At 40.1% G+C, this 72,089-nt stretch overlaps 1 protein-coding gene across 8 annotated transcripts; it reads right to left on the bottom strand.

Moving 5' to 3' along the window:
- Positions 1-13,365: 13,365 nt before the first annotated feature.
- FAR1 (fatty acyl-CoA reductase 1) lies at positions 13,366-68,795 on the bottom strand. 8 transcript variants are annotated; one of them, XM_020797185.3, is made up of 12 exons: positions 68,574-68,795; positions 50,893-51,087; positions 42,596-42,771; positions 39,895-40,074; positions 36,698-36,875; positions 29,308-29,352; positions 29,094-29,221; positions 27,284-27,351; positions 25,051-25,222; positions 20,844-20,973; positions 19,743-19,870; positions 13,366-18,121 (listed from the first exon to the last, which is right to left on the bottom strand). In XM_020797185.3, exons 2-12 carry the CDS (start codon positions 51,079-51,081, stop codon positions 17,959-17,961), a joined length of 1,557 nt encoding a protein of 518 aa, XP_020652844.1. In that variant the 5' UTR covers positions 51,082-51,087; positions 68,574-68,795; the 3' UTR covers positions 13,366-17,958. The 8 variants fall into 8 exon arrangements, with proteins under 8 accessions (XP_020652844.1, XP_078240099.1, XP_020652845.1 ...); XM_078383973.1 differs by having other exon boundaries at positions 29,103-29,221; XM_020797186.3 differs by lacking the exon at positions 68,574-68,795 and adding an exon at positions 68,385-68,511.
- Positions 68,796-72,089: the final 3,294 nt, after the last annotated feature.

Below are 72,089 nucleotides of genomic sequence, written 5' to 3'. Positions count from 1 at the left end.
AGCACTTTCCAGTCTAACCAAGCAAATATTCTGTGCAATGACTTCTGCTGTAAATGCTCCCATCAAAACTGATGCGCTACACCTGCTGTGTTGCCCCATCTTCCCTCTCAATGAAGATTCAGCTTGGAAGGGACAACAGAGCGTTTAAGCAGGGGGGAAAAATCCATCAGACAGAGGAGTAACAAAAGCTATTTTTCTACCTAGGAACTTCTCTTTAGGTTACAACTCCTAAAACAATATTTTTTTGTATGTGTCAACATTTTTGGGCAGGGCGAAATCAGACATTGTGTGACTAATCACTACCTGTGATTTAGCTTTTAAAAAGACATTCAAAATTTTTAAAACCACACGTTTTCATGAAACCAGTAAGAGAAGTTACAGACTTTGCTGAGTAATATAAAGCCTTGTGTGGCTTGGGTCCCAACTATCTGAAGGAGCACATCTCCCTCTATGAGCCTACTCAGCTATTAAGATCTTCCGGGGAGGCCACTTCACAGGCACGTTTAGCAAGGATGTGAGAGACAGCCTTCATTATGGTTGCTCCCAGTTTATGGGAGGGTAAGTTGGCCACTTACCTCTTGTCCTTCTGGTGACAAGTGAAGCTCATGCTTTTTATGCAGGGTTTTAACAGCTAAAAGTGGAGCAAAGGGTTTTAATTTTGAGTGCAGCATATTATTTTATGTATGCTCAAATTTGCTTTTAAGGTGTTTTTAAGTTTCAACTAGTTCTTTTAGTACTAATTTTTAATATGTATTTAAAATATGTTGTCCTGCCTTTTTCCTTAAAAAGGACCTAAAGTGGCTTATATCATTAAAAGACAATGTTTAAAGCTAATACAGTTAAGCTTATAGATATTAAAGAAATGCCACACACAAAAAAAGTAAACAAAAGTAACACCAAAAACACATTTAAAGCAGTAAGATGCAACAATCCATTAAAAAAAACCCCACACACTCAGGTAGCCAATCACTCAGGGAAAGCATGCCTGAAGAGAAGGAACAGCAAAGATGGGGCCAGCCTGGCCTTCTGTGGGAGGGAGTTCCAAAGTCTGGGAGCAGCAACAGAGAAGGCCCTGTCCTGTGTCCCCATCAGACGCACCTGTGAAAGTGGCAGGATGGAGAGAAATCTCTCTCCTGATGATCTTAACACCTAGGCAGGCTCATAAAGGGGCATGTGGTCCTTGAGATAGCTTGGGCCCAGCCATTTAGGGTTTTATAGGTTAGAACCATCACCTTGAATTCAGCCTGGAAATGGATTGGCAGCTAGTGGAACTGCTATAACAAGGGGCGCTATGTGATTCCAGTGGCCAGCCCCATTTAGCAACCCGGCTGCTGTGTTTTGGACCTGCTGAAGTTTCCAGACACTTTCCAGAGATAACTCCACGGACAACACATTACAGGAATCTAGCAAAGATGTAACTAAGGCATGTGTCACCATAATCAGTCAGATCAGATGTCTCCAGGAATGGATATGGTGCACTAGTTTTAATTGTGCAAATGTCACTGCTGAATCCTGGGCATCCGGTCTCAGACAAATCCAGGAGCACCTCCAAGCAGTGTACCTGTGATTTCTGAGTGAATGTAACCCCATCCCACACAGGCTGAATGGATCTGCCTTCCAACTGACCAGGAGCACCTCAAGTCTTGTCTGGATTAAGTTTCAGTTTATTCACACTCATCCAGTCCTTTACTAACACCAGACACTGATCAAGAACTGAAACAGCCTCCTCAGATTTACGTGGAAAGGAGAAACAGAGCTGGGTGTCATACTCATACTAATATATGTTTAATGGTTTTTAATGATTTCATTTATTGTATTTATAACTAGTTTGTCTTCTAATAATGTGTGAACCACCCTGGGTTTGTAACTGGGAGAAAGACTACATCATATTTTCTTTTTTAAAAGAGATTGGACACCTTATGTGGGTGATAGGAGTGAATTTGTTTTTGCACCTCTCCTCAAACTTGCGCTGAATGGATAATTGCTTCCAGGTACTGGATAGTTGTTTTTGCTGGCAGTGCTTTCAAAATGGGATGAGGAAGATTGATATACTATGCAGTGTTTCTGTCACAGCCACCTCCTAATGGTATAGGGACCATTATAGGCTGTAATATTTCGGTCAGATATCTGTCACTTGATACATGAGAGGGTTAGAAAGTCCCACCTCCTTCTATTATTATTATTATTATTATTATTATTATTATTATTATTATTATTATTATTATTATTATTATTATTATTATTATTAATATCCCGCCTATCTAGTCAATTAAGACCACTCTAGGCGGCTTCTACCTGTCATATGGGGAAAAGAAAACTGGGGCTATAATCTATTTGAGTGGGGGCCAGCTCAGCTTCTCAGGCCAACTTCACCACTCCATTGGCCACCAGGCATTTACAGGACTGACTCAGGGAAGTCACAGCAGTATTGGAAGCACTGAGCAATGTACGGAAAGTTTCAAATTGATGGGGCAGAAGGGGCTTCCAGTCCAGGTGGAAGATGCCCTTCATAGGTGCCTTAGGTGGGAATTTAGAAAGTCACTCTTTCCACAACCAGTTTCATCAGAGAGTTGAATGGACAGAACCAGTCTATTTCATGTGTGCATGTGCCTTCGTGCAGGGGTGAGTGGGAACAGAGGAAGCTTTTTGATACTCACTGCTCCTCTCTCATCTTCTCTCACTCACAGTGCTGGGAATGGGAGAAAAGGGAATTGAGCTGCTTGACAAGCTTTTCAATTTTAAATTTTTTTGGTTTCTGTTTTCCGCCTTCACGCCACTTTTATGAGATGGCAAGCCTTTATTTTGGGGGCGCATTTGCTGCCTTTGACAAAATTCCAACATTCAGTTCTGATGCCATGGGAGGTAGTAGGCTATAAATACCAGTCAGAACATTCAGCCACACAGCCAGTGGCCAAGCACGTGTAGTCCAGATAGGTGGGGTATAAATCAAATAAATAAATAAAAATAAATAAAGTGGATCAGATTAGAATAAAGGTAACACAAACAAAATAATCCCAGGTATGCTACATCCACATTTTCTATGGAAACAAAACAGCATTACTGAACTCCATCTTTTGGAGAAACTAAGAGCAAACACCCTGATCAACAGCTTTTCCACAACCATTGTCTTTTTATGCAAGGAGGAAGGGGCTTGTGGATATGGCATCCCGTGTTATGGGGGGGGGGGAGAACTGTAAACAATGTGATGGTGATGAGCTTTTCTTCCCCAACATCTAGTTTTCTTTGGACCTAAACTTGTTATTTTGAGATTTCTAGTGCACTACCTCTAAAATCCCTAGGATTTTTCTCTCTCTTTTTCTTCTTCACTTTCTTGCCCTGTTCCCTGACAGACCTATGCATGGAGTTATATCGACTGTGCAAAGGAGAGCTCAGTAACAGTTTCCAGAGAGGGCTGTTGGCAGCATTCTCAACAGAAAGAATGCCAAGTATGAAGTCAGGCCACAGGGAGGAGGAATAAATAGGAAAAAAGACACTCAGTTTTTATAGGCTCAGACATTTAAGAAGACAAAAATGGTCAGCTACTCTATTTTTAAATTTTGGAAACTTTTTGCCAAGAAAAGCCAAGCTGCACAGTTGCTCTACTGGGAAACTTGATTGATAACTAAGTGATACCGGGTGTCCCACCAAAGACTCCTTAAGTCTCATTGAAATGCAACTTTTAACTGTTACTTGACCTTGCCATGTGCTTAGTTATTTACAAAATAATCTGTTTTATGTGCTTCCAAAGGCACTGGGTTCTTTCAGAATAAACAACAAACAGTTCTGTTTCAAAAGAACAAACAACAAGAGCATAACTTTGTTTCCAGGCTTTCAGGCTACAAGGAAACATATCATAATTAATCTTCAAGGTAACATAGAATTGTAATATTACAGTACCAGCCTAAATATGTTGCCTTGCACAAGCTGATGATCAACTATTTGTTAGTTTGTTTGACTTTTATACTGCTCATCTAGCTACAAGGCCACTCTGGGCGGATTACAACACAATAAAACAATAACACTAAAAAAAACATAATTATACAAAAATCAAAATCAAAATTACAATATACCACCACTAATAACTAAAACAACAGCAACATCAATAACTGTTAATTTGACAGGCAAGATGGTGGAGCAAAACTAAGGTTACAAATTCTCCCTCATCTTTGGAGTAGTTTTAAGGGTTTTTTGGGCTTAATGGCTAGATAGCTCAATAGTTTAGAGGTTGAGAGTTCAATTCCCTGCTGTGCCTACATGACAGGAGCTGGACATGATGATTCATAGGGTTCCTTCCAACTCTGCAGCTCCTATATTATTATTAATTTTTATTAGTACCAGGAAACATGAATGAGGGGGAAAGGCACAAGCCCAGAAAGGCAGTGCCTTTCATGTGAAATGAAAGGACTGGTGCACAAAAGACAAGTTCTCTTTAGAATCATCAGCAACAGATTTGATGCACACAGCCTTGTGGCAAGGGAAAGCACTCCACAGCATGTCTCTCTGTCTCACTGGTACAAGCTGCAGGCAGAAGAATCTTAGTTGGAGAATATCATCATCATAGGCATCCTTCAGTCTCGAGAAACTATGTGCTCTGTATGGAGGAGTTGGAACAGCGTCTAGTGTTTTGACGCTGTACGCGAAGCTGGAGTGTCCTCTCCAGGGCATGAAGCCTGGGTAAAATAATATGGAGGATAGGCTGTTACCCAACCAGCAAATCTCCCCTCTTCACATCACTGAAATAGTTCAATGGAAAGGCAAGAGCCAATACAACTGGCTCCAGCGACATCGCAGGAGTTGACAGAATGACATGACCCGCCTCTGGGACTCCGGCTCCAGATTTTGCCTTGAGGTTAACTCCTGAAGCCTTTTCCATGAGTGGATATAGCCACAAGGCAGTGGAGGTTTGAAATCGGAATTTTCCTTCTCCTAGATGGGCTGCCTTCCAGGTTTTGGACCCAATAGTCCAAAGAATTTTAAAAATGATGGTTCCAAAGCAAAGACAAGTGCTTTCTGTATACCTATGTCCTTGTCCTTGTCCTTGTTTCCAATTTGCTACCAGTAAGGAAAACAAGACAGGCCTCCCACATTTGGCCTGCCAGGTAACAATACTTTGACCAAACTTTGTCATCCCATTTTGTGATGCAGTTCATCACCTTTATCTGGTCTAGCAGAGACTTTTTGCCCCTCTCTGAGGTACAGCCATGTTGTCCTTAAGAGACAAGAATCTGGAAAGCAGCAGAGGCTCGCTGTCAGCATAACCAAAAGAGAGAGAGGAAAAGACCCCAGAAGACGGTTCCTCGAGCAAGAGATCCAGGGCGGGGAAGTTCATTCTCACTTGCTGCTTATGTTGCATTTGTGCCTCTCCACCGAAATCACCAGCAGGGCTGGCAATTGATGACAACTCCAAAGAGGGAAAAGAGTCAGAGGCATAACACCATCACCAGGTAAAGTATTCTAACAGTTTGGGGACTGAAATAGGTGGCAGGGAAGGCCAAGGAGTCCTCTGGAGGCAGAGGCGGCTTTCCCCGGGGGGGGGGGTTAGACTGGGCCTACCAGAGAAGACCCAAGACCTTTCCTTGGATAAAACAACTATGGTCAGGGAACCAAGGGTTTTATACTTCATCTGTTGCAGCTGCATTTATACCCCACCAAAGGAATCACCAGGAAACAAGAACAACAGTGAATGATCCGGAGCTGCCTCACCTCTCCTTCCTCCTCCTGCGCCGCAGGAGTAAAGTTCCCTGACTGCCCGCAATATTTTTCTCTGAGCTTGAGGTGGGTCTGCGATTCCCATAGTCTTTTGAGGCAGCTCAAATGATACCAACATCAGGTAAAGTATTCTAACAGTTTGGGGACTGAAATAGGTGGCAGGAAAGGCCAGGGAGTCCTCCAGAGGGGGAGTCGGCTTTCCCAGGGGGTTAGACAGGGCCTACCAGGAGCACTGGTGGCAAGTATATTCAAAATTTTGCAGCCGGAGCTGTTCGTTTCTTGGATTGACTCATCATGGAAAACAGATTGGCAACAACTCCTAAAAACAAAAAAGAGGAAAAGACCCAAGGCCTTTCCTCCCACAAAACAAGTGGGGGGAGGAAGACAAATCTATTTTACTGCCTTTGTTGCAGTTGCCTTCATACTCCCCCCCCAAGGAAATCACCCATTGCCAGAAGTCACATATCAGTTGTTGTTTTTTCAAATTAACATACATATCTGAGCTGCTGAGGCCTACTACCTGGAAGTAAAAGGCTGTGGTTTCCAACCACAACAGATCTTTGTGACATCAACACCTATGGTTTTCCTCCATTTAATATTTCATTTGGAAAGAGAAGCCTGCACGGTCATTTTCATTCTTTGTGACTTACACTTAGACTTGCACATCAATTTTTAATAGGAGTGTGCTGCACTTAGCTTAATCAGCCTGTTTGTGGATACACTGCTTACACTCTTCTCTTTTTTCATGCTGCTTTTATAGTTCTGCATAGATGCACACTCTGAAGCCACCCTTCTTGAGTGTGCACATGGGGTAGGATGGAAGACTTGAATGCTATTTGAATACAGGGGAGAATTTTCAGCATCTTGAGTATTCTTATGTTGATCTTAGAATCAGAGTTGGAAAGGGAACCTTACGGATCGAGTCCAGCCCCTGCCAAGCAGGTCGTGGGGAATTGAACTCCCAACCTCTGGCTCCAAGATGTGTGCAAGCCGGCAAGGTTCTGCAGAAGCAAGCCTGCCTATGATCCACATCTGAGGTTTTCCATCTGCACTCTGAAAAAAAATTACTGAATTGTACAGATTTGTCTTTAATATTAACTATGTGGGAAAAGGTGAAAGTGCTAGTGATTTCAGCTGTCAGCCAGCAAACTGATCTGTTCTGCCTACAGAACAAATTTTATCATGGTAAAAATAAGCTTTGAAGTGGGGAAAATGAAGTCTTTTTTTTTCTGGAGCAGACAGGCATATGCATAGCTGACATCATATACTATTTTTCTCTTAAGCTCATGGCAGCTCTGTCAAACAACTCCCTAATTATATCTCTGCCTTTAACCTTTGCCAAAGTAGTATTGGGATTGCAGAGTGTACGTAGTTTTAACCCGGGACATTCTTGAACAAGAGGTTGCTGTAGGTTAGGCCTGAACAAAACAGAACACATTTGACCCAGGGGTGGGGGGAATGGAAGGCACAGGGAATGGGGAAAACATGGAAAAGCAGTTCTCTTTCTTCTACTGGCACGATCTTTCCCATAGCGGTGAGACTAATTAAGATTCCACATGTAGGACTGCACTCACTTTGTCATTCTTAGAACCACTGAAATATGGAATGAAATGGAAACTAAATGGCCAAACTCTTACTGCACATTTATTCTTGTGTAAAAGAAATTGCTAAAGTCTTGTCAACAAATTGCTACTCACTAACAAGGGGTGGCTTGCATTCTTAAGCACTCACCCAGGAACGCAACTTGTGCCTCTGCCACAAATGGCAAATTACAAGCAAGACTTTCCTTATGTAAGGATTTTCCTTACACCAGTGTAAACTAGCAATAAGATTCTGAGCAATGATTTCATAGATGCAGACCACTGTACTTGCTTTTTTTCTGTATATTGTCTTAAAATTCACTGTTAAATTGTAAAATAACCACCCTATGAACTATTATTCACATTCATTACTTTTTCAAGCGCAAGGCTGAATCTTCTTTTTTCACTATGAGAACTTGTCTTTGGAGAAATGAGGTACTTCTCAGGGTTTTTCTTTTCAGGCAAAATATAAGAAAAAGAGGAATCTGGAATTCATTCAAATGTTTTAAAGATGCAACTAAAGCATATTTTAACATCTTAAAAAAATTGGCAGCCCACTACTTGAGTGTTCATCTTCAAAATTTAGTACAGAATAACTCATATAATCTGTCTCAAATCACAGGGTTTTACTCCTCTGTTTTATTTCTACAGAGGTCCCATTTTCTTTTGAGCATGCAAGAGTTTGGGAATTGAAAAATGTTATGTTCATTGTACAACAGAGAATTAAGTTGCAATTCAAGGTGTTTCAATAGTGACATATTATTTTTCTAAATTGGTTGCAACTTTTAAAAAGCAGTCATTTCATGGTTTCAATAAACTGAAGCACATTGTAAAACTTAATTGGTAACTCATTGCTTTTAGCAAATAGTGAAGGGTTCATAAATATTCTTGGATAGCTTTGATGTAGATAAAAATAATCTCATAGTTTAGACACTAAGTGATAACAGATTGTTATAGTCACTTCTTGATAAGAAAAATATATAAAAAGGGAACAGATTCTAGAATATCGAAGAGAAAATTAGAAGACAAGAGAGTGGACAAATGTATTCAAGAAATCCTATGCTGGCAAGACAAATTAATGGTAAAAAGAAAATTACGGTATGTGAGTTATAATATTTGACTACGGCAAAAAAATTATTTTCATAAATATAACTTATTTGTTTACATATTATTTTAACTTTTACAAGACTTTTGTTAATGCAATCAAAATTCTTTTATTGAATGTCTTTGGTAAAAAAAAATTTAACTTTTATATTTTTGTATTACTTTTATAGTATTTTTAATCTTGCTATCAGTTTGCCCTTGTGTAAGGGAAATCCTGCAAGTCTTGGTGACAGATTACTATTCCTTAAAGAGGCACAAATTGCATTCCTGGGTGTTTGCTTAGGAATGCAAACAGCACCTTTTAATCGTCTGCTTTAAAAAAGAGAAAATTAAGCAAATTGAATGGTGTAAGCTCACTTCTCTAACCCAAAAGGCAGAGATGTATATGATACACAGTATACCTTTTTAAAAAATGCTATGGTTTCCTTTGAGTCTCATACAAATAAACAATCCTTCTTCAGAGGAAGGAAAGATTGGCTTGCGTGAGATTTATTCACAAGCAATCCCTAGCCCTCTGAGATAGAGAGGTTACTTACCAGTAACTCTGGTTCAAGTGGCCCTCTGTGAATTCACACCAATGGCGCAGAGGCCTCGGATATCTGGAGCTAACAAGATCGCTAGGACCGCCCCTCCGACCCCACGTGGTCCACCCATCCTAGCGGTTACCTTAGTTCCCCAATGCTGCTGCAGCTCAAAAGGAGAGACAGACGTCAGACAGAGGGGAGGACGGGCGGGAAGTGTGAATTCACAGAAGACCACTCAACGAACCAGAGATAAAGGTAAGTAACTTCTCTTTCTTCTTCATGGTCTCTGTGAATGCACACTAATGGATGAATGACAAGCTTACCTTCCATAGGTGGAGGGACGTCACGGCAACACAGAAGATAGGACAGCCTGACCGAATCTGGCATCCAGCTTGGCCCGGATATCCAACTGGTGGTGAGATGCTAAGGTAGAGGGTGTGGACCATGTCGCAGCCTTGCACACATCTTGAAGAGAAACCCCACGGAGAAAGGCAGTTGAAGTGGCCACTGCCCTGGTAGAGTGGGTCTTGACAGATGGAGGAAACGGTTTCTTGGCAAGTTCATAAGCCAACCATATAGTCTGTACCAGCCATCTGGAGATGGTTTGTGAAGAAACATGACCCCAGTGAGGTACATGGGGAGATGTAAACAGGTGGTTAGATTTCCTAAATGGTGCAGTCCTTTTAACATAGAACGATAGTTTCTCCAGTAAATGGAGAAACTTCTCAGCGCCATTGAGGGTTTAGGGAAGAAGGTTGGGAGTTCAATAGGTTGACTGATGTGGAACTCAGAAGAGAGTTTGGGAAGAAAGGATACATCAGGATATAAAGTCACTTTGTCAGTGTGAAACTGTAGACAGGGAGAATCTACTCGGAGTGCTGCCAGTTCAGATGCACGTCTGGCAGAGGTGATGGCAACCAGAAACAAAACCTTATAAGATAGGAGACATTCAGATGTCATAGCCAAGGGTTCAAAGAGTGGTAGAGACAAACGATTCAGTACTGTATGAAGGGACCACTGAGGTGTAGGTGTTGTCTGGGGAGGAGCCAGGTGAACAATGCCCTTGAGAAAGCGTTTCACTTTAGGGTGGCGAAACAGTAAAGCTGCATCAGAGTCCTGAGGTTGGTGAGCGATGATGGCTGACAGGTACACCTTTAAGGTGGACAAGGATAAGTGATTATCATAAATGTACGAAAGGAAAACCAGAACAGCGTTCATAGACGTTGGAATAGATTGTGGGTGCCTGTAAATTTCTGAAACGATATCCATTTTCGAGCATATAAGGACTTAGTAGATGGTTTCCAGGAATGAGACAGGATAGTCTCTATTGGGGTAATACCCTCCAGGCGGTTAGGTATAGGAAGGTCAGATCTGGGAGGTAAGTTCTCCCGTCGTGCATCATGAGAAGATGCGGGATTTGAGGTAGTCTCACAATATCCAACGCCATGTTCCTGATCATTGTGAACCATGGCTGCCTCGGCCAGTAGGGAGCTATGACAATGGCATCCACATTGTCTTGTCTGAGTTTCACGATGACACAAAGTGGAATTGGTGGAAACATGTACAGCAGACCTGAGTTCCATGGGACCATGAGGGCATCTCCCAGTGATCCCGGTCCCTTGCCTGCCCTTGACCAGTAAGCACTGCATTTGGTGTTGTGTCTTGCAGAAAAAGCATCCACTTGAGGGGTCCCCCATCTGTCGCATATTTGGAGGAAGATTTCCTGGTCCCGGGAACACTCGTGGATCTGACTGGTAGTCCGACTGAGGCTGTCTGCCCAGGCATTGTCCCTGGTCGATATGTGGACTGCTGAAGGGAATATGTGGTGTTGAAGGCACCACTCCCAAAACTGTACTGTCAAGTATAAGAGAGAGAGTGTAATGCAACACAGTTGTGTTGTCAGTCGTGACTTGAACTGCGTTGCCTGCAAGGATGGGGAGAAAGGCTCGAAAGGCTTTGAAAATTGCAAGTTCCAGGTTGTTGATATGTAGCAAGGCTTCTCGTGGGGACCAGGACGCATTGTATTGGTAAGTGGTTTTTCCCAGGGAGAAACACAGAAACGTGCGGTGGTCCGGCCTTACGGAAATATGAAAATAGGTGTTGTTTAAGTCTATTAAAGCAAACCAGTCTCCTTTCTGAACAAGGGGAATAACCTGTTCCAGGGTAACCATACGGAAATGATGGTAGGCAACAAAGTGGTTGAAATCCCGGAGGTCTAATATTGGGTGAAAGGAATTGTCCTTTTTTTGGAACCAAAAAGTACCCGGAGAGGAAACCAGTGTCATTTGGATCGATGTGGATGGAAGAGATGGCTGATTTTTTAAGATGACGGATTTCTCTTTGCAAGGTAAGAGAGGGGTGTGTGTAGATGATTCTGGGTGGAGTTTCTATAAATTCTATTGTGTAGCCATTTGCATTAATAGAAAGGACCCAAGAGTCTGTTGTAACCCGGGCCCAGGTTTTTATGAAGGGAGCAAGACGAGTATGAGGAGAAACAGAGTGGATGGATAGGAGGGAGACCATGGCGTCAAAGGCTCTGCTTGGATTTTTTGTGTTTTCTTGTAGGTTTGGCAGGATCGTTGACATTTTGTCAGAACTGGTATGAGTAAGTTTGCTGAGGTAAGAGCTTTGGTTGAGTAGGATCTGTAAGGTTGGTATGGCTGGTAAGAATATTGGTGCCTCAAATTGTAACATTGGGCTTGTAGTACTACTGTGAATTATATGCTCTTGCCGGTTTCTTCATTTTGTGTGGAGTGTCCAGTTGATCATCCATTTTGGGATCAAAGAGACCAGAACCATCAAAAGGCAAGTCCTCTATCTTTTGTTTACAATCATCTGTGATGTTAGCTGAGCGAAGTCACACATGTCTCCTGATTGCCACACCTGTCATTAGATGTTTAGTTGCAGATTCTATGTGTCTGGCTGTCACCCGTTCTTTTTTCGCCAGGGCCATAGCTTCTTGATGTATAGATATAGCCTGTGTCCTAGAGTCTGAAGGGACTAGTTGTAGGAAAGGGCGGGCCTTGGACCACAAATGCTTTTGGTATGCGCTCATGGCTGCCATATACAGTAGTTGGCGGTTCTTAGAGTAAATGAGGTAAGCGAATACACTCGGCATCCGAGTATGTCCAGTTTGCGCCCCTCTTTATTGGTAAGATTGACTGTCACATCCACCACAATAGAATTGGGAGGGGGATGTTTAGCCAGGAAATAAACATCTGTTCCATGTATCTTGTATAAATTTTCTACCCTCCTGGACATTTGGGTGATTGAGAAAGGCTTGTCCCAAGACTCCTTCATGACTCGAAACAGAGATGGAATGAAGGACAGACGAAAAGGTGAGGACTCTTGGTCAATGTTCTCATAAACCTTATCAGTCTCACGCTGAGGAGACTGTTTTGCTGTTAAATCTAAAGCCTTGGCAATGCATTGGATCATGGTAGAATAGGTTGAAAAGTCAGCAGGAGACGGAGGATTGCCATAATCAATCTCAGAATCTGGGGTATTTGTGTTAGGAGCCGGTTCTAATGGTGCTAAGGACGGAGAGGAATGAATCTGCATCGGGGTCTTCAGACCAGGGTACCAGGTCGTCCTCTAGGTTTTCCTCAGTCAGAGGGATGAGAGGAGAGGGCTGGCACGCTGGAGACAATGGCTTGGGATTTTTGGATTTAGATTATTTTGCCTTTGGTTTAGAAAGTGCAGTCCCATGGGTGCTCTATTTTCTCTTTGACACCTTAGGTCTTGGAGACTATGAGGGCATCGGGAGAGGGGAGACCGTAGAGCGCTGAGTGGACACTGTAGTGTACATAGTGGGAGGTCTAAGAGACTTCTCCCAGAGAGCAGCCCTAAGTTTAAATTCTCTGAGTTTAAGTGCCTGTCTGGTGAAGTTTTTGCAGTGATTGCAAGTTTCAGGACGATGAGATTCCCCTAAACATATCAGGCAAAGTCTGTGTTCATCCAAAGTGGGGATCTTCTTATCACAGGAGGGGCAAGTTTTAAATGAGACTTTAGGGGCCATAAAAGGTGGGAAACGGGGAAAAGGGGGGCGTGGATGGTTTCTAATTAAACTGAACAATCTAGAGGGTTTTTTTAACAAGGAGAAAGGGGAAGAACCAGCGATCGACAATCCGTTTCGTTGTTTTCCACAGTGAAAAGAAGAGAGCTCCTTTGAAAGAGACCGTGCAGCAGTGGAGAGAAAAGGAACTAAGGTAACTGCTAGAACGGGCGGACCACGTGGGGTCGGCGGGGCGGTCCTAGCAATCTTGTTAGCTCCAGATATCTGTGGCCTCTGCGCATGCACAGACTTAACCCATTAGTGTGCATTCAAGAGGCCACGAAGAACTTGCAGTTACTCAGTAATTGGAAGGCAGCTCAGTTACATCAGCACTGTGACATTTTAAGATGTCAACATGAAAAGTGGCAACAATTCCAGTTAAATCTTTAATCAATTGTTGGTGCAATCTTTTATTCGTAACTCACACATAACCAGTATTTTGACATTGTTGACATTAATGTTAATACATCTTTTCTTGTTCAGGAGAGAATAAGAAACAAAGTGAGTTTGGGATAGCTACAATACTGAACCATGTTAACTACACGACAGGTATCAAGACAGTCTGTTTAGAAGCCTTTCCTGTTAATACCAAGGGTAAAGTAGTTTGACATGGGTTATCTGAGAACAAGCATGAGGCCTGAATACTAATATGTGATGGTACCTGGAGTCCTTAGTATAGTAATCTTCCTTCAGGTGCTAAGAATTTCAGTTATTTTCTTTTTGACTGAATTATAGTGTAGTTTTTATCTTAAAAGCCGCGACTTAGAAATTTCCTCCTATATGATAAATTTATTTCTGATACTATGTGCTCATGCAAGACTTTCACAAAATGTTTGCATATAATTAGAACTGAAATAGACTCCAGGTGTGATCTAATCCAACCCCTGCTAGTACAGAAAATCCAAAGATAAAGCATCCTTCCCATATAGCCATCTAATTACTGTTTTAAAGCCTTCAGCAAAGGAGAGTCCAGTATATTCTGAGCTGGCAGTTGCATTGCTGAACAGATGATACCATGAGGAAGTTGTCCCTAATGTTTAGTCAAAATCTCCTTTCTTACAATTTGATTCCAATTAAGTTCTCACACTCCAAAGAAAACAAGACTGCACCATCTTTTGCATGGTAGTAATATTAAACATTTGAAGTATATCACCTCTCAATCTTCACAGAGAGAAGCATACAACTTCATACATTCCTCACAGGCTCAGTTTCCATATCTTTCAACATTTGCCCTCCTATTCTGGACATGTTCTGACTTGTCAATACCCTTATGCTCTTGGTGCAGAGAACTGGATAAAGTATTCCAAGTGGAAACTGATAAAAGGATGGTAGAGAAGTACTATTACTTCTCTTAATCTGGACATAATTCTATTAATACACTTATTAATGATCTTTTTCTCAGTCACTGCTCTGTGACTATGAAACATAATTCTAAAAGAACTTTACTAGTATTTTCCTGTTCCATCCCAGAGGGAAAACTGCAAAACCTTTCTGTAGAAAAGTGTCTTCTACTTTAATAACATGATATACAATAGGCATATTACATATTTGTCTGCTTTTAATTCTATGTGATCAAGGGCTGGTGATAACTGAAGAATCCTGCCATCATATATCCCATTCCATGGCATGTAAACATGATCACTTGATGCAGATGACTTAACTGTTTCATTTCTGTCCATTATATTACTTTAAATTTGGACAATCAGATATAAAGCCTTCACATATCAGACCATATAAAGTAGTTCTATACCATCATAATTTAAAGCAAAAGATTAACTGTGAGTAGGATAACAAGATAATGCAGAACAGTAGAAAATGCTTGATTCATTCATGAATCAAAATCTAACCCTTGGTCAGTCTGGTTGCTTGCATTTTAACAACAAGGAAGAAGTGGCGGTTTCTGCTAATTTTAATACTACAAGTTAAGTTGAAGTATCTAAGAGAAAATGACTGCACCTCTTTTTTTGAGCCCTACAGGACCTGAATATGGCACACAGCAGTTACACATTTTTTGTGCAAAGCTATCATATATTAAGACTGACATTGCACCTTACTCTTACCGCAGAAGATTTAAAAAGATTAAATAAATTGAATTTGTTGCACGTAAAGGTCTAAAATTTTCTGAAACAAAGTAAGTGCTAAAGAAATATGTTGTTCTATAGGTTTTTACCAGATGTTGGTACCAATTAACTCACTGGGACTTACTTTGAATAAAAATGCACAGAATTATCCTTTATGCAGTAAGGTAACAATTACATTGTAATTGGTTAACTTTTTCCACTTGCTTAAGAAATATAATAGTTACACTGGCACTGATTTTATCATTTCAAGATGGAAATTAAAAAACACCTGTTGAGCTTAACAAGAAAAACTGGCCATGATATATAGGTTGCTTTTCTTGTGTAGAATACTAAAAACACTTAGAAAAGTCTTACTGCTATCTATTCAAAGTACAGAACATATTAATGTCTACTTCAAAGCATATGATGTTTTCAGTTAAAATTTCTGGGCAATTAAAATAAACTTGATGAATTCAACAAAGATCATATTCAGGCTTATTTTTATTTTTGGTTTACAAACAAAGGCACCCAATATTTCTAGTTTATAAAAAGCTTACGATTTAAAATTTTCTTGCCAGAATGTTCCTATAGAAGAAAACTCCATTGTAAAGTTCTTCCTATGGTCCCAAATTTTAAATTCCGGCACTCCTACTAAGTGATCTTCTGAATGTTCTTCCTTCATTTATGACTGACAGATTCTTAAAACCAATGAGACTTCTTAGACTAACACTCATATATATGGATAGTACAGTATTCAAAATTAAGAAGTCTGAAAAACATACTTGCAACATTATTATGACTAGCAACACTTGCTAGATTTAAGAAAATGCCTTCAGCAGCCAGATCTGTGTGGAACTCTAGAAATTTTTGTGATACAGCATGTTGTTGTTGCACAAGAACATTAGGCAACCATTCATACTGAACTAATATCTTAGGAATCCATTAGTTAATCATCAGATATATTTTGGTATTATGGACAGTAGCAGTGTTTTCTCAGCTGCATTTATTTAAGTGGATAGCAAGTATTTGTTTCATAAAAACAAGGTATAGAGCTAAAAACGACTGCCTAAAATGAAAATCTAAGCTTTTTTGTAATTGTTTCTCTCACCAAGTTCACACACATGTATACGCACACAAACACATATACACACATTCCATGGTAGCTTCTTGGGTTCCAGGCATCTTGTGCAAAATTAAGTCCACAACATGCCAAATGTCAAGTTTCAAGTCAGGGAGCAGCTGTAACAACATATAGTAGGAATATTGCAGTCAAGTGAAAAAAAAAACACAGAACCCACAATTTATTATATTTCTACCAGTGTCACACCAGTCTCACACACTTCTTAATGGTGTGGTCCTTGACCATGTAACATTTTGTATCTCTGGAAAGATTATACACTTTTTTTAAATTACACCATACAGTTAAGCACTTCAGAGAATCATCAACAATGAGGTTCTCTCTCTAAAGTCAAATGCAACCTTGCAGGACAGATTTCCAGAGTTGCAAAAGCAGCTTTGCCTGTGGAACTAGAATGACATATGCCTTGTGTAAAACATTTGTATGATTCATCAAGGATTTGTTCACAATTAACTTAGGCATATTAATTTTTTAAAAGGCGTGGTACAAGTTAGTTGGTTTACTCCTGTGTCAAACAGATGTATGTGGTCAATTCTATATAAAAATTCCACTAATGTTAACACAGAATTTTTTTATAGCTCAGCTTTAAATGGCTATTTTAAAGTATTATGGCCAAAATCTTATTTTGCATGCAAGGCCAATCATACCCCATTTCCCTTTCTCCAGCAGCCTATCCTTCAGGCAAACTACCCAGTTCCATTCCTGATGAGGTAATACAAAGGACAGTACACAAAAGAAAAAAAGACTTGCACGACTGCCTTTCCACTCTGCATTTTCCCAGCATGATTCTGGCCTATTTCTATCAAGCCTATCTTTTAGCAAGGAATTTTGTAAATGCATTTTTCCTGCCAAATCAAACCATGCAGGGAAGCATATTTCGCTTAGTGAAGGTGTAAAATTTCTTAAACAATTTGATGTTCTGAATCTCAGTTTTTAAAGTTCCTGATTTCTTTGCCATTTTTGAAAAATTCTCATTATCTGTAATGGCATATTTCCCTTGCCTGTATCTTTAACGGATCTGACCATTTCTTGATCATACAAGCAGATCCTTTACATCTTCAATTTGGGGGAGTATAAAAAGCATTTGTGAGGAGGGATGAGGGGGGATGTTCAGCTGCGTATTCTGATGCTGCATGGACATACACTGTGGTCAGGCTAATTAGTTCAATTTCCTATGAGCCAATCTGGGTCAGTAGGTGTATTTTCAAGAGTAGATCAAACAAATTATTATTATGGTTAACATCTTTTGGTAATCTTAATTACATCCTTCAAATCACTAAGAAGGAAGTGAGAAAAATATGATAAAGAGAATGAACAACTTACAATAATTTACAAAGACTTATCTCTCATAAGATTAATCAGACAAACTCATCGCAATTTAAAAGGTTCAAATAAATAGATCTACCATCTAAGCCAGTAATTTGTTCACCTTAACTAAATGCGCTTATTTGCAATAAAAATTAAGTTTACTATGTTAAGGCAGATTTTAATTCAATGCATTCCAGAATTGCACAGTTACACTGGTCAGTGGCCTAAAGGGTTTCCTCATACATAGATAGTGAATCTGTCTGGATATTTAACCTACATATTTGTCTAATGACAAAATGATCCAGTACCAGCCATATAATCTTCACAGAAATACACAATTAAGCATCACATGTACTGTATTTCACAATCCAGATCTAATAGTTTGTGTTTTTACAAAAGACAAGATGAGTAGGTACATTATACGGCTTTGTGCCATTAGACCACCATGTGCATAGATGTCCTAATGCTAGAACTGTCATCTTCAGTATCTCATAGTGCTGGATGCTCTGAAGTAAGAGAGGAACTTGTAACACAGGCTGACAACAAAATACCAGATGTTTCTTGCCATTTGTGACCTTGCAATGAAAATACGCCAGATGAGGATCACAAGCACAGTATTGAAGCCGTAACGTATGTTCCTTAGCCTAGAAAAGAATCAGATGCAAAGAAGGTGAAAAAATGATGTAGCAGATAAGAATATAGATAAGAATACAAACCTTTTAAGAAATTTGCTCTGTGTCCTTTTCATCTTGCCACATGGGAAATTTTATAGTACAGTACTGGCCATGAAAGATATAGTTACAAAGTGAGAGGCCTAACAAACCAGCTACGTCTGCATAGTCTGAATTATGCAACAAACAAATACACTGCATGTTCCAATATATTTCCTGATGAACAGGAATTTATGTTCATGTTTGTCACAGAAGTTATTCACCACCCATAGATGTTTTAGTGTAGCTTAACTGCCTGCGTTTGCAATGTTTCCATCATGATTACAGGTAGAGATTTATATCTAATAGGCAAGGAGCTTAATGTTTACTCAAAAAATATGACTTCTTCCATTCTTAGCAAGAAGGCCACAGACTAATAGTTTCTGACACCAACAGAAACAAATGCATTAACAGACTGAGTAACTACCATGCCACTTATCAATACACAGCCGATCCACCATGTTTAAAGAAGTAGAAATGCTCCAAGTGGCTTTCACTACCAACCTTCTGCTGAAATATGGTTTTGGGAAAGCACATCTGATACAGATGCCAGAAAGTGGATGATACTGAGATTAATATTTTAAACTGCTGCAAGCATTTTGAATATTTTCAGAAAGACATTTGCCATCACCTGTCCCTCTGGAGGAATATATGGCTGATAGAGGACTGAGCCTGGAAGATACCTAGCAGGATTAGAATCACAGAATAATTAAGTTGGAAGGGGCCTATAAGATCATCAAGTCCAATTCCTTGCTCAATGAAGGAATCCAAGTCAAAGCAAATCTGGCAGACGGTTGTCCAATTTTCTCTTGAAGGCTTCCAGCATTGGGGCACTCACCACTTTCCAAGGTAATTGGTTCCACTGCTATACTACTTTAACAGTTAAGACGTTTTTCCTGATATTCAGCCTAAATCTGGTTTCCTGTAGCTTGAACTCATTATTACATGCCCTGGACTCTGGGAAGATCAAGAATAAATCCTGCCTCTCCTCTGTACTACATTTCAAGTATTTGAAAAATGCTATCTTATCTCCCCTCAATCTTCTTTTCTCAAGTCTAAACATGCCCAGTTCTTTTAGCCTTTAGTCCCCTGATCATCCTAGTTGCCCTCCTCTGAATTTGCTCCAGTTTCTTGGCATCCTTAAAGTGTACCTTAAGAAGGACACAGTACTTGAGATGAGGCCTAACCAGTGCTGAATAGAGGGGAACTAGTACCTCATGGGATCTGGAGACTACACTTCGGTTAATGCATCCTAAAATAGTATTTGTCTTTTTTGCAGCCACATCACACTCTTGGCTCATTTTTCAGCCTTTGATCTACAACAATTCCAAGATCTTTCTCACTCATAGTATTACTCATCCAAGTATCCCACAACTTGCAACTATTTTCTGGCAATTACTTGTCAATTTATTTCCTAAGAGGAATACTAGTAGGCTCTAGAATGTGCCGTTCCATTGTTGACAGGCAAGAAAAATTCACACTAGTATGCTTTTTTTCACAATGGCCAAGCAAAGTGCATATAAGGTTAGAGAATAAAGATACAAAATATACATACTTGTTCAGGTGTTTCCGAGCTGCAGGAAGTCCTGACATTTCCTCATTTAGTACATATTTTTTAGTGCCCATGCAATAGTTTTCCATGTATTCTGCCCAGTGTAATTGTCGAACATCAAAATTAAATGCCTGCAATTAGTATTAAAATTTTAAAAAGCAACATAGTTTTTAAGTTCAAGAGCACAATAGATGACATTTATTTCTCAGTGACACATAAAAATCATATTCATTGCCACAACTAATCCATAGTACCTAATCTAAATAGCAGTATTAGGAAACCCATTTATTCAAGATAAGGAGAGAGAATGAATCTTAAACCTATCTGCATTAGTTAAACATACTGGAAAACCTACTCCAGACAAAGTTTCTAGAGTTAAGTCAGTTTTGGAAAAAGGAGAATACAGTCAAGGTATTAAAGGTAGGGATGAGCAAGGGAAAGCCTGGGGCCACATGCAGGTCCAAGTCCATTACACTCCTTTACTCGCTGCCGAATGTTTCCTGTCAGCAAACTGAACTAAAATACAATAAAATAAAGCTTTCAGGAGCATTGATTCACCTCCTAGTGTTTACATAACAAATACCAGTTGTTTATTGTCCCTCCACCATTTTTGGCAGTCCATCTAGCCTTCAAAGGATCTCAAGGACAGAAAAAGGAGCCTCAGTGGTGCAGTGGTTAAAACGCTGTACTGCAGCTAAAAAAACTGTGCTCACAACCTGGGGTTCAAATCCCAGGTAGCCGGCTCAAGGCTGACTCAGCCTTCCATCCTTCCAAGGTCGGTAAAATGAGTACCCAGCTTGCTGGGGGGGCAATGTGTAGCCTGTATAATTAAATTGTAAACCGCCCGGAGAGTGCTTGTAGCGCTATGGGGCGGTATATAAGTCCAATAAATAAATAAATAAATAAATAAATAAAAAACGAGGCCTTCAACCCTGCAAAGTTGCCCACCACTCCACTAGAGAGCGCATTATCGTACTGCTTTATCTTCTCACTGTTACTTATTTTAAGCCTGCTTTCATTCTATTCCTTTTTTGAAATGTTTTACATATTACTGTTATGCATATAGTATTTAAGCAAAGTAAAACCAACATAAACATTACTTGCCTTTTTGTCTTCAGGGCCCAACTGGTTCATAAGCATATTTACGTTGTCTGTGTTCCAGTCCCAAGAATTACTAGTGAAGTACTCTAATAGCATCATAACCTTGTGAAGACGTGTTATTGTTTTCATCATCCTATAGTCCAGGGAAATATGTTATTCAAGGAGATGACATGCAGAAGCTACACATAAGTAAACTGCCCACACAGAGTACAGTATTTAAATGCAGGACTATGCAATGTGCTTATAATTCAAATGCATTCAAATAGATTCAGTATAACTAGAATATTTCTGCATAACAGTTTCAACATTTTGAAACAAGTCAACAATGGCATGCTTATACTTACTGTAAAGCTAGATTTTACACATAGATTTAGAAGCATTTAGTATGGAGGGAGATGAGGAGCTGAAAAAGGAAGGATAGGAATCAAACTAAGTAGTCTTCACTGCAAGGTGAAAAAGTATATTAAAAAATATATCCATTAGCATTCTGGCTTGACTGAAGCATAACCTCAGTCTCTAAATAAATTATAAGGGTTAGGGACATATGCTCTCTCTTTCTCTCTGTTCTCCCTCCCAAATCCTGGGAAAATCTGAAGACAGTTTCATCAAAGGGCAAATTCCTATGAAATACTATAATCCACACATAATTCACATGGAAGAGACTCATGTGAGGATCATTTGTAGTCTTATGACACAGAAGAAAATTATGAACATGTCTTTCTTAGAAAACCATTTTTTTCCTTTTCCTGGATAATCACTGTTTTTCTCTTTTTCAGATAATCACCTGCTACACTAACACAGTGCACTGCACCAGTTTAAATGCTTACTACTTAAAATATGCAGAAATATTCTATCAGTATTCATTGCTTAGCCAGGGGAACAACAAGTACCTGGGATTAATAAAGTGAATTCCATTATCAGAATCAAGTTGGAAAGCAGCTTTAAAATAATATTACTATGAATGAATTTGAATCCAGCAAAAACATGTAGGAAAAATTACTTCTGCTGTACATCGCCTTATTGCAACAAGTCAATAGCAACTCATTCTATTGGTCCTGGCGGCCTACAGTCCAAATGAAACAACTATTCTACACAACTGTTTCCAACCTGATCCTTATAGAGAAAGACGTGGATTATAAAGAGCAGGGAAAATGAAAAGTATAGTAATGAAGAGAAAAGAAGATCAGCATCAATATGAACCAGTTTGGGGAAAGTTAAGGTTTTCAGTACATAAATCATAGTAACTCCTTTAGAGTAAACAGAATGGGCAAATTCTAAGCTAAATAATTACACTGAAGTTTAAAGAAATAAAGTACAATTGACAGACAGCTATTAAAAAGAAGAGATACATCCTAAATACAAACTAGCCATGAAAAAGATAATACAAAGTAAATGAAACTATACAATTTTTTTGCTAAAATAGTTTTTGATGCATTTCTTCTAAGTACCTGAACAATATTTGAGCTGCATCAATGGAAAATGTACGTCTCACCCATATTATGAAGAGCTCAGATACAGCTCTTTCTTCCAAACATTCATAAACATAAAATTCAGCAGAACAGAAAATACTGAATATAAACAAGCATTTTTACAATAAGAAGTTAATTGCATTCAAATATAGCTCAGTTTATAAAAAGTGTGCTTAGTAAGGGCTACTTTCTTATTCCTTATGTAAATGAACAATTCTCAGGCAACAGCTGTACATTTTATCTTATCTGACCCTCATTTCAATATGTGCAGTGAAGCAGACAATAGCAATAGGAAGATCTCTATTTTGCCTTCTTTCTTCTCTTCTCACAGTCTGCCTGGAAAGTTCTAGGTGATTTCTAGGGCTGAAAATTACAAAAACCCAACCCCTAATAACACTGATTAGGTCACTGTTAGAGGAAACAGCAATTATTTTACATGGACAAAGACAAACAGGAAAGTGTATTCATTTGCCAATAAGGATGACAAATGTCCCTTTAGGAACTGATGATGTAAGAAGTGAGAGAGGAAAGTGAAATTATCCTTTTCAAGTTTCTCTTCATGCAATCAATTCTCACAACCTCAGCTCCTTATGCTGGCTGGTCCACCTGCTAACCTTTACCATTCTTTTGATCCCAGCAAGCATAGTGGAAGCACCAGGAAACTATGATAAACAGGAAAAAATCTTAATATAACTTCTAGTGTAAGTCTGGTGTTTATTACTACGATTAAAATATGAGTACATATGTCTTTCTAGGCAGGCAGCATCTAAAGTATTCCAGTCCTGGTGCCACTGCTGTGTTTGCTGGAATATTTTTTTTTAAAATGAGACTGGCCAGGAAGATGCAAGAAGTAAAAAAAGATAAGGATTTCTTTCTCCTTAATCACTTTTTACATCGTCAGCTCCTCAAGGGACACAGTTGCTGGGTCATATGTCACCCTTAATAGGAACCAATGCTGCTGGCAAGATAGCCCAGGGAGTCAGATACCCGGCTGTAGAGTCAGAGGCTGGGAGTCTGACTCTGTACTCTGCCTCCCAGGAGAAGAGTCAGTCCATATAGCCCTAGGCAAGCTATGTTGTCCCAGAGCACCCCCAGAAGAAGGGAATAGTAAATCACATCTGAGTATTCTACACCTAGGAAATCTTGGAAAAGGTCACTATAGGTTGGGACGAACTTGACAGCATGTGATTATTATTAAAAACTTATGGTAATAGATTGTAAAAACTGGGAAATGATTTCAGACTGTGTTAAATAATGTTCAAATACTATCAGTTCCTGAGCGTAAATAAAATGTTGTTCAGGGGCACAGAATTAAAGAAACTGAAATTAAAGCAAATTCTTGAACACAAAAGTGGTTCTCCATAACTTTATATGCAGTATGGCTGGTTTAAGGAACATAAATATTACAAGTCTGATATGAGCAGCCAGGAAGATGGTATAGAGTCATTTAGCTCCATAAAAAAAGAAATTCTAAATACTTCCTTTTCCTTTCAACTGAAGCATGACAGAAATTGCTGAGACTAGAAGCAATATCAGATTCTGCTAAATAAACTAAACCTTAGGAAGATGTATTGATCTGGTTAGAGGAGTTTGCAGTGTCACATGAACAAGTTTCTCAAGTCAAAGACATAGTAAAATTATGATATTATTTTTAAAAAGAGAATTATTGCTTCCTACTCCTTGCCAAATACTATTTTGACTATGAAAGAACATAAGTTGACATTTTTAATGCTCCATTAGATCTTGATGGTGGTGGTGATAATGGTTGTACAAGCGTTCACATCAATTCTGCAAAAGGAAGCTTTAAAATGGCACAATTTTTATAATTTTTAAATAGAAAGAGTAAATTATATTATGTTGATCAGCTAAAATACTTTTTGCCCACTTAAGAAAAAAGCCAAAAGAATTATAAGCCAAATGATGGTGATATATAATGCGTTGTGACTTGCATCATTTATTTATGTTTTTTAAACTGTTATTGTGACTTTTTGTGTTTCTTCCACTCCATCCATTTCAGCTTATAATTTCAATAACAGTGCCAAGAGTAAGATGGTATCAGAGAGCTTAGTCACTGACAGGGGTTGCTGGAGTCATTATGACAAAGTGAACATCATGCAGTCTCTAAGATCTAAGAAACATCTAGCTCTTTTACTGTTATTGTTGATTCTTCTATTAGTAAATCTAAGATAAAAGCTCATGCCATTGATCTACACCGCCAACAAGCTTCCACCATCTTTCCAGCAAAAAATTAGCCCTTTCTTTCTTACCACGGTTTCTGACCTGTCAACCTGAGAACAACATCGTATAACAACGCAGGAAGTATGTGAGCGACTGTAGTCCAATAATGATGTATAAGAGGGTTGGACTGGAGTTTAATATTGGGACGCCTTACTGCTTGTTCTAAAGGATTCCTCTTGAAAATCAAATTTAGGTAACACTCTGTAGGAAAAATAAGGGTCAAAATGTTTTGAGTAGCTCTTGTTCAAATAATGAATCCACAGTTGGTAGTAAATTCAATCAGCCCTAGCCGCGTGGATAGTTTAGCTATTTAATGTAAGATCCATAGTACATCATTTTCAATGTTGCCAGATACAGAAGACTTGAGTTCAGGCATCTCCTGGGACTGAATGGTTCATTCAACCAAAATTACAAGGAAAGAAAAGTTTAGTTAATGTGTTAATTGTGTAAACATGGTTTTCTAAAAAGCCAAAGGGACACAAGACAGAGCTAGTCACCATTACCTTGGACTTCTTCCAGTAATCCTGAGGTAGGTATCATACAGGAATGCTGGGGCCTTATGGCTTACAGCAATCCAGTAGTGATATAAAAGGTGATTGGAGGTTAGATTTACATTGGGCCGTCTGAAGGCCTGTTCGAGAGGATTCCTCTTGAAAGTGGATATTACATGGTATTCTAAGAAAGAAAAGTTGCGTAACAGCTTTGATAATAACCATGTAAATATAACGGACTTCCATGGCAATCACAACATACGGTACAACACTCACTTAATTAAAACATATACTTCCTAAACATTATCCATTAACTAGTAGTATTAAACATTTATTTAGGTGAATAGTTTGTCACTTTATGAAGACTCTCTCTTTGGTCCTACTTTGTACTGGTAAATTTCCCATCCACTGCGGCTTCCCTTTTCTAATTAATTATTAAAACTGTGAACTCAATTTCAAAAGCTGACATCTACAGTACCATGTGCTACAACCTAATTTAAAATACCTAGTATACTACACTACAAACTTTAATTTACCTTTTAAATTAGTTCAAGTATTGTACCATATTTCCCCCAAAATAAGATAGGGTCTTATATTAATTTTTACTCAAAAAACCACATTTGAGTTTCTTTTCCGGGGGACGTTTTATTTTTTTCATGTAAAACAAACTAAATTTACTCAAATACAGTCATGTCATCTTCTGGTTGCTGCACAATGGTGGAGGGCAGGGTTTCACTTAATTGGGGCTTATTTTGGGGGTAGGGCTTATATTATAAGCATCCTGAAAAATCATACTAGAGCTTATTATCAGATTAGGTCTTATTTTCGGGGAAACAGGGTATGTATTCATGTTAAAAGTAATGATCGTTTTCATTAAAATGCCATTTACATTCCCAGCCTACAGGTGTGGACCAGTAAAGCTCTATTCTCTTAACTTGAATTGGCCAACATAAATTCACCTTTTTCTGCAAAAGAAAATGCTCAAAAACTGACAAGTTATATAATCCACTAAAAAACTCCCATAGAACTCATAGATAAACTGTATGATCTGTATAGACAATGTAATCTTAATGCATTAACTAATACATGTTATATTTACAAAGACTGCGATAAATATTTTGAAAAGATAGGTCAGGCACAGAAGAGGGACAAGCTACAACTGAATTTAATATATAGGGATTTTAAAACCAAACAGACTTGCAATGAAGTATGACAACACTTAGTATATCACATACTCCAAAATGTTGAGATTTTAAAAAAACAAAGCAAAATATTTGTGGGTTTTTCTACAAGTGAGCCCTCCAATTTCAGTAAATCTATTAGCTCATAGGGCTGCCAATCAGATAGGTTTTACACAAAGCTAAGTTTGTATATAATAAATGCAATTATCATGGTTCAGGGAGAAGTAGACTTTTTGGCTAGGAACAAAGAATCAGTTCAAGTTGCTCTTTTTAATTTTATTTTCTTAATTCGTGGAGCAATGCAGGAAGAAAAACATAATTAAACTTTAATAGCCATAGCTTTCTCAATTTTGTGATGCCACTATCTGATATCAACATATATACATTATAGAAGGACCCAGAAATATGTACAGTATATTAAAATATTGTACATAGTGGTGTTGTGTTAGGGGACACAGCAAAAAGATATGTATTAGGTGGAACTGCATGCCAAAATGTGTACATTAGGATAAACACACAAGTTTGCATATGATAGTTTTAACAAATCAATAAATGGGAATAGGGAGGTCTGTCCATCTCTCCTAACACTCTGCCTCCTGCATAGATTCCTGGTCCTATATTTTAGTGTGTTTAAGAATTCTACTGTTTCACTCTAGCTAATAAAAAATAAAAAAATTAAAGATTCATATTGAATTATCACAATGCTCAATTAATAAATTTGCCTTCTTTCACTTTTTGTTCACTAGGCCACCAAGGTGCATTAGTATTTTAAACGTGTGACTATCAAGCTACTCCTCTTCCCTATAATTTAGTCCTATAATGCTGTGAATGGCGAGACTAACATCTATCTACGGAGAGAGCAGATGGGGACATTTATTTGTAATACTGTACTACTTGCATTCAGGATGCAAGGACACAGAGAAGCTCAAAGCAATTACTATTCTATTTCTAAAGGGATTTTTAAAAATGTTTAGATACCTGATACATGAACTTTCTAAAGCTTTACAAAAGAGGTAATTTTAAGAATCATAACAACACTGGAGAGGGGAAAAAACAAGACCTACCAACTTCACCCCAGCGGAAGGGATTCGTGCCACCAGTTGTACAGTTGTATATCATAATATTTCTTGGTCTGGAAAACAAAAAAATGTTGCCCTATCAACTCTTCTCTCAACACAAAAAACAGTTTGCAAGATCAGAAACAAAAGGAATTACACAACAGAAAACTCATCAATTTTAACAGACACAGACAGTAATACAAAGCAGTAGCCAAGCATAAACACCAACTTTAAAGCACCATATTTCAAATGATTTGAGCAGATTAAGAAATTACTCAAATAAGACACAGAATAGAAGTGTCTTTTGTGGGTAAGCCTAATGTCACCCAAGAACTTCCTAGCACTGGACTTTGTTATATGCAGTTTGGACAGTAACACCTGTCTACTCAAAGCACATCCTGGTAATCTCCAAGGTCTTCCAAGAATGAGCCCAAACACAAATGCAACTGAAAAAATGCATCTCTGCTCAAGGCTATTATATCGGTTCCTGAAAGCCAGCAGGAACACATCCATGCAGACTCTAAAGAGGCCTGACGCAAACTTTTATTGTAACAGGCATTTAAACAGGATATTTTCTTCCAGCATATGATATTTTGTCTGCCACATTATTCCCACTGTTTTAGCTATACACACTATTGTCAAGGAACCTGAGTACACTTCTTTACTGCTTTTATCTGAACACTTTCAGCATGTTTTCATTAAATTCAGGAATGCAATCTGGTTGAAAGTCATGTACAACACTCAGCACAAAGACAGGGAGGAATCAACATCAGGTTTTGGCACTCTAGTGATTGTATACTAGTTCTAGGTCACCAGAGGAAAAGGACAACATAACTGTTCAGAAAGCATAATTCCACTCATTACTGATAACCATGATCTGGATTTGCTTCAGCTTTGTATACAGTCTCAATACAGACTCAGGAGACTCACTATTGCTTTTCAATCAAGCAAAGCATGATTAGTATTGCTGGTAACACTTTAAAACTTTCTGTTGATCTCCTCTTCCAACAGCTTTGCAGGAATAATATATATTGGTTTCTGCACTTTCCTGAGCAGGTATGGAAGCACCCTTAAGGATTACTTTTATTTTGATTATTTCTCATCTTACTGGTTCACTTATTTCTCTCATTCAGCTTCTAATTTGGTTGTACAATCCTCTCCTCCACATTCACTGATTTGCTTATCTTCACTGAATTGCCATACAGTATTACTTCACTGCCTACATGATTAAAGTTAAATGGAACCAGTGTGAGTAGAGTATGGCCGCTTTTAGGCTAAGATATCCCTAGGCATCTGGGGTGCTCCATGGGTAGTGGGGAGAAACTCCAGCTGGCCTTTATTGTCATGAAGTTGTGATCAGTATGTGTTGCTTTTAATCTTTCTTATACCCTACCCTGTGTGAAGTATTTCAGAAGACTTTGAAACAATACAATTACAGTGCACATCTACTGTCCATTCTTCTTGAAACCCCTTGGAAGTTGCACACCACAGAGTCTTGTCCTACATTTTAGGTCAGGTAGAGCTGGCCCATGGTTTAAGCACAAGGGAGGATGCCTCCTTCCAAAATGGTAGGAAAGAGCCACTGCCTTACCTGGAACATGAGTTGTCTGTTGGCTAAAAAGAACAGGTTATAATATGGCTGCCTATCCAAGAACATGTGCACAGAAGCTGTGATAATGCAGTCTAGCACAGCAAGATGAAGTTTTAATTTCTTTGTGGCTGTGAGGACAAACAACACTATCACATTTAAAAGCAGAAACCTACAGTGTAATATAATATACACACTGCTTATTTCGTTTAAAAACTGCGTTGTCACCTGTTATACCTATTAACTCCCGAATACCAAGCAGCAGCTATAGTTGTGTTGATGACTACATCTACTGGAATAAGATCTGCCACTGCATTGTTGGAGGCTCGCATTGTTCGAAGAATTCCTTTTCCTGCCTTAAAACAGAAGGCACACAATAAGAAAGTCATTTCAAATCACCTCTGATTTTCACAGAAAACATGTTTATCTGCATATTACTTACAGCAATAAAAAGGCCACTAGGTCCATTAAAGTTATCAATCCAGCCCTATTGGGGGAAAAAGAAGAAGAGTTACAATATTTATTGATTGACATTGCTAAGTTGATGGGGGTAGAGAAACTTCTGAAGGACAGTTACTGAGCAACATTAGTTGAAAGTGACACTAATAGGGGTAATTTAACAAGCAATAACAGTGACACACAATCTAACTCTTATCAGTGCTATGCAGAAGGCAGTGATTAACACTTCTGAATATTTTATAACTATAATAAGAAATTTTAAAGAAGCCTACGAAGAGATATTGCTGGAAGATGAGATTCCAAGGCTGGAAGGCCCTTCTCAACTATTGCAGAACAAGTATAAATAATGCTGTCACTAAAGAAACAATTCAAGCAAAAAGGATGTCTATGAAATTATTTGCACAGAGGCAAAAGGAAAGTCTGATGCTGCATCACAACACTACGATTGCAATACGGAACATAAAAAGCATGAATCAAGGTATGCTCAAAACAAGAATTTGAATGTTTAAACACTGCAATACTTGATATGATTGAACTGAGATAGACAAGTATAGGACATTTTAAATCAGACAATTCCAAAGTCTTGGAAGTGTGATGCTATTTCTTCCATTACATTCAAGAAATCAAAAATTTAAAGCAAATTTTGGGATGTTGAAAGATCAACAGGGAAACATATTATCTGATCATGACAGAATATAGAAATAGAAACAATACACTAAAGAACTATACAGAAGGGATACAAAGATAACAGATTTCTTTGAAGAAGAATTCTGTGATGAAGACGCTAAACACAAAGTACAAGATGCTCTTAAGGCACTTGGAAGAAATAAATCACCAGGAGTAGACACAATATCAATACAACTGTTCCAAGCCATAGAGAATGTACAGTGGTGCCCCGCATGACAACGATAATCTGTCCCATTGAAATCGCTGTTTAGCAAAATTGTCGTCATGCGAAATCTGTTTCCCCACTGGAATGCATTGAAACCCGGTTTAATGCGTTCCAATGGGGAAAAAAACCTCATCGTCCAGCGAAGACTGCCCATAGGAAAGCCATTTTGCGAGCGCCGATCAGCCATAAAAATGGCAGTCCTGCAAAGCATGGGTCCGGAAAACACAGGACAGCCATTTTGTGAAGCCAATCATCAGCTGTAAAAATCGTCATCTTGTGAACAAACAGTTCGCAAAGCACGGACCTAATCAACGTCCAGCGAAAATCCCCCATTGGAATGACTGTTTTGCGAATTGCTAAAGCTATCGCAAAAAGTCATAGTTATGCGGATTTGTCGTTCAGCGGGGTCGTCGTCTTGCAAGGTATCACTGTATCTGTAAAAATTCTAACATCAACCTGCAACCAAATATGGAAAACAAAACACTGCCCCACAGGCTGCAAACATTCAGCAAACATTCCAATTCCCAAGAAAGGAGATGCCAAAGAGTACAGTATGAGGCCATTACATTAATATCCCATGCCAAAAAAAAATGATGCTCAAGGTTTTACAACAAATATTTTTACCACAGATAGAGGAAGAAATGCCAGATGTTCAAACTGGATTCAGAAAAGGAAGAGGCAGTACAGATCATATCACAAAAATATGTTGGCTACTGGAATGTACCAAAGAATTTTAGAAGAAAATCAGCCTAAAATATGTAGATTGCACCAAAGCTTTTGACTTTGTGAATTATGAAAAGCTGCTGCTTATGAACCTTCGTAAGCTGGATGTGGTCAAAGAGGAGATGGCAAGAATAAACACTGACATCTTGGGCGTCAGTGAACTAAAATGGATGGGAATGGGCAAATTCAATTCAGAAAATCGTATATACTATTGTAGGAAAGAATCCTGTAGAAGAAATGGAGTAGCCCTCATAGTCAACAAAAGAGTGGGTAAAGCTGTACTGGGATACAATCTCAAAAATGAGAGAATGATTTCAATATGAATCCAAGGCAGACCTTTCAACATCACAGTAATCCAAGTTAATGCACCAATCACCGATGCTGAAGAGGCTGAATTCGACCAATTCTATGAAGACTTACAACACCTTCTAGAACTGACACCAAAGAAAGATGTTCTTCTCATTATAGGCGATTGGAATGCTCAAGTAGGGAGTCAAGAGATAAAAGGAACAGGAAAGTTTGGCCTTGGAGTTCAAAATGAAGCAGGGCAAAGGCTAATAGAGTTTTGTCAAGAGAACAAGCTGGTCATCACAAACACTCTTTTATTTTTATTTTATTTATTTATTATTCAATTTCTACCCTGCCCCTCTAGACAGAGTCTACTCGGGATGACTTACAAAAAAGAATAAAACATTATAAAATACAATCAAATAAAATCATCAGGTATATATAAATCAATCACATAATTAAATCTGCAAACTAGAAGATCAAGATGGGAGAAAGCTAAAGGAAAAAGAAAATCAGGTGTTGACTGGAGGGAAGGCCTGCCTGAAGAGCCAGGTCTTTAAATGACTCTTAAAAACACCCAGTGAGGGTGCCAGGGTGATTTCTGGCGGCAAGGTGTTCCATAGTCGAGGGGCCACTGCCGAGAAGGCCCGGTTTCTTGTTCTTTCTTTCCAGGCCTCTCTCAGCGTTAGGCCCCTCAGCCGTCTTTCCTGGCTAAAACAAGTGATTCGGGTAGATCTAGGTGGGAAAAGGCGCTTCGCCATGTATCACCATTTTCCAACAATACAAGAGGCGACTCTACACATGGAAATCATTAGATGGGCAATACCGAAACAGGATTGATTATATTCTCTTCAAGCAAAGATGGAGAAGTTCTATATAGTCAGCAAAAACAAGACTTGGAGCTGACTGTGGCTCTGATCATCAGCGTCTCATAGCAAAATTCAAGCTTAAACTGAACAGAGTAGGAAAAACCACTGGGCTAGTCAGGTATAATCTAAACCAAATCCCTTATGAATACACAGTGGAAGTGAAGAACAGATTTAAGGAACTAGATTTGGTAGCCACAGTGCCTGAAGAACTTTGGACGGAGGCTCTTAACATTGTACAGAAGGCAGCAAGAAAAACCACTCCAAAGAAAAGGAAATGCAAGAAAGCAAAGTGGCTGTCCAACGGGGCTTTACAAATAGCAGAGAAGATAAGGGAAACAAAATGCAAGGAAGATGGGGAAAGTTACAGAAAATGGAATGCAGACTTCCAAAGAATAGCAAGGAGAGACAAAAGGGCCTTCTTAAATGAACAGTGCAAAGAAATCGAGGAAAATAATAGAAAGGGAAAGACTAGAGATCTGTTCAGAAAAATTGGAGATATTAGAGGAACATTTCGCGCAAAGATGGACATGACAAAAATAGGAGGGTACTCACAGAAGCAGAAGATATCAAGAAGAGGTGGCAAGAATACACAGAGGAATTATACCAGAAAGATCTGGATGTCCCAGACGACCCAGATAGTGTTGACTTGAGCCAGACATCCTGGAGAGTGAAGTCAAGTGGGCCTTAGAAAGCATGGCTAATAACAAGGCCAGTGGAGGTGATTGGCATTCCAATGGAACTATTTAAAATCTTAAAAGATGACACTGTTAGAGTGCTACACTCAATATGCTAGCAAGTTTAGAAAACTCAGCAGTGGCCAGAGGATTGGAAAAGACCAGTCTACATCCCAATCCCAAAGAAGGGCAGTGCCAAAGAATGCTCCAACTACTGTACAACTGCACTCATTTCACATGCTAGCAAGGTTATGCTCAAAATCCTACAAGGCAGGCTTCAGCAGTATGTGGACTGAGAACTCCAGAAGAACAAGCTGGATTTCGAACGCGCAGAGAAACTAGAGACCAAACTGCTAACACGTGCTGTTTATGGAGAAAGCCAGAGAGTTCCAGAAAAACATCTACCTTCTGCTTCACTGACTACCCAAAAGCCTTTGACTGTGTGGACCACAGCAAACTATGGCAAGTCCTTAAAGAAATGGGAGTCCCTGACCACTTTATCTCCTGAGAAACCTATACGTGGGACAGGAAGCAGCAGTTAGAACTGGATATGGAACAACTGATTGGTTCAAAATTGGGAAAGGAGTACAACAAGGCTGTGTATTGTCCACCGGCTTATTTAACTTATATGCAGAATACATCATGCAAAAGGCTGGACTGGAGGAATCCTATGCCGGAATTAAGATTGCCGGAAGAAATATCAACAACCTCAGATATGATGATACCACTCTGATGGCAGAAGGTGAGGAGGAATTAAATTACCTCATAATGAGGGTGAAAGAGGAGAGTGCAAAAAATGGTCTACCAACATGAATTTGACCAGACTCCAGGAGACAGTGGAAGACAGGAGGACCTGGCATGCTCTGGTCCATGGGGTCACGAAGAGTCGGAACACGAAGAGTGAGTCACAATATCTGACTGTCCTGATGCACAACCTATACCATGGGCAGGACACTTTATAACAGAATGCAGAGAAACAGCATGGTTTCCCACAGGTAAACATATTAGTTAATGGCTGAAATCCTGTTACTTAGCATAGTAAGTTGTAATTAGAGTAAGGCTATTGAAGCAATGGGAATTTGGTGAGCCAACTTCACTGATTCAGTGGGCTTAGTCTACTCATGACTTACTATGCCAAGCAACAGGATTTCAGCTACTGTATGCCCCTCAATCTGTCCACATAAAATCACAGTGAAATTTGATCCAAATGAAGGAGCAGTGAACACTGGTAGAAGAAATATTAATAATTTGGGATATGCAGATGACACTGTATTACTATCAGAAAGCAGCAATGATTTTAAAAGACTTCTGACAAAGGTGAAAGACGTGCAAAAGAAAGACTGCAGCAGAATATTAAGAAACAAAACCATGAACAGAGAAGAATTACATAACTTTATTACTGGTCATGAACAAATTAAAATTATTAAAGATTTTATAAACTTTGGTTCAACCATCAATCCCTGCTGGTTATTATATTTGTTGAATGTATGAATGTATTATTTTTTTTAAAAAATCCTGTTTTGATACTGTACTGTTTATCTTGTTGTTAGCCGCCCAGAGTGGCCTGGTTGCCAGATGGAGCAGGGTATAAATCAAACAAACAAACAAAGACTGCAGAAATTAGATGAAGACTGATACATGGCAGTGGAACTATGAAGGAACTGGAAAAGACTCTAGAGTGTAAGGATGGGTTACTGAAGACCATGACCAAAATCTTATGTACTGATTGCATTCCATGTAAAAGCCAGAAAGTGAAGAAAACTCATTGGGGAAAAAATAGATTCATCTGAAATTTTATTCTAGAAGGAAGCTTTGCAGATACCATGTACCACCAGAATGACAAATAAGTGACTACTAGATAACATCAAGACTGAGCTATCTCTAGAAGCAAAAAATAATTGAACTAATGTGGTGGACACATCGCATGAAGACAATACTCATTAGAAAAGACAATAATGCTGGGGAGAGTTGAAGGCAGCAGGAAAAGAGGAAGACCAAATATGAGATGGATTGTCTCAAAAAACCCCTCACAGCCTTCAGTTTTCAAAAGCTGAGCAAGGCTATTAATGACAGGATCTTCTGGAGGTTACTCATTCACAGTCACCATAAGTCAGAATTGACTTGATGATACAGTGGTGCCCCGCAAGACGATGTTAATTCGTTCTGCGAAAATTGCTGTTTTGCAAAAACACTGTCTTGCGAAACACGGTTTCCCATTGGAATGGGGAAAAATTGTTGTCGTTTTGTGAACATTGCCCATAGGAAAACCGTTTTGCGAAGCACGGATCAGCTGTCAAAATCGCTGTCTTGCAAAAAAAACAGTCCCGAAAACACCCATTTTGTGAAGCGCAGACTCAGCTGTCAAAATCGTCGTCTTGTGAAAAACGCGCCCCCCCCCCCCAAAACCTCTTGTGAAGCACAGACCAAAACATCATCCAGCAAAAATTGCCCACAGGAAACACCGTTTTGCAAAACGCTATAGCGATCACAAAAAATCGTCTAGCGAATATACCGTTTTGCGAGGTAATCGTCTAGCGGGGCACCACTGTACCTAGAAACTGACTTCCCAAACCAACAAGCAAGCAAGGAGTTGATTTGTTAAACTATCAAACAAGCAAGGATTCTGCCTTACTTATGACAAATAAACAAGGCCTAGGAATCCTGATTTAGAAGGGAAAAGCCCAGATTCCTGGTTTGGACAAGACAATTGGACAATGTTTTTTTTGTTTTACTCCTTGCACTAGTGGAAAAAAGCCACACATGTCTGTATTGTTGTTTACTATTCTGTGCAAGTATAGCTACTCTGTAAAACAATCAGCTATTCTGAACTTCTGACAACTGTTCGGAAATTTATCTGTTAAGCATAAATATATTTTGGAGGTTAAAATAATGAGAAGCATTTCTACAAGAATAAGAGTTACAACAAGGGGAATATCTCCCAGTCAAAAGACTACTTAGAAAATATTCTGTTAATGTGTAATACAGTGGTGCCTCGCAAGATGATGTTAATTCGTTCCACGAAAAACGCTGTCTTGCGAAAACATTGTCTTGCGAAACGCGGTTCCCCACTGGAATGCACTGAAATCTATTTAATGTGTTCCAATGGAAAAATTGTCGTCTTGCAAAAATCATCCATAGAAAACATTGTCTTGCAGAATGCGGTTCCCCATTGGAATGCACTGAAATCTATTTACAGTGGACCCTCTACTTACGGAATTAATCCATATTGGAACGGTGGCTGCAGGTCGAAAAGTCTGTAGGTCGAGTCTCCATTGACCTACAATGCATTGAAAACCAATAAATCCGTAACCGGCTGTTTTTGTTCCGTTTTTGTTCCATTTTGTTTTTTTTCTGGTCTGTAGGTCGATTCTCCGGCTGCAAGTCGAACCTAAATTTTGCGGCCAGAGAAGTCTGTAACTCGAAAAGTCTGTAAGTTGAGCCGTCTGTAAGTCGAGGGTCCACTGTAATGCATTCCAATGGGGGGAAATCATCTTGCGAAAATCGTCCATAGAAAACATCGTCTTGCGAAGCGCAACAGCGATCGCAAAAACCAATAATCTTGCGGATTAATCGTCCTGCGAGGCAATCGTCTTGTGAGGCACCACTGTACTATTATCAATGAATAATAATTGCACATTCATTGCCACTGGAACATAAACCAAAAGCATGATTTTCTTATGGCACAGGACTATAATTCTTTAGAAGAATTCAACTGTATCATTAGTCAATATTGGTCTATATCCATCAATTCCACAACTTTCCTTTGCACCAAATTTTATAACATGGCATGGGCTTATTGAGATATGGTGCTCCACTTTTCACACAATTTGACATTTATCTACCAATACAGACAGCTGAAAATTCAATAGTAGTTAAGCACCAAGAATATCACCATGTGGTTCTAAAAGTTAATAAAAACCTACTTACTGGGAAAGGTTCCTTCCAGCTGGCACCCACAATTGATGGCCTTATGATGGCTACATTTAATTTTGAACCTTCCTGGTGTACAATGTATTCTGCTAAGGCTTTCGTATAGGTGTAAGTATTAGGTCTGTCTCCTAATAGTTTTGGTGTAATATCATTCACTAGGCTGTCATCCATCCACCTAAAGAAATAAAGTATTTATTAATTAATATCCTGCATAGCTACTCTAACTCACAATATCTAAAATGATGGGAGTTTTTTTTACTCACATATTTAAAAACAAAAACAAAAACACATTTCCACCACATAAGACAAATCATCATGCCTTACCATATGTTGCTTTCTGAACACACATATATGTAGAAGTGACCATTTCCAGGCAAAAAATCATGCTAACCATTGTATTTTAAAGAACTGATTTCATAAAAACACTAGGATTTGTTAGTACTAAGAATCTAAAGCCGGTTCCTACATGAACTAAATAAATTTAGAAATACTGCCCTACCAAAAACAAAATAAAAAGTGTATTTTCATAATCAAAAGGATTAAATGATCAAGCTTAAGAGTACTTCACCAAAATCCTTTTCATTATGCCTCCCATCCCACATCAGTCATGTTACCCAGTGCACAATTGGACATGCCTATACTAACTTTTCAACATATAACAAATCATCACTAAAAGCTACAACAGTGTTATGCAGGTAAGCATAATGAACAGGATTGGTCCTTCATTTTTTGGAACCCTGCTTGCTGTTGTATAATGTAAACAAAGATGTAAGTTTTGGTCCATTTCTCACTAGTAAAAGTCTCTGCCCCAATTCTTAGGGGTATGTGCACTCTGGCTTAGTGTGTGCATATGCCCCCTGCAAGAATCATGCTAGGGGGTCTTTACTGACAAATGAGAAATAAATTCAAATGACAAGTGAGGAATACACTCAAAGTATTCGCGAAGGCTTTCATGGCTGGGATCTAATGGTTGTTGTGGGGTTTTCGGGCTCTTTGGCTGGGTTCTGAAGGTTGTTCTTCCTAACGTTTCGCCAGTCTCTGTGGCTGGCATCTTCTGTGCTCTGGTGTAGTTTGCTTGGGAGTGGATTATTTATGGCTGTGAGATAGGCTTTTCTCCTTTTCAGGAGATAGGTGATTAGTGTGTCTTGTTGTGAGTGTATTGTTGTGATAAGGAGGAGAGAGTATCCGTCACTGTGATTGATGGGTGTCATTAGCTGGTCTTTTATGTGTAGTGATCCCTGGTCCTTGTGGCTGGATAGAGTTCGTGGACCTGTTGTACGCTGTATTTTTCAGAGCTGGGATCCAAGTTTTGTTGAGTTTCAAACTTTCCTCTTTTTTGTTGAAGTTCTGCTGGTGCTTGTGGATTTCAATGGCTTTCCTGTGCAGTCTAACATAATGATTGCGGGTGTTGTCCAGTATTTCAAAATAGAATTTCATGTCCAGCTTGTTTTAGGGCATGTTCAGCTAATGCAGATTTTTCTGGTTGTTTTAGTCTACAATGTCTCTCATGTTCTTTGATTCTGGTGTGGATGCTTCCTTTTGTGGTTCCAATATATACCTGGGCACAACTGCAAGGTATCTGGTATACTCCTGCAGTGGTCAGGGGGTCCCTTCTGTCCTTTGCTGACCGTAACATTTGTTGTATTTTTGTGGTGGGCTTGAATACTGTTTGTTGGTTGTGTTTTTTCAAAAGTTTCCCCATGCGGTCCATGACCCCTTTGATGTATAGCAGAAATACTTTATTTGTGGGTGGCTGTTTTTCTTAAGTTCGGTGTTGTTTTCTTGGTTTGATGGCTCTTGTGATTTCATTTTTAGAGTAGGAATTTGCCTGTAGGCCCCAATTCAGATGGTTGAGTTCAGTGCTGAGAAACTGAGCTTCACAGTTCCAATTTGCACGGTCTACCAGTGTCTTATGCCTCTTTTTTGCTGTGGGTGGTGGTTGGAATTTTTGTGTAGGTACCGGTCTGTGTGGGTGGGTTTTCTGTAGACCTTGTCTCCCAGTCGGAGGTCAGTTTTGCGTAGGACCATGACATCTAAGAACGGGAGTTGGCCCTCTATTTCTTTTCCCATGGTGAATTGTATATTTGGGTGGATGCTGTTGAGATGGTTCAGAAATTCTTCCAATTTTTCTTCGCTGTGGCTCCAAATTGCAAAGGTGTCATCCACATATCAGAACCAGACTGTGGGTGCAAAGCCTGGGCAGGTCTTTCGAAATGCTCCATGTAGAAGTTTGCTATAACCAGGTGAAGATGCTGGCCACAGAGACTGGTGAAACGTTAGGAAGAACAACTTTCAGAACATGGCCGAGGAGCACGAAAAACCCACAACAACCAATACACTCAAACTTTGCTTGAATTATGCAACAGTGAGCAAAATCCTCATCCACAAACTTACAGTGTACAAAGGATGATGTCATCATCACACAATGGGAATATTTAATTTAAGTTAATTGAAAGCTTCCTGTCCTCCATCTTCAGGTTCCAAGACTCCCCAAGGTTCCCTTTTTCCTTGGGGAAATCTTTTAGGACCCCAAGGTGGTAGGAGAGCCAAAAATCATCACTGGATTGCTACCATGGGAACTGATCTGATGGCAATTTTTGGCTATTAAAAACTCTTTTATTCCTGATTACAGCCTCCAGTGACATCTCCCATGATGCTCCAAAAGGTCCCACACATTTGGAATAGTTTTGGTGAAGGTACAGAGGGGGCACAAGGAAAGGAGGCATCAGCAATAATTCACCTCCTTTTCTTCTTCCATCATCTGAAATGCTTACAGATCAGAAACCAGCTCTGATCAGAAGCCCTTCCATGAGAGGAAGACAAGATCTGGATCAAAGCCAGTACATTTAAGCAAGCAAGCTAAATGTCAACCTGTGCTCTGTTTCCAAAGTAAGCCATAGTACTAAGCAGAGATGCTTCCAATACGTCATAAGCCAATGCAGAAGATTAGCCTATACTTAATTTTTTAAAAGAGAATAGGTCAATTAATGTTTTAAAACTAGTAAAATATATGCCATATTTGATACTCATCTGGTTTACTAAGTTTCAAAATAATATTAGCTACTTATATACCATATACAAATTAATCATCTCAAATTATTAGTAAGTCTCATCAAGTTCAGAACAAAGATCCAAGAATGAGCATTTTTATCAGTTCAAAAGAAAATTTCCAACATTTTGAAAACACAACATACTCCAGAGAATCTATCAATTTCTTAGGATCAACTGGAGGTGGATAGATAACTTCATCAATGTGCTTTTGGTTGCAGTATGCATATGCTGTTGAAACATGGATAAACACTTCAAGATTCTTCATCCTCTGAGCCAAGAAGAGAAGTTGTTGTGTTGCAATTACATTGAGCTGAACAGCATCCCTGTTTAAACAAAAGGAATTACATGAGCATCCTCTAAACAACTTACAGACATTTTCTTAGTCTGACCCATAATTTCTTAGTACTTGTTAAACTTCTGACAAGGTGGTGGCAGAAAATGTCTTTGATCTCAATGAATAAGAATGGCCAGGGGCCCTTACAGGATTTGCCAGGATGGTTGCACAGAAGTAGTAAAATTAGGCTGCCAGAAAAACCTGGAATTGATTTTTTCCAAACACGCCTAAATATCATTTATTCTTTATATGGAAACTTAGAAACTGGAAAGAATTCTATTTTGGGTTCAGAAAATCTAGTACTCCCTGATTTTGAATGGCATTGTTCTTCTGACAAACTTATTTCACATCTAAATTCCTAGAAAATTACAAGAGTGGGTAGATGTCTCTTCTGCTTCAAAACATGTTCTCTGCATTTTATAGCAAATGGAAATACGTAACAATAGTAGGGTCCCAAGACAAAAGAGAGCAGTTGTTTTGACTGATAAGAATTCCCTTCCCCAGGCACTTTTGTGTGTGTTCTGTGCCCTCAAGTTGGAACCAAGTTACAGCAACCCTAAAAGGGCTTTCAAGGTAAGTGAGATATTTAAGGAGTGGTTTTACCAGTTCCACTCCCCCGGTGAGTTTCCATGGCCAAATGAGGATTCAAACCCTGTTTTCCAGTTGTTTATATGCAGACTAACATAGAATATGGAAAGAAAGGTCAAAGTGTCAGACCCAGTCTTTCAATTCCCTCTTCTTGGTTTGGTATTAAAACAGAGAGAAGCAGCAAATTGTGCTGCATTTCTGAGAACAGCTCCCTTGCTCCAGTTTTTGGGACTCGTTTTATTTTAAAAATTGATCAGGATAGAAGCTTAGAGAAAGTGGGAACAGGGTGCACAAATTACCTAAAGCTGCTATACTACCGTATTTTCCTGAAAATAAGACAGGGTCTTATATTAATTTTTGCTCCAGAAAACGCATTAGGGCTTATTTTCAGGAGAATTTTAAATTTTTATGTACAATCTACATATATTCAAATACAGTCATGTCATCTTTTTCTGGTTGCTGCACAATAGTGGAGGGCGGGGTTTCACTTTATTGGGGCTTATTTTTGGGGTAGGGTTTATATTACGAGCATCCTGAAAAATCATACTAGGGCTTATTTTTAGGTTAGGGCTTATTATCGGGGGAAACAGTATACTTAGGTTTTGATAGCTTACATATTGTGAAGTAAGACTCATTGCAAGTGCTACTTGAACAATGAGATATGCATCTTTAAGGCAACAATGGCTGAAATCCTGTCACACCATTATGTATGCATGTATGTATTCAATTCAATTCCTTTATTATGATCAGGCAATAATATATTTATTTGGTTGGTTGGTGTATTGCCCTATTAGTGCATATCTGCTATTCTGGGAGGTTTTCCAAATAAAATACACAACCCCTGCTCCACTCCTGTATATTAACACAATCAATATGGTGTTCTACCAATTTGAAAACAGTTGGCGGAAAAAAGATGGAAATTTTAAAACCAATGTTAACAACATCTGGGGTTCTTAAGGGCTGCTTTATAGACGTTTGTATTTACTAGTTTCCTAAATATCAGGAGGGCTTAAGCCTGGTGCACCTTGGAAACTTGTTCCAAAGAATAGGGGCCATCACTGAAAAAGCCCGATTCCTTCTTTTTGCCTTTCTGGCTTCCTTCAGCATGATCACATTTAATATCATGGATTGGGAAGAGTAAGTGAAATTGGTAGCTGTTTTCTGGGAGAGATGTTCAGACAAGTATCAAAGCCCTAAAACATTAAGATTATAACCAACACCTTGAATTGAGCACAGAAACTTAAAGGGAGTCAATTTAGCAGAAACAAAACAAAACAAAAAGAACAAAAAAAAAACCCCACTGGTTTGATTCAAGAAAAGATACTGCCTAAACATTAAAACAGAAGTCTTTCCTCTAAGAAGCCAGAGACATGCCAGATTCAAACCACTCAACTTCTACAATTACAAGCCTCAGAAAACAAGATTTTAATGACATACAAGATTCAAAATATATTTATCAAACATGCAGTCATGATGACTAAACTACATTTGTAGTTTACTACTTATAACTCAAAGAATGAACTATCTAAATAATTTAAGAGATCATACAATACAGATTTATAACATGACTATGTGCAAATAAATTTGCTCTTCGTTTCATGCATATAATCTCTAGAGAAGTCTCTGTATACTAGGCTACAAGTAATTGCACCTTTCCAAATGCCTTCTGTAAAAGGAATAATAATCAAGCAACTATGTATTCAAGTGTCCTCCTTGAGATGTACTACAGTACTTTTAAACTTGGCTACTTCTGCCTTGTTTAAAGTACACATAATAAATGTGTACGCTTTTAAAGTGTGGCAACAGTACTGCAGCAATTTGCGATACAGCACATTATCCTCTTATAACGTTTATGAAGTGATTTTTGGAGAGGTATCAGAACACAGTCATATTTGTTCTACATTAATGAAACATATACTCACCTTAAAATTTCATTGAATCTTATAGTAGCAGCACAATGAAATATAATGTTGGTACACTCTATGAGATTCTCCTTGTCCTCCTCACTAAGGGCCATTTCTGTTTCTGTCAGATCGCTAGCAACTGCTATAATTTTTTGTCTAAATTCTGGCTGTTCATCTCTCAATCTGTCAAACAGCTGTAAAAACAAACAGACCCACACATTCAGGAGACACAACGCAAGGCCCAAATGAAGAAGTGTTTGAATGTGTCCTATGACTAATACATTCCTTTCACAAAATGTTTCAGCATATTTGTTGCTTCATATTGAAAAAATATAAACCAATATAAAACCTCTCTTTACAAGTCTGCAATGGGGAAATTACTTAAACATAAGAAAACTAACCCATGTTTAAAGCAAAAAAACTTTTAATGTGCTTTGGAAAGCTTTTATATTTGCACAGAAGCAAAAACATTTGAAATTTCCAGCCACTGTCACCCATGTCAAAAACTAAAATTACTAAAGTCTTTCTGCTTCCACTGGTAGCCAATTCTAAACCTTTGATTCATGATAAACCATGCAACTCATTTAGGTGAAATTCCAAGAGACTACATGTTTTGATGTCTGGGTACAGTGGTGCCTCGAATAGCGAGCGCCTCTATTAACGAAAAAACTCGGGACATTTTTAAGCCTTGATTAGCGATTTTTCCTATGGGCGATTATCGGATAGCGATCTTCAATGGTTTCAATGCATTTCAATGGAGGAACTGCGGTTCGTGTTCACTACTTTTAAAGGGTTTAAAGTTAAGGTTTAGGGTTTGAAATGAGATTGTAAAGTGCAGTTAATAAACCCTGTGTTAACCCATTTTGACCTTGTTCTGACTCTTTGTTAATTTGTGATTGATTCCCCCCCCCCTTGAGATGCACTGAATAGGGTTCAATGCATTTCAATGGGGGAACGTGTTTTGAATAGCGCGGTTTCCTATGGAGATTTTCCATTAACGAGGGCAATTCATTCCAAATGGAACGGATTAGCCGGCTTTCAATGCATTTTAATGGGAAACCACATTTCAAATAGCGAGTGTTTTGAATAGCGATTTTTTTTACCGAACGCATTAACCTCGCTATTCAAGGCACCACTGTATTTATGTTCTTTTTAGACTAGGCTCCATCAATTTGCTTATGCCCAATAGGACAAAACAAATTTGAATCTGTGTATCTTCAGTCACTGAAAGCATTACAAAAGTATTTTAGAAGATAATACTGCCATTGTACTCCGACTTCATAATTCCCCTGAGGGAGATTTAAGTTGGGACTCTGCTGTGGCTAAACACAGTTCAGGTTTCCCAATCTTTCAGCCCCATATAAAATACTGAAAAAATATTGTTGCCTACACCACTGGTTCTCAAATCTTGATCCCCAGATCTTCTTGGAATACAACTCCCAAAAATCCTGGTCAGCGTAGCTAGTGGTGAACGCTTCTGGAAGTTTTAATCCAAGTACATCTGGGGACTCAAGGTTGGGAACCACTGTTTTCTGCACAGGCACACAAATATTTTTCTCTGCTTTCTCTTACAATTCCTCTCATTCTGACAGCCACTGCCAAGGGAAATATTTCTTCCTTGTTTAACTTTATGAAAAATAGAACAGAGGGGTGCTTCACAATCACCATGGCATACTTCCAATGGTACCAGGATACTTCTAGTCGCCACACTGGAAATCAGGCTCCACAGAATAATTATGGAGTGGCATTTAGCTTTCATTTGGAAACCTAGGTTCTAAGCAAGCATGTTGCACTCATCTCCAGAGGTAACAAACTGAAGGCTATTTAGCCATTCAAGTTTTCCTAGGAAAACATTTACTCAGTTTGGCATTTGCTTTCAAATGAAAATGGATAGATTGTTTGAAACACTAATGGAAATAAACACATTTCAAATAATATCTGCATATACACTTGAATTGTTGACACACAATACTGAGATTTTCCTGCAAAGTATCATTCATAATATTCTACATCAACTGTAAATAATGAAGGAAAGCGAACCAGTTATTATCCATACTCAGACAACATACCACTTGGGAATAAATTCTCAACAACTCATATAAATGACTCTTAGTTCACGTTCATCTTACAATATCTGAGCAATCCAATACCTGTATCTTGTAGAACATCTGAAATATACAAGTGGGACTTAAATGGGGGAACGTGTTCCCCCCCTTAAATGGGGGAATGCGCGCAACCATTTCGGGGCTTCTGGCAGCGTTTTTGCGCGCTCCCCTTGCTTACCAAGGGCGCGAAAACGCTGCGCCCCGGCCCCTTTTGGCTGTTCCGGCGGCCATTTTGGACCCGCCGGACAGCTGATGGCAGCCATTTTGGCGCCCTCGTTGTGCAAGGGGAGGGCGCGAAAATGGCTGCCGGCCCCTGGGAAACATCGCACAACGGTGAGTATTCTATGGCATTGGAACACATTAAACGCTGTTTAATGCGTTCCAATGCCTTTTTGTGTTCCGTAGTGCGATGTTTCCCACAGCGAAGGTTAATCCAGAATGGATTAACCTCGCTGTGCGGGGCACCACTGTACTTTAGTTTTAATATGTCCTGTATGTATATGTATGTCTTCTCTCCTCTCCCCTCTTTCCAGACACTCTATTCCATTTCTTTTCCCATCCTCTTGTCATTCCTTCCCTATCTCAATCTTTCAATTTACCAGTGAATACTACAACACAGAAGGGGATCCTTATAATATCCTTGGGAGGGGAGGGATATGCAAAGAATGTCTACCCCCAGTCTGGCAGTACATCCACTCTCTGGGGGGGGGGGTGGCTCTGCCATTCTGGCTACCTAATGGTGTTTGAATATTCTTCACTGAAGTTCAGAAACAGAATACAGTAGTATGTAGCTGCATATTGGGAATCAAGTTCCTATAAAGCCTTTGTATTTGCACAGTACTTAAAATCTGCATGGTGATCTAAATTTATTGAGCTGAAAAGTTCTATATGCATGAGATCTTGCAATTTTCTGGTCCTATGGAATTGCTAAAACCCCACTACTAAAAACTGAGGTGCCATTGTGCAGAATGTGGGACATCCCAATCCCCCAGAATTCATCTAGTACAAAATTCCACACTGAGCATTTAAGAGCACAAAGCTAAACATTATTAATCCATGTGAGACAGCTCCACCATAGCCCACCCATTAAAGTAAGATGATATAAAAATTTGAGAAGTCATTGTTTCTCTGTTGCAACAACTTTTAAAAGCTTCATAATTATTTGGTGTCAACTGCCTAAAAGTAAGATAACCACCTAGCTTTAAAACCATATATATCCTAATACTTGCAATGTTTATATATGAATTTTCAACAGTCTGTATGATACAAAGGAATCATGAGCCAAATAGTAATCTTTTCTGCAATTTGGCAAAGCTAATTTTAACAGCCACACTGTCAATCACTCATTATCCTCAGTTATGATTTGGTACAGTTAGCAATTTTCTGTGAATTATACAGTGGTGCCCCGCATAGCGACGATAATCTGTTCCGCTACATGGATTCGTCGCTATGCGGGGCAAAAAACCCCATAGGAATGCATTAAAACACGTTTAATGTGTTCCTATGGGGGGAAAACTCACCTTTAAGCAAAAATCCTCCATCCGGCCGCCATTTTCGGTGCTTCTAAAGCGAGGCAACACAGCGGGTGGCCATTTTGGAACCGCCGATCAGATGTTCAGCGCTCTCTCTCTCTCTCTCTCTCCACCCCTTGCAGGTCCAGCCTGGGCAGGGAGACTGAGGCCAGGGTCTCCCTGCCCAGGCTGGAGTTGCGAAGGGGGGGGGAGAGAGAGAGAGAGACGAAGTCGGCGGGGGTTTGCGAAGCTGTCTTCCCCACGATCTTTGCAAACCCCCCGCCTATCAGCTGTGCTTCAGGCTGGCTCTCCAGCCCGAAGCACAGCTGATGGGCGGGGGTTTGCAAAGATCGCGGGGAAGCCAGCTTCGCAAACCCCGCACGCTCTTTCTCTCTCCCCTTGCAGGTCCAGCCTGGGCAGGGAGACTGAGGCACTGCGCCGCCATGGCCAGGGTGGCGGCGCGGTGCCTCAGTCTCCCTGACCAGGCTGGAGTTGCAAGGGGGGAGAGAGAGAGAGAGAGAGAGAGAGAGGGAGAGAGGGAGAGAGAGGGAGAGAGAGGGAGAGAGAGCTGAAGTTGGCGGGGGTTTGTGAAGCTGGCTTCCCCGCGATTTTTGCAAACCCCCCGCCCATCAGCTGTGCTTCGGGGCTCTCTCGGGGCCTTTGGGATGATTGTGGGGAAGCGCTTCCCCACAATCATCACAAAGCGATTTCCCCCCATTTAAAACATCGCAATGTGATCGCTTTTCCCATCGCAAATACTTTATCGCTATGCGGCTTCATCATTAAACGGGGCGCTCGTTAAGCGAGGCACCACTGTATATGGGTACTGTTTATATTGTGGAAACTGGGGAGGTATTTCATATATAAATAATTTAACCCTCTATATAGCTGCAAGCTTGGCAGGAAGAGAAGACATCAATTAACTGTACCATAATACTAGCATTCAATGCTTACTAAATTTTTCCCAGCCACAGTTCAGGTTGCCCCCAGATACAGAATGGATTTATCTTTCATCTAAAGAAGTAGTCCTCCTTCCAAACTCAGAAGCTGTGGTGTAGTTTTTAGCTGAGAATCACACTATCCATTGATTTCAAAGAGGCAAACTGAAATCTACTGTGTGATCGTTAGAGGATTTTTCCTTGCAAATGGAAAGACATCCCCTGCAAATGTTTCTGAAATATATAGCATTCGTGTTGTATTCACTTTCAGTGAAATACAAGTGTTTCCCTGTTGGTTCTGCTGGACCTCTCAGCAGCTTTCAATACCATCAACCATGGGCTGTCTCTCTAGTATGGGACTTGGAGGCACTGTTTTATAGTGGCTCTGGTCCTTCCTGGAAGGGAGAACTCACAAGGGTGCTACTGGGGGACTCGTGTTTGACACCCCGGCTGACGGTCTGTGGTGTCCCTCAGAGTTCTGTTTTGACCCCTATGCTATTTAACATCTACATGAAACCACTGGGGAGAGGTTGTAGGCAGTTTGGGGGCTTGGTCTTTCCAGTATGCTGATGACACCCAATTCTATCTCTCCTTTCCATCTAAATCCAAGGAAGCCATCTCAGTTCTAAATCAGTGCCTGGTGTCAGTAACAGACTGGATAAGGGTGAATAAATTGAAATTTAATCCAGACAAGACGGAGGAACTCCTGGACAGTGAAAAACCAGATCAAGGGTTGCAGCCTGTGCTGGATAAGGTTACGCTCCCTGTGAAAACACAGGCATGCAGCTTGGGGGTGTGCCTGGGTTCATCTCTGAGCCTGGGTGCCCAAGTTTCATCAGTGGTCAGGAGTGCCTTTGCACAGTTAAAACTAGAATGCCAGCTGTGCCAGTTTCTTGAGAGGTCTGATCTGGCCATGGTGACACATGCCCTAGTTACATCTTAGTTGGATTACTGTAACATGCTCTATGTGGGGCTGCCTTTGGAAACTTCAAAGGATCCATAATCACAGCAGCCAGATTGTTAACTGGGGATGGTTACAGGGAATATGTAACTCCCCTATTACAGCAGCTCCACCACCTGCTGATCCGTTTCTGAGCACAATTCAAAGTGCTCGTTTTAACCTAAAAAGCCATAAATAGCTTAAGTCCAAACTACCTAAAAGACTGCATCTTCCTCCCAGGCATTAAGTTTATCAGGAGAGGCCTTTCTCTTGGTCCCACCACCCTCATAGGTGTGCTTGGGAGGGGGGGAGAACATAAGAGAGTGCCTTCTCTGTTGCTGCTCCGAGACTCTGGAACTCCCTTTCACAGAAAGCTAGGCTGGTCCCATCTTTGCTGTCCTTCCACAGACAGGCAAAAACCTTTCTTTTCAGGAAGGATTTTCCTTAACGGTCTAAGTGGGGTTTAAAATTGATTGTTGTGCTCTGTTCTAAATGTGTTCTAATATTTATCTCAGTTACTATTTTAATATAATACTAGTTTAATTCTCTTTTAATATTTATATACTTACGGTTTTTAGGTTTTAAATACTGTTTTAATGATGTAAGCCACCTTGAGTCGTTTTGGGGAGAGGATGGATAGATGGATGGATCTTCTACTTGGGGCCCTCCTTCTGACAGGTTGGGAGACTGTCTCCCTATGTTGGACAGGGCAACCTTTCTACTTAGGGATCAAGTTGGGAATTTGGATATGTTTTTGGACCTGGCTCTCTCGTGGGATTCCCAGACTGCAGCCATGTCCAGGACAACATTCAACCAGCAGACGCTGATTGTTCAGCTCTGTCCTTTCCTGGATGAGGGAGCCCTAAGGGCAATGATGCATGTGCTGGTGATCTCCAAGATCACCTACTGTAACGCTCTCTACGAGGTGTTTCCCTTGAGACTGATATGGAACTTAGAGTAGGTGTAGAATGTGGTTTCCAGGTTGGTGTTGAGTGTGAGCAAATTTGATCACATATCCCCAGTCCTGGCTTGCCTGCACTGGCTGCCTGTGAGGTTCCGGGACAGGTTCAAGGTTTTGGTTCTTATCTACAAAGTCATTCACGATTTGGGCTCTCATTACTTCCTGGAGCACTTTCCCTAAGAACAGCCTGTGCCACCAGATCTTCACAGGCAATGTTTCTATGGGTTAGAATGCTGAGGGAGGACTGGAAGACTCCATCAGAAATTGTGCCTTCTTGGTGGTGGCACCAGCCCTTTGGAACAGGTCTGAGTGGAGCTATAGCTGGCACTCAAGAGGCTACTTAAAACAGGGCTTTTAAAATAAGCTTTTAGTGGCATTGTTTAATGTATCTGCCAGAATTGTCCCTATTTGTAAAGTAGGAATGTCCTGCCTGTCTGTTCTTGGTATGTTGTTTTCATGTTATTACTGACTTGTTTGCTCTTATCTTTTTTTTAATTGACTTTTGTTGTTGTAGAATTTGTATTTACTTCATTTGTTTGTTAACCATACAGAGTAGTGTTTTACATTAATTGGGAGTATAAGAATGGAAGAAATAAATGAATAACTACTACAGTGGTACCTCGCTTAACGGGCATTCTGTTTAGCGATGAAACCGCATAGCAACGAACTTTTTGCAATCGCAAAAGCGATCACATTGCGATGTTTCCTATGTGTTTTATCGCTTTGCGATGATCGGTTCCCTGTTTCGCTTACCAATCATCGCAAAGTGATGATTTTTAAACAGTTGATCGGCAGTTCCAAAATGGCCGCCGGGTAAAAAAAATGGCTGCCCGCTGTGTTTTCGTGCCAATTCCTCGCATAAGAGGCAGCGAAAATGGCCGCCGTATGGAGGATCTTCACTTTAAGGTGAGTTTTAAGCCCATAGGAACACATTAAATGGGTTTTAATGAGTTTCTATTGGCTTTTAAAAATCGCATAGCGACGAAATCGCTTAGCAGTGATTTTTGCTGCACGGATTAACGTCGCTATGCGAGGCACCACTATATTTCTACTTTACAAATACAGAACACGAGCCAAATATAGTGACTTGTAGAAGAATGTACTTAACCACTGTCTCTATCATGGCCTGTAAGTTCTATGCACATACTCACAATAGCTCCCATCTCAGTCTGTTATTTTAGTAGGTTTCTTTCACACAGACAGACAATCATTTCATTAAATCAATAGTAAATAATGAAGAATACGATGCATCTTGCAGAATGGATGCATCTGTATGTCACAGTAAAGTTAGGGCTCCATGGAGTTCATTGCTAACCTTGGTCGAGCCAACCTGCTGGCTACCATGTCCTGACTGCTCCAACTTTTTGAAGCAAAAGCTACTAAAGAAACCACAGACCTTTGATCTGTGGTATGTTTCTTCCAATGTCTGTGCAGCAATGAAGTCAGCTCTCTCCCAGCAAACCAGAGAAATGAATTGCACAACAAATCCTGGATTTCTCCTTTGGCTTACTGGCTGAGAAATGAGCAGAGCCAAATGAACCCAATTTCAGACCTCACAAGAAGCAAATGGAAACAAGAGTGCAGGAGCCAGTGAGCTAATTCTACTGTATATCTGCTGAATTTCGCTTTATATTAATGGGTGAACATAGTCAATATACCCCAAAAATAACTATATATAAGGAGCAGGGACAAATCCTAATATTAAAATCAGAGACAAATATCACCATGTAAGAGAGAATTTATATCTTTTGGGGAATGTCAGATCTCTTTTCCTTAGGATGTTATGTCAGAGTACCATAATAAATATACCAACACATATACTTTCATAATATACGACATAAATATTTTGCAGAATCATACCTTGCAGTTGATCATTTCTTCCACACGTTCTTGAGGTGCTTTCCCTGCTTTGTGTCTCACCAACACATAAACTGCTTTCACCTTTGGACAAGACCTTAACAGCTTTTCCAGCAGAACTTTCCCCATGAATCCAGTAGCTCCAGTGAGGAGAACGCTCTTGCCTTCGTAGTACTCTGGGATTGATACCATTATGCTCTTAAGAGAATTTAAGAGTATGTTAGAGCTTGTATTCATACTATCACTTAGACATGATACACTATTTGCTCAATTTGCATATGACCACATGCTGAATTCCATTTTTATAGAAAAGTAATACCATATATTTTTGCTCCATAAGGCGCACCTGACCATAAGACGCACCCAATTTTAGAGGGAGGAAAACAGGAAAAAAAATACTTCTGTCATGCCTGGCTGTCTGGGCGGCGCTGCAGCATCTCCTCCGTGGCCTGGGTGGTGGCGGGAACCATAGCTCAAGTAGTAATCGTGGACTCCCCGCTCTCATTTATCATTACCTGGTTCCCAACACACACCCTTATTTTTGGGGGAGTGCAGAAGAGACACCTCAGCCAGTCCCTGATGGGCATCCTGAGAGACAGAAGAGAGAAAGAGAGAGAGAGGAAGAGAGAGAGTGGAAGGAGGCGGGAAGGGGAGAGGAAGGAAGGGGGAAGGGGAAAGTGTGAAGAGGAGGAAGGGCTGGCAGAGTGAAAAGCAAGGCAAGGGCAAGAAGAAAGCTGAGATGAATGAGCAGAAGAGAGGAAAGCTACGGAGGGGAGGAGGAGGAGCTTGTTGCACTCCCCCATTTCGAGTCTCCCCTCACATCGCATTCCGCTGGTGGTGGCGGTGGCATGGGGCTGCAGCAGGCGCCCCTCTGATGTTGAGGTCCCGGCCTAGTGAGGGGGACACGAAGAGATGAGAGAAACCCAGAGCGGGGGGGGGGGTTGATGGAAGAGGAGGAGTAAAACAGCATGGGCTCTGGGGGATCTGTACCATTTTTTACAGTATTCGCTCTGTAAGATGCACACCCTTCCCCCCATACACTTTTTTTTAGGAGGAAGTGCGTCTCATGGAGTGAAAAAAATACAGTATTTGTGATAAAGAAAAAACAGGACATTGCTTTGTTATTCTTCACTATTCAAAAGAGCACAAAAATATAAAATTGTTCATGTATAAACTATTACGATCCTAAATGCATGCCCACACACAAAAGAACTACGCTGAGAATTTGGACATGTACATGAACACTCCAAATAGCTAAAAACTCTCAGCACATCTAATTCTGGGGAAGAAACTATATAATGACATTACAAAACTTGACAATATGGCACACAACCCCCAAGCAATCAGAGAGGTTGCTCTGTGAGTCTGGTATGATAAACTGGTAGTTTGTCACAAAATGAAGCAAAAAAAAAATGACAGTTTGATTCACAATTAGAAGATGTATCAATCTATTATTTGCAGACTGCAGCACATTTTCTTGGCTACAAGACAGTCAAAGACATAAAATGACCAGAATAATAATGTCAGTCTAAATCACAGCAATGAATTATCACTATGTCATTAGTTAATGAGTAGCCATTTGTATCCCACACTGTGCACTAATTCATATGACTGGCATGTAGTAAAGGACAAAAGCAGCATCCTGTTAACTAGGAGCGATTTACCCATGGCATGACTAACCAACAGGATTCTAGCCAATGTGTCTCATATACTGGGGAATGTACATGTTAAGTAGGAAGCAAAGCTGATTTCAAAATAAAAAGAATGCATTTTTTGAAAAAAAAAACTGTTACATCTTTATAAACTGTTACATCTTTAATAAACTTATATACTTTATTATAAGTAGGAAATAATGCAGGGAGTGCTTTTCTGCCTTGCCAATTTCAGTTCTCAAACAGGCTAAAAGCTGAAAGGGGGGGGGGGCAGAAGAAAACCAAATGCACATTTACTACAGATGTTTTACACTTGCAGAACATTTCTGGTTGAATAAAAGGCTGATTCTGGAGAATTTTTTCTTCTTCCACAGATCCTGGTTCCATACAACAAAAGCTACATGGATGGCACATGGCTATACCGTGCAGTAAATAACTTTTAAAATAATGAATATGCTTCTCTGTTTAACATTAACCTTCATATTTGCTGGGGCTTCTGGATACTGTTGACTTACATTACAATTGCACCTACAGCTTTATCAGTGTAAACTAAATTTCACCCTGCACTTCTATTAAGATCTATGTTAACAAAACAGCAACAACCAGAAAAGCAGCATAAGCATTAAGATTTTCCTTTTTGCACAAAAAGAAAAATCCCCCACCAACTTCCTTAACTCAATGTATTGCTTCAAAGCCTACATCCTTGGAAAAGATACTGTAAAATGGAAGTGTATTTTAAAAGCCCAAATACAATTTTTGATAGAAATGTACAGTGAATTCCCTATGTATTAATTCCTAGTGAGGGAAATTACAATATGCTCAGCAGATGAGAAGAATAAAAGGAAACAGAAAAAAGGTGGCAGATTTAAAAATAATTAATACCAAAAAAACACCCTAATATCTAAGGTAAGAAATATTTAACAGTCCAACTTCCTATTTCAGGGTCTGCTTACCTTTCAAATAATCAATCCAATCAATCTAGGCAAAACAACATGCCTTAAAAATTTTTTGCACGTGTTCTATTTAATTATTTAAATAACAGATGGAGCTATTGATCCAAATCAGGGTCACAGTGCAGCGGCAAAAGGCTTAATGTTCCCCTTCTATGCCAATGTCTTAACAAGATTTTTACTCACTACCGGACTTCTATTTATTCCAGGAAGAAAGCTACTCCTGAGACCAACAGCAGCTTTATTAGATCAAAGAGCAGCATGAGTGTGGAGGACTTTTCAGCTGGGAGTGCTGCACAGAAAGACTTGAACTCTCCATCGAGTCCACTGCCCAAATCTGGATTAGGCCCTCACAACTACCATATATACATACATAAATGCACCCAGGTGAAAAAAAATTAATTCAAAAAAAGATGCAGTTTGTTTTGGCTCTACCATATTGCTTCCCAGTACACAAGAGCAGTACTATTCTACTGCCGTTGATCGCAATGTCTCTAAAGCTGATGTTATGAGTAGTCCACTAATCAAGTTATAGACAACACTCTCCCCCATGTTACATTCACAGACGACCGCCAGGGTTTTAAAGAAAACCATAAGTTACTTCCTCTAATCATACATCAGCTAAAGATGATAAAAATTATGAAACTAAAAATCTAATTTTCTCTGTCTCTTTTGACATAGTCCAGCAACCTACTATTCCTCCACAAATACCCCAAAGAGTTGTCAGATCTCATGCACTCTGTTTCAGTCATATTGTTCAAACTGGACTAATGTTCTCCCAAATTTCGAAAGTGCTGCCACTGCAACATTAACCCTACAGAAAATCCACCTGCAACTCTTGAATGACAAATGGGAGTTCAATCCAACCTCTAAGGCTCTGAATTTGAAGTTTAAGCAAATATACATCTGCTGTCACAAAAGTTCTGTGGATAAGGAAAAGTGAAAGCAAATTCACGCTGAATTACGAGTCTAGCAGTAAGGGAGCTGTTATCCATGGATACACTCACAGGCAGGAATAAAAGATTTGTGTGAAGTATTTAAGTAAAATCAGATCCCAGCCTTAGGAGGAGTGGTCAGCATCACTGATCCACAATTAAAGAGAACCAGTTCCAAAAACGAATAATTAGCCAAGAATGAAGATAATACTTACACCTGCTTTGTCTTCAAACCATTAGGATAACTTATATTTTAAAAATATAAGACAAACCTTAGTTCAAGAATTGGCACAATGTTTTTACCCTTAATCCTTCATCCACGAAATCCAATATCCCAAAATATGTTTTTCTACTTGCTATTCATGCAGGCTATTGTGGCAAAACAAAGCAAGCCAAATATTAGATAAAGTCTACATTTACAAATCCAGCATTCAAAATCAGTGCCCTTAATTCACATAATGATGCATTCCGAGGTATCATGTTTCTCACAGAATGTGATCAAAAATCTGGCAGAAGGCAATTTTTAAAACAACAGAATCAAACAGGGACTAACAGTTCCAGCATTTTAGCCAATATTTTATCTCAATAAAAGATTCTAGTGTCCAAAGGTATGTAAGCACTATTGTGGAGCATACAATAGATGCTCTGTTATCCTCCAAAGACCACAACATTGCTGTTTTGTTGAAATGTAAGCTTTATGAATTCACTGTTTTTCAAAACTTGAGTTTTACAAATAACAGGAGATGCAGCAAACACACAGAAAAGAGAAATACTAAAGATAAAATGTGGACTTCTACCTAAACTAAGCTTTTATGGTTAAATAATGTCAAAGGAGTTGGAACTTTGAGCTCTATAGAACTATAACATACTGAAAAAGAAAAAAGCACACTAAGCATGCAGAGCAAATTTTTAATTTTGATTTATAGGATTTATAGCACCCATTATTTAGCAGAGATATGAATACTATATAGGGGAAGAAAGTATCCAGGTGATCAATTTAAATCAATTAACTAGAATTTTACTTAAGTGCAGCAATTATGCTTAGCAACAACTACTCCTAAGTAGCTAGAATGATGCTCCATATTCTTCTACTCTCTCAAATTCAAGAAATATTGTGTTACTATGTAATTCAAGTATTTAAATTTGAAAGGAAGGAAATGATACAGTATTTGATGAAGCCACCCTTTTTCCCCGCCTTAATTCAAGCCTTGCCTGTTCCTTTTTTCATAGTTTTGAGTCAGTGGGTCTCTCTCGCTCACACACACACAAACACACATCCACCCTCCCTCGACCCTTTTTTCCTGCCTTAATTCAAGCCTTGCCTGTTCCTTTTTTCATAGTTTTGAGTCAGTCTCTCTCACACACACACAGACACACACACATCCACCCACCCACCCTCCATCCATCCATCCATTTTCTCCATCATTTTCTCCATACATTTAAATAAGCTTGATGAAGCCCTTGGTCTCTCGCACCTTCCTTCCCCTCATTAACTCGATCCTTTCCCGCCTCCTGCTTGCTTGCATTCATTTCTGGAGGAAGCAGTCATTCAAAGCCCCGGATTGATTGATTGCTCGGGGCTATTCCACAGCTGTAGCCAATTAAGCAGGCTTATCTCCGATCTCTGAACAGAGGATTTACAAGTGCCTGCTGCAACCAGGAAGTAACAGGGAGAGGTGGCTTACAATTTGAGGTTTGGCTGCAGGGGTAGGAGTGGGGGTGGGAGGGAGGGGGTAGCGCTCTGCTCATTACCCCCAGGATTTTTACTTTTACCCCATTTGGGGTAATTTACCCCTGTTCCCCAACCACTATTATAGGAAAAAAAACAAGCACAATTTCAGGAGAATTAAGACTGATCTAGATTAGTTTTCAAAATTCAAGATTAAATTGGATGGGATGATTTTAGCACTGGTTTTTTATCTGTTCTTATCCTACCTGTATTATATGCTTCTCAGATTTTTCTCCTTTTCCTTACTTCTGATACAATACAGACTTTACATTTTTAAACTGTAGCTTGCTAGAGTATTTCTGCAGGGTTTGAAAAAGCTTAGTCATTTTCCAGTGAATAATAGTTTAAGCTGAAATACTCTTTCCTGTTTTTTAACCAAAAATACAGAAGTATATTCCAGTATTACAAAATGTTATATATTTAACTTATCTAAAATGATACGAAATTTGTCATTAGAGATTATGAACTGCTATGAACTTCACCTATGTATCCAACTATGTCTTTAAAAAGCCTAAAATAACTGAAGCAAAAGATGGGAATTAACAGATTTCATGAGGTTTCAAGGTCATCCTCTGTGATATTTAAAACTCCAATGAATTTAGACATTCCACCTTTTTTCAAGGAATCAATTTCACAGTTGCAATGGCCCATAATGCATTCACTATGCTAGGATAGAATTTTTCACCAAAATTAAGACTTTATTTGTCCCAAAGCCATTTAACTAAAATTATGCAGATAGCTAAATAGGAAGTATTTAAAATGAAAGACATAAGGGCCACACTGAAAAAGGATTATATCACTGACCTTCAGCACTAACAGCTAGCAAGAGAGCAAATGTAATTTGACAAAGCTGCCCTGAACATAACAGATATGTGCCAAGAGGGAATTCAACATCTTCCCAGCAACCCACTATGCACCTATTTAAGGACTCTACAATCTTCTGATTTAGGAACCTACTGAGACTGGCATATCTACAGTGGTCAGAAATCTGTATATGTCTGATCACTTAATATCTTAAACCTAACTTTACATTATTGCCAATGTTCTTACAATGGGATGCATTTTTTTTAATCAAAGTAACTCTCAAATGGAAAATAACAAGTTTAGTAACTACTAAAGTACTAAAAATCTTACAGTTTTACTGTTAGATGGATTTGACTTTATCGGACAAAATAGACACTTTAAAATTATATCTGACAGTAAATCTGGAAGAGAAATACAAATGAGGACTTGCAACAAATTACAATGAAGCAGGATAATCACAGGACAGGGTAAGGGGAAAAGGTGCTATTAAACTTTCTGTCACTACGCTCTTCCTTTCTTATCTGAAAGAGGAGGCCATACACAAAATCACTCTCAAGTCTCAAAATAATCCCTTGGCAGATTTTAAGGAAAGAAGTAGCAACAATGCCTTTTGGAGCCTGAAATTAGAGGAAAGGCAAGAAAGGCTATGCCTTTCACATGAAAGACTATACTGTATTGTTAGAGCAAATGATTTGCATGCTGAACGTTCAAAAATAAATTTACAACTTCGTCAGGCAGGTCTGGGAAAGCCTTTGGCTTCAGAAATGTTACATCTTTGTAGGATCCTCAACCCCAAACATGGTTAATAGAATTTTTGAAAAAGCAAGAGTGTGGTAGGCTGCTTCTTTTCCATGAGCCCAAGCTGAGAGAGTTAGTCTTCAAAGTCAGTTAAAAAAAGAGAATGGACTTTACACTTGGGATAAGCAGGACACAGAATAGTAGTTATTCCTCTAAAGCTAGAAGAATTCTAATCCAGATTTACACCATGTCTAATCACCAACTTAGAATATGCAATAGAAAACAGAGCTTAAGCAGTGTGCACTACCTGTAAGCTCTCATTAACAGAAAAGCAATTTGATTCAATTTAACAAAAATATGCATCTTGGCACTCTCAGTTATCCACACTCAGATAACCTAAGTGGATAAACACCTAGCAGAAAATATCCACCCAGACCTCTCTACCTTTTTTAGAGATAGACATACAGTATTCCTTAGACCCTCTTACTGCACACTCTTATATTTGAGAATGCAGTCTGGATCACTTACACTAGGGCATGGTGCCCCCTCCCCCGTTATTTTCAGACTGCAGCTCCCATAATCTCATGGGACACGAAGGTAGACATATTATCTAGGCTGACACAGCTGCCCATACCTGACAATAAACAGATGTATTCACCTTTAAACAGAAGAAAAAGAGTGAACATCTGGCAGACGTCAGAGGACTATTGTCTGTGGTGATGGGAAGTTTTTTTAAAAAACCCACAGCTCATCCAACCACATTCTAATTTCCAGCTTGGGTGATATCACTGGGGAAAACTACAGCACATCTTAAGCAGCAGCAGTGCAATGAGAGCGAAGCAATCCAAGAGAAAAAGGGCAGCTACATGAGCAGCAATGTCTGTTCTCAGAGGAATGAAAAACAGAAATGGTAGTGATGAGAGCACTTTTTTAAAAAGGCAACAGGAAGTAGAAAACTGGGCTGAAAAGAAACAGAGGTTTAAAAATTCTGTTTAAAGTTGTAATACACAGGCTTCCTATCCGTAACAAATTATTATTTTTATTTTAATCATCAGAATGGTATGTCCTTCAAGGGTGATATTTTTTTCTGAAGAAACCCTCAGTATAGGTATATTTTAATCCAATTAGAAATACAAAGCATTCAGACACAGCCACTGCAAACCAAAGACCCATTTGCCATCTATCTAGATCAGCTGCACATTCCACATTCCCATACACATTATTTGTTTCCCATGCATCATACTGAAAGTTTCAAAGTCTAAGGTTTGTTTACTTTGGACACATCACAAAGTTTACTGTCTACATATAGATCTTTTCAAGATGGCTTTGTAACTCAATATGGATGAAAATGAGGTCCATAAATGAGGAGAATGCAAGGAGAAACGTCTGTTCCATGACACAGTTGACTGCACCGACTGAAAACAACATTAGTAGAGATGATAATATAGAAATATATACATTCTATCAGAAATCTATGTATTTGAAAAACTTAACATTACTGCACTATCCCATTCTTGTTAGCTTTCAGTGTTGCTCATTCTAAACACAATCTTACATTGAACCACAGAGCTGGAACTAACCTCAAAGACCATAATCCAATCTATTCCTAATGCAGAGAATTGACCGCTACAGTGTCTCTAACAGCAAACAATTTATTCTATAAAAGACCTAAAAAAACAGAATTCACAATATTCCAAGGAAAATTTTTCCACTGTAAAGCAGCTTGTGTTGCCACAAAGTTCTTTCTGAAGTTTTGCTGAAATCCCTTTTCTTGTAATTTAAACATATTTCAAATTAGATTTCTGAAGAAACATGAATTTGCTCCTTCATCAATGGGCCAGCCTTTCAAACTTGAAAAGGACTGTCATGCTGTGTACCAACATCTCTTCAAGCTAAATAGCATTTTGTTTCCATTCTCCTAGCAATAATTGCTGTTCTGGGAAAACATTCCAGTTTTTTGTTTTGTTTTGTGTTACGTTTCTCCAACTGCTTATACAGTGGTGCCTCGCTTGACCAGGATAATTCATTCTGTTCAAATCGCTGTTAAGCGAAATCCTCGTCAAGCGAAACGAAAAAGCCCATTGAAATGCACTGAAAACTGGTTCAATGTGTTCCAATGGGCGAAACACCTCAGTGTCCAGCAAAGATCCTCCATAGGGCGGCCATTTTCGGTGCCTGTAAAGCGAGGAATCCATCCTAAAACACAGTGGAGAGCCATTTTAAACAGCCGGCGGCCATTTTGAAGACCCGACGATCAGCTATAAAGATTGTAGTTAAGCAAAAAATCGATTCCCGAAGCAGGGAACCAATCATCCTTAAGCGATTTTGCCTATTAAAACATCGTTTTGCGATCGCAAAAACTTCATCGTCAAGCAATTTCCTCATCTAACGAGATAATCATCAAGCGAGGCACCACTGTAAGTTGGAGTCAACCTGGAGATGTTAAGTTATAGCATGTTAAATAAGTGGATGACTGCCACCTTTGTCTCTCTTTTCTACCTTGGGGAGTATCAGTAGGCCTTGTTAGGGTTCTGACTCTAATGGGTTGGATAAAGGGCTGGACAATGTTGATCCAAATAAAAAGCAATCCAGACAAGTGGAAGCGTGGTTGGTGTTTGAAATACCAGATTCAGAAGAGATGCATAGTGTTTTCACAGGCTAGTACTTAGCCTGAGAACAAATCCAGGAGAGGCTAAGAATACATTATAGTACCGTGTTTCTCCGATAATAAGACCTATCCCGAAAGTAAGCCCTCCCCTTAATTTGTAGGATTCCTCTAAAGTAAGCCCTCCCCCGAAAATAAGCCCTATTACCCTACTCGCGCCCTGGGTAAGCTTACCGAGGGTGCGAAAAAACATCCCTTCAGCAGAGCAGAATGCAGTAGGGAGAAAGCAGAGCTTCGCCCTTCATGGCAGTGCTTTCGTCTCAGGGCGCGCCGAACGGGATCCCGGGAGCCAACAGCTCCTCCTCCGCCTGGAACTCCCCTGCCCGGCGCGCGAGGGAGAGAGAGGCACGAGCCCCGCGGGCGCCGCACGGGCGCTCCTGCCCCCGGACCAGAGAGGAGGAGAACAAAAGCTTCAAGGCGGAGGGGAGGAGGCGACCAAGGCAGCAAAGCGAGGAGCATCGCCTGCAAGCCAAGCAGGCACGCTCGCTCGCTGTGTCTTCCCCCTTCCCAGCAAAGCCCGCCTTTTTGGCTCCCCTTCCTCCTCGTTTCGCTTCCCCAGCGGTGAGGGCTTCGGAGAGAGCCAGAAAGCGAGAGGAACCAAGCAGGAAAGCAGGAAGGAGAAGCCCAGTTCTTCTCAGCCGCTGCCTTTCCCCAGCCTCCGTCTCCTCCCTGGCCGAGCCCAAGTAGCCACCGCCGCCGCCAATGCCGCTGCTGCTGGTGCGGCTGTCGCCAGCTTTCGGGGAAAAATGCTCTGGTTTCTCTTCAGATCACATTTTTGGGGGAGGGCTTATTTTAATGACGGGTCATTAAAATAAGCCCTCCCCCGAAAATAAGCCCTCTGCCCTTTTCTTTCCCCCAAAAGATAATAAGACAGTGTCTTATTATCGGAGAAACACGGTATCACAGCATGGTACTATTTCCGATATCAAAATGGTTTATATTCAGCTGAGATAGTATCCAGGCTAAATGATTATAACATGTTCTGTGGAACTGTCTATGAAGAGTTACCAGAAAGAACAACTGATACAAAGTGCAACCACTATGCTGTTAACTGGGGAAAGGCCAGAAGAAAAAGATGAAATGCAAATTCAGAAATAAATATGCTGGCATCCTAACTTTTAGAGCAAGCTTTTTCTTTTCAAGATTTAAATTACTGGGGTCCAAAGACACTAAAAAAAACCCTTTCTTAAACTTACCAACAGTTAAAGCTCTTCCTCAGACAACCTGCTGCTGATTTCCCCACACTGAAAGTATGGTGTACATAAATAGCAAAGTCCTTTTGGCAATAGGAATTGAAAACAAAAGATAGTTTTTGTGGTTCTGAGTTTTGAGTCTTCATGCGGGATTTTGTATTGCTTACAGCAGCAGTTCTTAATCTTTTCTGTACCAAAGACTCACTTTAAATATCTTTTGTTGCTACAGACCACCAAGACTTAAGATTTAAGACCCTAAAGTGCATCAAATATTTATTTAAAGTTTGTCATGAAGTGTCTCATTGACAGATATTCCTGGCTATAACAGTAATACTTTTTAAATGACTGGAAGAAGCTTCATTTTGCTTTGAACAGGATGTACCCTCATCAACAACATCAGACCTTTTAAGTTTCAAATTCAGCCAGTGATCCATTCTGCGGCTCAGCCAAAATGTATTGTTATAAAACTAATTGCGATAATATCAAAAATCATTTTACCCAACTATAACTAAACAGTTCTCTTAGCAGACACAGAAGAAACATGATCATGTAGCCTGTCTGAACAGTCACTCACACTGACACGGAATGACTCCAACTCTCTCTTCCTGTGGCTTTTGAATGTCTGCACAGTAGCAAGAAATGTCCTGTGGTGTCTCTCAGCCACTCAGCTTCATTCACATGTATGTTCTCCACATGTACAGAAACAGCAAACAATTATTTGCTACCAAGTATTTTCATAACCAATGTTTACTTTTGTTTGTTTTTAATGGAGGCAGTACGTTAGAAAAGCTAAGTTTTACACAAACAGCAAAGGAAATTAAAATGTTGGTCTACATTTTCTTTCTTTTTCTTTCTTTCTTTCTTCAAAAGACATGTGACTGCATGCATGACTCTACCCTCTCTGCGCAGCTACCCTCTCTGCGCAGCTTTCCTCCTCCTCTTCCATGCAGCCATTTTGATTTCGGTTGTGACGGAATCCCATGTGCATGCGGGGGGGGGAGTTGTACACACACAGAGGAGAGAAGGTACACAAGAGGCAGAGCCCCACCCAGCAAAGCTGAAAATTAGAGGGTACATAAAATTTCTTCAAGCCTTCACAGACCCCCTTTGAGGATTTCATGATCCCCGTGAAGAGGAACCAATTAGAGTGGGCATTTCTGGAAGTGAGCGTGCCCTCCATTGTCTCAAGTGGAAGTGAGCGTGCCCTCCATTGTCTCAAATAGAAAGGGCGGACACTGCATTACTTAAATTACCCCAGGGACTGCAAGAGATATCACCTGAAGATGATCAGGCTAAGGAGAAGGCAGTAGGAGAACAGCCTATAGTGGAGGGTTTTCCAGTGACGATGGAGTGGGAGGAAAAGGCGGGAAGACAGAGGAGTTGTGAGTCCGGAGAATGGATAGACCAGAGGGAAGAGGAAAGTGAGAAGAGTAAAAGGCAAGATAAGAGAGAGGAGCTTTATGTATTCTCTTTCCCAAAGAGAGAGGGAAAAGACAGTGATAGAGGGGGCAGATCCACACATGGACGTGGAGCCACAGGTGTTGAGATACAGTTAGGGGAGCTGAACCCTCTAGAATGGACGGTCTATGTTTATCTGAGGGGGAAGGGACCCTGGAGGAATGTGGTGTGGCCAAAGCCTATCCCTCCTAGAGAGATACCCCGAGAAGGAGAGTGGGGGCTCCACCCATGCTGTGGGATCATATGCGTGGCAAAGAGCACTCTGTTGAGGAAGCTGAATGATTGGGAGTGATTCGGGATGTTGTCACATTAAGAGAGAGAACAAACCAGATGGAACTCTACGTTATGGACTGGTTCACCCATGTTAAACAGTTTTATTGGACCCACAGAAGTTACTGTACACCCATCCCCTCCTAATGATACTAAAGGTTCTGTTAATAATGTCATGCTTCCTGTGGTTAATGGCGTCAAAGAGGAGGAACTGCTAGATTTAGAACAAGAACCCAATCACAGTCTCCCAGGGGTTCACAGACCACAGCTTAAAAACATATGGCTTACAACATTTGAATCTAATTTGTGTTTCTGATGTGCCATCAACTTGGAACTAATTTACAATGATCCTAGTAAGGCTTTCAGGGGGAGATATTTACTATTCTAAATTTACTATACTAAATGAGTTTCTACAGCCAAGTGGGGATTCAAATTGTTCATTAATATACTCCTATATTACTTTACACATTATTTGATCTGATTGTTGTTTGTTTTTCAAGTTCTGTCCCAAAACCACAACAAACATATTCTGAAAAATTACAAAGCACTGTTATGATACTAAGAGAATAAGTAATCTAAAATGCTCAGCTAGGGCACAAATTTAGGATATAAACATTAAAAACTAAAAACACTGTTCATGCTACATGCCTATATAAATTATAATCATGTAGTATTTGGGAAGCGATGACAAACCTAGACAGCATCTTAAAAAGCAGAGACATCACCTTGCTGACAAAGGTCCGCATAGTCAAAGCTATAGTTTTTCCAGTAGCAATGTATGGAAGTGAGACCTGGACCATAAAGAAGGCTGAACACTGAAGAACTGATGCTTTTCAATTGTGGTGTTTGAGGAGACTCCTGAGAGTCCCCTGGACTGCAAGAACAAACCTATCCATTTTGAAGGAAATCAACCCTGAGTGCTCACTGGAAGGACAGATCCTGAAGCTGAGGCTCCAATACTTTGGCCATCTCATGAGAAGAGAAGACTCCCTGGAAAACACCCTGATGTTAGGAAAGTGTGAAGGCAAGAGGAGAAGGGGAAGACAGAGGATGAGATGGTTGGACAGTGTCATTGAAGCTCCCAACATGAATTTGACCAAACTCCAGGAGGCAATGGAAGACAGGTGGGCCTGGCATGCTCTGGTCCATGGGACCACAAAGAGTTGAGCACAACATAACAACTAAACAACAACAAGCATTTGCGAGTGGAACTGCCATCACTATGAGAAATATATGATCAGTTAAGTAAAATATGGAGACATCAAAATGTTAGGCAATAACATATAGTGGAAGCTCTACAACGTATAGTTGTAGACAGCAATAGTATCTGAAACACCTCTGTACACAATGGATCTGTAAAAGTAACAAATCCCAAGTATTCCTCTCAGAGTTTCTTCTAAACCTTATTGTTAATAGTTACCAATGTCGCAAATCTCATCTCTCAGAAAAACAGAGTTGGACTATATCAGCTACAGTACCATTTTATACAGACTTTTCTGAAAGTAAGTTCCACTGAAACCACTGAACCATTAGAACTTGAATCTCAGGAGACATGCATTGCCATGCTCTGTTAGTAACACAAATGAATTCAATAGCATAAATAAAATTCTATTTGTCAGAAACCAAAGAAGTACATAATAGGACAAAGGGCAGAGCTAAATCAAACTGGTTTTTTTACAAGTTTCACCTGAACATTCAACACACCCATTCTGGGAATTGGTTGTGTTTTCTTAGATGAAGGTTGGTTATAGGGGTGTGGTTATTCCTTTTCTGTTATTTGTTATTTACATTTATTGTTCTTAATTGTATGTATTTTTGCTGTAAGATGCCTAGTGTGGTGGCTTGCCACTAGATGCGTGAGATAGAAATTTAATAAAAATATATATACAGTGGTGCCCCGCATGACAGCGATAATTTGTTCCTTGAAAATCGCTGTTTAGTGAAATCGTCTAGCGAAAAGCGTTTCCCCATTGGAATGCATTGAAACCTGTTTAATGCGTTCCAATGGGGAAAAATCGTCGTTGTCCAGCGAAGATCGCCCATAGGGAAGCCACTTTGCAAAGCGCCAATCAGCGGTTTTAAATCGCTGTCTTGCAAAAAACGGGCCCAAAAACACCTGTCCAGCGAAGATCCCCCCTAGGGAAGCCATTTTGCGAAGCTGTCAATCAGCTGTAAAGATAGTCTTCTTGCGAAAAAAAACGGTCCGCGAAGCACGAGCCATATCATCATCCAGCGAAATTCCCCCATAGGAATCACTGTTTTGCAAAGCAAAATGGCAATCACAAAACCTTGTCGTCAAGCAGATTCGTCGTTTTGAAGAGTAATCGTCTTGCAAGGTACCACTGTATTTCATGAACTGAGCAATGTCAAATTTGCTGTTGAAGAACTACAATAAGATCTAAAACTGTTTTTGCTATTTGCTGTAAACCATTGAGAAAGGAGGGGAAAATTTTTTTAATGCAGTTGACAATCAAACATTTTATGTAATCCACGAAGACTTAGGCTAAAATATATCTATGGCCAGACTTCCACTGTTGATGTACACTTGTGTAAGAAAAATCGCTTGTCACTGAATCAGCACCTCATTAATGAACAGCAATCCATCACTAAGACTTACACAATTTCCCTTACATGACTGAAAACTGCAATAGGATTTTGACAATTAGTCTTTAAAGTGCAACAAGTCTCTTCTTTTGCTCTTTTCTTCAAATGTTACTGAAATGTTTAGTCTGAGATTAAAACAGTTACATGTTTAAAAATCTATATGTGTGTGCAGGTGGACAAATGTGTTAAATATGTGCAAAATAATTAAGATTTACTACAGAGATACAGCGTATAAGACAGGCAATCACATTTTTGAGCAAACAGGTAGCTTCTGAATCTACCGTCAAAAATAAGGAAAGCAATGAATGAAAGTCACAATTATCCCTAACATAATCTGTGACCTAAAAAATAAAGGTCTGACATGCTTTTTTCAATAAGAATCAGAAGAAACAGAAGAAAAGAAGCAGATGAATTGCATGCCATCAAACTGATTTAGACTTATGGGAATCTTTTTCAGGGTTATTTATGTAGTGAATACAGAGAAGTGGTTTATCATTCCCTTTTTCTAGAGCGACCCTGGGACTGTGCAGTTTGCCCGTGACTACACAGACTGGCTCTTTTCACCAAGGCACAGTGGGAAACTCCCAACCTCTCGCTCTGCAATCAGATATGTAAACCACTGAGCTATTAAGCCAGCATGCTCTTTTCAAGCCTTCCTTTCCCTTTATCTAACTTTCCTCAGTGCTCAATGTTTTCTACATTTGACATTAGATATCATTTTCCATTATTCTGAAATTTTGCTTTTATCCACTGTAGCATAATACACAATAGCTACCCTACTAGCAGTCTTTAAAATAATAGAATACTTTCAATGTATAACTCTTTCATTTTGAATAACATATCCAATTCCTTCCTTCATCATACAACTTTTTTAAGAAATAAATTTTGTTTCCATCATTTTGAACTGTGATATCCAAATATACAGTACTCCCAATGGGCTCTTACTACTATACCACAAAACACCATCAACAGTCTTTATAGCTCTTTCTATACTCAAGGAACTCTAGAATTCTTCAGTAATGAATAGGCAAACTTGAACATATTAAGTAAGGCTACAAAAAGAAAATTGGGCTGACTGCAAAAATATAACTAGAGTTACAATTTTTTCAGTTGCAAAAACTCAAGTTTCTTCTTAGTTCCTTCCTGTATACCTTGGTTGCCCAAAGTTAACTCCAATTGTACTTCTCTCTTACTATTAAGACACTCAATTCCTTTCTGAGATGCTGAAGGTTTTCTTTTTACTGTTACTGTATTTATAAAAAGGATCAGCAGGAGAGAAAACTCATACCAAGAAATTCGTATCTGACTACTGTAGTGGCAGGCTGAGAGTTGCTTTGAAAGTCGACCAGTATTCTTTAATCCCTGCACACGGCCCCACCCAAAGGAAACAATACATTTAAAAAGTAAGATAACACACTAAGGGTGGAGCTGGTGTCACCACACCCCATTGTAATCCTATTCTCTAGGCACAATAGTAACTATGAATGGAAAATAATTTCCCATGCAAAATATTTGCCTAAAAGCCATCTTGTTTTTCAGAGGGAGAGTGCTAAGTGATACAATTTTCTTGAATTTTGCCCTACATCTGTTGATGACAGCTCCATATACAACTGTACAGACATTATCTACAGATGCACTTTTGCTACCTCTTGAGAGAGAAAGAAATGCCCAGAGTGGATTTGTACTAATTGTTCCGAGAGGGGGATACAAAGTCAAACCTTTGGGGAAACTTCCTCAAAGTTATGTGATGCTTTGGGCAACCGCTGCTCCGATATGTCCCCAGGCACTCCAGCCAAGCCATGCACCTCTGCCCTCCTCTGCAACCCTGCCCACCTGTGCCTTTCCACACGGAAGGGCCTCCCTCGATCCCACAGAAAGGGCAGCCACAAGGTCCTCGCCTCTCTCCTCTCCAGCTGAGCCTCCCCAACGACTCCTTCCTCACACAGGAGAACCTAGGGGTCTGCAAGAGTTTATTCAAAGTCCCATCCCTCCACTACTTAACTTTTGTCTCATACGCCTTTGCTAGGAAAAGGAAAAGAAGGCGGGAGATGCCCCCCTCCCCAGTGTAACTGGGCGACGTTAAGTGCACAGGATAGAGCCCGCCCCTCCTCAGCCCACACAAGGCGGTTGCCCTCCCCCAACCCTCCAAGCTACCCACTCACCACGTTGCGCTTCCCGAGGGATCTCCATCCCATAATGCTTTCTCCCTCTCCCGTCATTCGCCTCAGAGAAGACTCCAGGGCCCACCCGAGGCCTCCTTGCTTCTCCTCAGAAACCCGCTCTGCGTCCATCCTCCCCTCCTCCTCCTCCTCCCCCACCGCCGGCTACGCTTCCCTTCCCCGTCGCCCGGCCCTCTCCATCCAGCGAGCCAGCCACCCACCCACCGACCCGCATCCAACAGCCATCAGCTGAGGCGCCACCGTCTTTCCGGAGCGATCCTCCCACTGCCAGCGGTCTCCTTCCTTCCTCCCCCCCACCGCCGTTCCCCTCAACCAACCCCTCTGTCCTGTCGCGCGCCCGTCAGAGGAGCCTTTCAGCTTCCCGGTGGTCGCGGCGGCGGTTGCTGCTGCTGCTGCCGTCTCGCGCTGCCCGCGTCTTGACTCGTCCACCCGCCCACCCCACGGACTCGCCTGCCTCCCTCCCTCCCTCCCTTCTTCTGAGAAGGAACGCAGCCCCCTTCACTTACTTGTCTGTGCCGCTTTACCGAGCGGCGGTCCTGCAAACTGGCGGGTGGAGAGAGGGGAACCCGAGACTGCTATTGGCTGCGAACCAACTTCGAGAGGGCGACACTGTTATAGGCTCCTGGACACGTCATTCCCCACGACACGCACGCCACCGCTGATTGGCCAAGGGGTCGCGGAGGCTCAGTTCCCACATGTCGGTTCAGCGGGGAGGGATGCGGTTGCCCGTAAGTTGCGGAACGAGCTCAACCAATAGGAAGCGAGGAGATGGACGAAGCGGCGGGCGGGCGCAGCTGCGTTTCGGTCGGGCCTTGTCAGTTATTACCTTGGAGCTGGCGGCCCCCACAGGCTGGTGCCTCCGCCGCCGGTGCTAGGCGCCCGGCGCGCTAAACCTCGTGTTCGAGCCCTGTCTTTGCTTGGGAATTAAGATGCTTTTCCGTTCCCCGGTGTTGGATTCGCCATTCCTTGTCCGGGAAGGGAGTTTGGGGAAGGCGAATAATCCTCGTCCGCGGCAGTCTTCCGCCGCCACCGAAGAGCCTCTTCCGAAGGCGGCGGACCTCAGGAAAGGCCTGGGATGGAGTTGGCTCTCTCCACTCGTTGTTGCCAGATTCCCCCTTCCCACGGTAGCCACGTTTCGTGTTGGGAGGCTACTCCATAACACTGGATGTAATACCCTTTCCCTGTCAACTCGTGTTCTTGTTACTGGGCTGTTTGGGGCGGGCGGGGGGGGCATATACGAGTTATTTTCCTTATTTAATTAGCCTATACTGTATGTATACTCCTTTATAGCGCCTTAAGAGTTTTGCCTCAAGATGTTTTGATATACACCTGATAAACCTCGACGCCAACTTCGCAGTACTAACAAGGAAACGAAGGACTTACGTGACAGGTATCAATTTCTGTGGAGAATGCATAATTTCCTAGTAAACTATCAGAATACTAGCCTACTTGAATGAAAACTTAAGAAATGCTTAATAAAAATATAAAGATGCTCTTTACAATGGCTTAATTCATGTTGAAATTAAACATCCCACATGTCTAGTAGGAATTCTGCAGGTGCCATACATATTAAATCTATTCTTGACACAGGTGGCTGGAACATGGAAAACAGCTGGTAGACAAGAGGTGCAGCAGCCTGCTGTATGTTAAAAAACACTTCCTTTAATCAAAACAATCTTTGTTTCTCAACACATACATGTAAGAAGTATGTAAGTGTTCCTTTTATCTGAATTGCTTAAGTAACCTAGAAAACCTCCTTAAACAGAGATGGAAATGAGACAAAAGAAGTGTGCAGTTATTAGCTATGTTTGCATCATACTGCAACCGATTCTAATGAGAAATATTATCCGTCTTTTCCCGTAAGTTCTGTATGAATTCCATACTGTAATAACAAACTGCAGGTTTCTCTTCCCTGCCCCCGCCCCTGCCCCTTGGATTATACAGATTTCCATACTTTCAGACTAGTTTATCAGGCAAAGACAGGATTTTACGTGCTTTGTGTTCTGTGAGATCAGATGTTTGGCGTTTTCCCAACCCTGCTTCCTCTAGCAAGTGCACGTTCAGAGGCAGTGCCAGGAAGAGGTGGGGCAGAGAATCGCTGCCTCTGAGTGGGTGCCTGATGGAGGAGACGGTGGGAAGTGCCAAACACCTGTTCAGCCAACAAATGGTGTGAACTGCCAAGGTATTGTTTTTTTATTTGTTTAATTTATATTCTTGCCTATCTGTCAAAAATGCTCACTTATAACATACTTGGGTGGTAGGGCTTATTTGCTTACTGACAGCCATTAGACTTAAAAATATTAGCAGCAACAATACCAATCCTTTCAACAGAAATGGAAGCACATGAACCAAACACAGGAACGGTGGGTTCCCATGTCTTATGTTGGTAACACTACCATAGAACTGAATCATTTTTAAAAAAATGTCCCATATGAACCTAATATGATATCTGCTAAGTGTCTAATTGCAGATCTCAATGGCTTGCAAAATCAAGATTAGGTAAAGGCTAACCCTAATTAAACAATTGATGTCAAAACTAGTGAGAAGTGATGGACAAACATTATACATTATTTTAGACACCAACTCCATTCCTAACCCCAGGAACAGCATTCTAGTAACTATTCCAGGCAGAAAATCAATGTTTCAAAAGAACAAAACTGCCCAGAACAACATTTGAGTAGGACAACCAAACACAATTTACCCATGCTAGCAGACGACGGGTGTGGTGCAACAAGCCTCAAAACAATCTCAGAATGAGCATTCCAGTACCCATTCTTGGCAGAAAACCAATATTGCACAAAATCAATCTGGAATGGCAATGTCCAGGTGGGATGAACCAAAGAATTAATAACTGGAACGTGACTAGAAGGAGCTAATGCAGCAAGCCTTAAATAGCTCCAGAAACCACATTTTGGTGCTTTTACTGCCCCCCCCCCAAAAAAAACCGAACACCTTTCCGGATAGAAGCGTTGAATAGTAACTTCAGAGTAGGAGAAGTCAACCCTATTTGTCATTCACACAGAGCTCAATGGAAGTTATTCAACAACCCACAAAAGATTGAAAAGAATCCTGGTACGTCCTCTTGTCCAAAATCCCATATTCAAGAAAACTGCCCAGAATACAGTAGCAACTTCTGAAATATACCAAATAGAATTAAACTAGTCAAAAGTCACCCATAAGAATCATATTCTAGTAGATTTTTCTGGGCAAAAATCTCTTCATTAGAACAGCAACTTCTGAGAAAGCCAAATGAAGCATATTTACCAGTCAAATATAAATCAGAACAGAGCAACAGTTAACATAACTTTCAAAAGTGGAAATGGAACATTAGAGAAGCATAGGATGAACTGATTTTTCTGATGCATACTGACAGCACAGCACATCTAAGGGCGTGGTTACACTGCTGAATTGTATCAGTTTCAGCTCTGCTATATTTTAAATCAATTTTCAGCCATATGATCTTTGTATCACTGTGTGTGCTCACATTGAAAATTTTTACTCCAATATTAAGTATGGGCTTAAAACCTCTTCAGGAAATTACACATGAGATTTTAAATCAATGCATTAACCAGCATATTTACAGACTGATCCCAGTGCATCATCAATGATTGCAACCTTTTCTTTCCCGTTCGTTTTTACTGTTGTGTAGTATTTTTCCCCTTCATGGATTGCTGCCTTGTCATGCTGAACGGGCTTGAGTAATTCAGAGAAGCTATGGGCTATGCCATGCAGGGACACCCAAGATGGACAAGTCATAGTGGAGAGTTCTGACTAAACGCAATCCACCTGGAGTAGGAACTGGCAAACCACTCCAGTATCTTTGCCAAGAAAACTCTATGGACAGAAACAAAAGGCTAAAAGATATGACGCTGGAAGATGAGCCCCTCAGGTCGGAAGGCGTCCAACATGCTACTGAGAAAGAGCGGAGGACAAGGACATGTAGCTCCAGAGCTAATGAAGTGGTTGGGCCAAAGCCGAAAGGACGCTCAGCTGTGGACGTGCCTGGAAGTGAAAGGAAAGTC

The sequence above is a fragment of the Pogona vitticeps genome, chromosome 1 (genome assembly GCF_051106095.1).
Source record: "Pogona vitticeps strain Pit_001003342236 chromosome 1, PviZW2.1, whole genome shotgun sequence".
NCBI classification, from domain to species: domain Eukaryota; kingdom Metazoa; phylum Chordata; class Lepidosauria; order Squamata; family Agamidae; genus Pogona; species Pogona vitticeps.
Note: the sequence above shows the minus strand (reverse complement) of the source record. Positions and strands in the feature narration are given on the sequence as shown.

Excerpts from the sequence above, each read along its gene's own strand:
- FAR1 (XM_020797182.3), bottom strand. The coding sequence starts at position 68,178 with ATGGACGCAGAGCGGGTTTCTGAGGAGAAGCAAGGAGGCCTCGGGTGG. Across the intron at positions 42,772-50,892 it reads AAGAAATGATCAACTGCAAG|CTGTTTGACAGATTGAGAGA; the intron begins GTATGATTCTGC and ends TTGTTTTTACAG. Across the intron at positions 29,353-36,697 it reads GCTGGAAGGAACCTTTCCCA|GGCTGGATTGATAACTTTAA; the intron begins GTAAGTAGGTTT and ends TTCCCCCAATAG.